Here is a 55444-nt window from a genome sequence, read left to right as displayed (position 1 = left end):
CACCAGCACTCTCTGGGCCCGACCCTCCAGCCAGCTCCTAATCCAGGAGAGGATACACTTGTCCAAGCCATGGGCTGCCAGCTTTTCCAGGAGTATATTATGGGAGACAGTGTCAAAGGCCTTGCTGAAGTCCAGATAGACCACATCCACAGCCTTCCCCTCATCCACCAGGTTTTGGGCCTATTCATGAGGAAATGATTACTTTCCTGCACAAAAAGATAAAACTGAGCAACAATGTTATGCCTCATATGGTTTGGTTAAAATCTGCTGGGAAGTCATTGCAGCAATGCAACCAACTGCAAATGCTTCCACAGTGGGACTGTCCCTCCTCTGGAACGGGGAATGAGGGTGTTTGGTGTCGCAACTGCAGTTCCTTGGAGTCACGGCAGGATCAAGAATAACAATCACGAACGCCCAGATGGTAAATGGATACCAGAAACAATATTTTCTCACTTCTAAAATCTTCAGTATCGTGTCCTATGTGGAAAAAGTTCCATGTCTTGATTGTGTTTCTTTTTTGCTAGAGGCAAAAATAATCATACCCCAGCAAGAGTGAACAGGTGTTAGTCTAAATATGCACCAGGGGAGGTTTAGGTTGGCTATGAGGAGAATTTCTGCATGGAAAGGGCTGTCAGGCATTGGCACAGGCTGCCCAGGCAGTGGTGGAGTCCCCATCCCTGGAAGTGTTCAAAAAACATGTGGACGTGGCACTTGAGGACACGGTTTAGTGGTGAACAGGGTGGTGGTGCTGGGTTGATGGTTGGACTTGATGATCTTAAAGGTCTTTTCCGACCTTAACGATTCTGTGATTCTATAGGAGCCCTTCCTTAGGGTGCCTCCAAGGGAGCAAGGGAGGCAGAAAGGAAAGGGGATTATTTTGGGGGCTGGTGGGAATCAGCCTGCAGGTAAGAATCCAGCTTGTGGGGTAAGAGGAGGAAAATGACAGCAACCCACGTCACAACTATCCAGAACAGAGGAGTAGATGTTTTCATTTGATATTTGGTGGTGAAAAAAGGAATGACTAAGTAAACTCTCCATTTGGAGAAGCGTGGGTGTCAATAGTTTAGATGCAAATGATTAATCATAGAATCACAGAATCCCAGACTGGTTTGGGTTGGAAGGACTTTAAAGCTCATCCAGTTCCACCCCCTGCCATGGGCAGGGACACCTTCCACTAGCCCAGGTTGGCCTTGGACACTTCCAGGGATGGGGCAGCCCCGGCTTCTCTGGGCAACCTGTGCCAGGGCCTGTTAATGGGAAAGTGAATATGACAAACAATTTATGATATCCGACAAATACGGAAATGAGTCTGCAAGTTGATTTTTAATTTAACTAGAAGTTAATATAAATAAAATGAAATAATGTTTGTAGCTTATTAACCAAACACTCAAACTCTAATTAAGCCCTGAGCTTTAAGTAGTAAGGAAGAAGGAAGAAAAGGTAGATATGCTGAACGAATAATGAGGCAGCATTCAAAGGGGTAGAACAAAAGAAATGGTAATTAAAAGATAATGTCAAAGGGATAGAATGTTTTCATGGGATAACAGTCTCCTGCTGCTAAATAAATACCAAGGTGAAGTCCAGGCATCCATCAAAACTGAATGTCAAGCCAAAGCTGGTGTATTTTAAGAAGAAAGACATTTATCTGGAATTCTCATAAAAAGACATGTATCTAGATTCCTCATAGCAAGACATTACTCCTAGTGCCTAAATGCTTTTGGGTGTTTGTCCCGGTTTGGTAGATATTGCTGCTATCGATGGGCCATCTTTCATGATGGTCTTACTGATTCAGTTGTACACCTGCGCAAGAAACGCTTCCTGTATATATTCAAGCAGGATTAGTTAAGTATGCTTAGTCTAGCTTACTTGTGTGCCTGAATTTAGGGATGGTGTTCCTGGAGTGAATCGTGACCTGCCAAAATCAGCAGGAATTCTGCTACTGTTAGGTGAGATCAGTATTTCGCCGTTGTTTCCCTCATTTTGCTGCTGGCCTGCTACATCTCTCCAGCTACTGGTATCTTAACTCAGTTACAACGAGGATGATATTTTCCTATCCAAAGTAGGAAGGATGCGTGGAATCACTTTCAGGCCCTTGACATAAAATCACAGGCAGGGGTTGTCTCTCCAACTCCCACATTACACCAAGAGCTCGTCCTGCGAGGCCTCAGCCGCCTGTACCGAGAGCCGCGGACACCCTGCCCCGACCGTTCTCCGGTTCCTTGCGCGGTGCCGCAGAGCCCGGGCAGCGGGATCGGGGACGCGGTTCCCGCCCGCCCCGCACGGGGCCCCGCACGGTCCGCACGGCCCCGCGACGGGCCCAAGCACCTGAGGGGCTCCGCACGGCCCCGCACCGCCCCGCACCGCCCCGAGCCCGGGCGGCAGCCGCGGCCGCGCCGCCCCTTCCGCGCGCCGGCAGAGGCCGGCGCGATTGTTGAGTTACGTGGCACGGGTCTTGGGGCACGGGGGACAGGGACGGGACAGGGACAGGGACGGGACAGGGGGGGGCGCGGGGGGGCCCGGTGTCTTCCGGCTTTCTCGGCCGCGGGGGCGCTGCGGCCACCGCAGGGGGGAAGCTCCGGTCTGAAGAATTTTTCTGTCGCTTTCTCGGCCACAATTGCCTTCGTTCTGCATGAAGCTCGTTGGTTTTTGGTTGGGGGGCGGGGGAGGTCGGGCCGGGGCTGCGGCAGGCGCCTAAGCCCCCGCGGGCCGCGGCCCGCGCCCGAGGGCCCGCCCGCCGGCCGGGGGAGCGGCCCTGCCGGGGGAGGATGTCCCGCTCGGAGCAGGAGGAGCCCCTGGAAGCGGGCGTGGTTCCTCCGGGAGCAGGGCCACCCCGGCAGGAACCAGGGACCAGTTGCCGCAGCCCCTGCGGGCGCCGAGTGCCTCTCTGCCCGCCCGGCGGGGGCTCCCGCACCCTGCCCACAGGTGTGTGTGGGCCCAGGGCACCATGTTGGAGGGCGACAAGCACCTAGACCCTCACCAGATGGTGTGTTTTGTGGGGGGTCTACGGCACATCAGGGGACGGTACAGCAACCTTGTCCGCAGGTTGTGTCCGTACTGGGCTGGGGGCTGAGGGGTACGGCACCTGCTCCCCGCCAAGGTGTGTCTGTACCCGAGCTGGGGGCTCCGCACCTGCCCCCAGGTGTGTGGTGGGCCCAGGGCACAGGGGGCACAGTACCTGCCCCCCAGGTGTGTCTGTACCCGGGCTGGGGGCACAGCAGGCACAGCACCTGCCCCCAGGTGTGTCTGTACCTGGCTGGGTGAGGGCACGGCCTGGAGCCCGGCTCTGTGTGTGGGCACTGTGTGGGCACTGTGCTGCGGGCTCTGCTGAAAAACCGCCTTTGTCCTCAGGCTTGGTTTGGTTTGTTTATAACTGGGTTTTAAAAGGGCAGTTTTGAGCATATTTTGCTGGAAATAAGGGGGGTTCTGTGTCTATTGTTCACCTGACAAAAGGCTCTTGTGTCTTGCTCAGTGCGTTGTGGAGCCTTTTGAAAACTTCAGCTAAATTTCGGGGAGCAAGAGAGCTCTTGGTGTGACTCGGTGACGGGGGTTTGGGGCACAGGAGGAGCCCACAGGTGGTGGAATAGGCTGAGTCTGAGCACAAAATCCCCCTCGCCTGGTGACCCACTTGTGCACACCAGTGTCTACCAAGTAATTGGTGATTGTGTTTGTAACTACACAGCATTGCCTGTTCACTGATGGGATGGGAAGGAGGGCTGTGCTGCCTCTCCAGCTGGGAAAGGAGAAGATTGTTGGGAAAATACAATAATTTGGAGGAGGAATGAAGGAGGATATTGGTTAAGTGATATAGGCAGGAGATCTGGACTTAAAAGTGTGTCCTGTGGTTCTGTGCTGTGCAGATACAAACCCAAGCCTCTTATTGTGCTCATCTGGTCACAAGATAATCTGTTGCTTCTGGGAAAGGATCCTAGAAATCTTTCCAAGCTTGTGTCATGTGTAGGAGCAACATGGTTTGGTTTCTTCAGTTGTGTTTTGATAGACACTTTAAAATGTGAGACCTATGTTGAAGATTATGTTGTTGGCTGTGGACTGGATGCACCTTTGAAGGTAGAGGTGCTGGTTGGTGCACTTGAAAAGCCAAGGGGAGAGAACTAAATCTGTCCATTATTTAAGTTCTGCAGTGAACTTCATATGCATAATTCATTAGTGTACATTTTTCAGCCATCAGTTGTTCTATTTTCCCCACTACTGGTTAGTTCAAGAGTTTAACTCCCTGACCCTAAAGAGCTGTTGCAACCAAGCGTCGCCTTCAATAACTGTTGGAAAAAGCATTTTCAGGAATAATTCCCAATGTAAAGTTGGTATTGACAAGGACTCTCATTTATAATTTGGGGTAAAAGTAGGGTAGCTAATTTCTAATGGTGATGAGTTTGTTTTTGTGCTTGTGAAGGCCCCACAGGACGGAGCTGTACGAGGACCCCCCGTCAGGATGTTGGCCTATCGTGTATTCTCCAGACTACAACATCACCTTCATGGGACTTGAGAAACTGCACCCCTTCGATGCAGGGAAATGGGGAAAAGTAATCAATTTCTTGAAAGGTAAAATTAGAAGGTGCCTCTCAGACCAACGTTTGCATAAAAGCTGAAGAAAATTCTGTGATTAGTGCAGACTCATGTTGATAACTGCCAACATAATAGAGACTGTATTTCTTCATTGCTCTTTGTGTAGATTTAAGCTACCTTCTTTAATCATATTTGGAGTGCTTTAGTATTTTTATATAGTTGCAGACTTAAGTCTTAATAAGTTAAATTGATTGTAGGATTTTTGAGGTGGGTTGGATGTCATTGTTGAAGATTTTGTCTATGAAGTATTTAAGAGACTAATTTGTAATGTGAGAGCAAACATCCTACACTAGGGCTTTTTAATACAAAGGTTTGAATCACAGTCCTTAGGAAATGTATTTTCTAGCCTGCTCCATTGAATAAACCCACAGTTTTGGGTTCAGCTCAGTCATGGTGTCTGTGCAGAGAGAAACTCGTGAAATGTGCCTGGAGATTGAAGCTCATCAAATGATTTGCCCTCCCCAGAGGCTGGAATAATACTAGTCAGAGTAACTAGTTTGGTTCATTTGAGCCAGGCCCAGGGCTTTACAAGGCTGTGAGTAAAAAGGAGGAAGAAGAAATGTGAGCATAGCCATGTCTTAGACCATCCTAAAATAGTTCCGGTCTTTATAGTTGGAATGAAGGCATGAAGTGAGCAGGATTTCATTGCTTGGCCTTTACAAGGAAAGTTCCTGTGGGATGTTTGAGAATTGTTTCCACCTCTGAAGTGAGCACCAGGATCTTGGCTTTCAGCCCAGCCGAGTGAGGTAGATATAGCTTAGCATACAGTGTTTTGATACTTGGCTGATTTTTACTGAATCACTCTTTCTTTCAATTCTAGGTGAGTGTCTGAGAGCAGTATTTCTTTTAAGTTTCCTCTGGAGGACAGCTCTGTTTGCAGCTCCAGTTTGTCCTGGAAGCCCAAGCCTGGCTCTCAGTCAGAACACAGACTTGAGTTCAGAATCAGGGAAAGGAAAATCCTTCCTGCGTGAGCTGCAATCTTACAAACAGCTGGGCTTACCACACCTGAGATGCAGTTTGGGAGTGCAGTGAGTGGCTTCCTATGGCCTCTTGCTACTTTACACCTGGTGTAGCAAGATCTGGGACATTCCTTTGGCTTGTGAAACTACAGGTGTTAATGATGGTTTGCTGCAGGTGTAACTCAGTCATTCAGCTTGGACTGCTGGCAAATGGCACTGCTCAGGCTGAGAGAGAACTGCACTTTGTGTAAATCCACTCTTTAGCAACCTCATCCTATTGCTCTGATAGTGTTCAGTGTTTGGAAAGAGCCTTGAGGTGCCTCTGGTGATGGGCAGAGCGTTTTATGAAGCTTCTCATTATTGTTCTTTAAACCAACTGGAAGATACAGGCAGAAATTCATTAAGGAAATACAAATCTAAGAAGCAGGGATAGGGGCAGGGCCTATAGAATCTTGGCATCTCTTCATTTAAAGTGCAAGCTTGCTCACCAAGTGTAAAAAATAAAAAAAAAAGGCTTTTTCCCTTGTCAAGACAAAGATTGTCTCAAAGCCAGGCCTTTATGTGGTCCTAATAACTCCTTCAACTGATAATCCTGTGCAGTTCAGGGTTGTCCTTCCCTCTTTAGGCTGCCTTGTATTCATTTAACTGAGGTTAAGTGAATTCTAACACACGCTTAGTAGCTGAGTTTTGGCTTTTTCCTCTAACAACCTGAAATAATTAAGTCTTGGGCTCCATGGCAGTTTTCTTAATTAATCAGAACCTTTGCCTTTCTGTTCCTTCTCCGTGGAAAGTCTTTTCCTCCAACTCTTATCCACGTGACGTGTCCATTCTGAAGTGTCTCAGTCTTTCACAGAAAATGAGTTTTCCCACTTGTTTTACTGTCCTTGCTTTGAAAGGAGAAAGAAGCCCCAGGGTAGCCCAGGGTGCTGGGTTTGCTCTGGCAAGAGCTGACCTCCCTGTTCCTATCAGCAAATCAGCAGTGAACAAGTGTTCCCTCCTGGGGAGGGAAGCTGGCAGCAGCTGGGCTCTGTCTGACACCAGGGCATGAATGAAATGTTCCTCAGGCCTCAGTCAGGAGAAACAGAGCCTTGCCAAAACAAATGTAGTTGCAGGTGCTGTGCTTGTATAACCCTTCAGAACACAATCTCTCACATTTCCGAGTTGTTTTCTTTCTCCTCCAAGTATAAAATCAAAGATACAGAAGGTTGCAGCCATGCAGCAGTTAAATATCAAAATTTGCCTGGGAAGATGAGCATGATCCCTTATAATTGTTGTTAGCAGTGATCATATGCAAAGTGCCACTGTTCTGCACTGCCTGGCCTTTGAGGTTGGCCCACATCTGAACTTTCAGATGGATGCACTCAAATGTGCTATCTTTGATCACATTCTGAAATCTTGGAGGGATACCTTGTAACTTGCTCTTATAAAACTTTTTAATTTATCTTTTGGTGTTTAAGACAAAGAGCTTGTAGCTGGTCATTGGTATTTCTTGAAATTAGATTGGGGTAGGAGTGTGCCAGAAGTATCCTAATGAAGCTTGTTTGCTTCCATGAACGTCCAAGCAATGATTTTGGTTTAGATTTTGATTTATTATTTTATTCTGCTTTGATTTGGGGGATTAAATACTAGTATAAACTGTGGGATTTCTTAAAGCCTGTTAAAAATTGATGAATATTTGATGTTAATAGCACCAAGATTTGCCCAGTGTGCCAAGCCCTAAACTGAGGAGTCTTGTGATGCCGTTGTGTGTGTCCATCCTCTGCCACTACCAGTCTGTTCTTGCAGTTGAAACAAGGAGTTACCATGGTCACACTTGCTCTAAACAGTATTTCTCATACACACACTCCCTGAATAACTTACCTGGGTGCATTTGGAGAACTTGCAAATGCTGAGTAACCAGAGTTGTTTCAGCAACAACCAACAGCTGAAGTTGTTCCACCAAAGTCAGAACAGCACCTTTGGCAGGGTGGGGCATGGGGAGTTAAGCCATGGTGTACAATGCCAATTGTTATTTCTCTCCTGTTGCAGAAGAAAAACTAATTGCAGATGACTTGGTTGTACAGGCACGGGAGGCGACTGATGAAGATCTGCTGGTGGTTCACACGAGGCGCTACCTTAACAGATTAAAGGTGCTGTGCTTGTTCCTGTGCTTTCCCAGCAAACTGTCCAGAACTGGTGTCAAAGGCAGTGCATATCCTATAGATTTGTTATAGAATCAACTTTGCAGATGATAAATGGTGTATCTGAACAAGGTTGTTACTGAGGGTACTGGGAGAAAACCATAGAAAGAGTGGCTGCTCACAGTGTACAGGGGTGGAGGGCAAAGGGGGTCTGCTGTGTTATGGAGGTGGCCTGAAATATTTCAGCAAGGTAAAATGAACATAAGGCAAATCTGAATGTTTGAGATGTAATAGTCTCCTTAGAGCCAGGGTTTTGATCCTGAACAGTGTATGTAAGTTTTGATTTATTCTGGTAAAATACAGTTCTGAAATTGAAAATACATTAGAGAGCAATTGGGAGGATTTCATTGGGTGTTTCCTAATGCAGGGATGGCTTTTTGGAAATTGGGGTTATGTCACATTGACAGAGCATCCATGTAGGGTTTCTGTGGTCAGTTGTTGTGGGGGGAAGTACTGGCTTTGTCCTTGGACACTGCTGGTATTGGTGGAATGTGGAGAGAGCTGCAAGATCAGTGTAGGAGAACAGCCTTGCATGTTATCCGTGTGTGAAGGTTTCCAGTACCAGCTCATATGGGATTGCATATCCACAGGAGATAAAGAATATTCCTTGGATATTTCTATATGAAACATCCATTTGTTAGACTTCAGTGAACTCTAAAACATAAGCATGTGAAATCTCTGCTTCTGCAAACTTCCAGTCATCTGTAGGTGGAATTGGACAGTACATGAGTGCAAGGTGACATTGCCTTCATTTTGAAATTCTACTTGGAGGGTGCAGAAGGGATTTGTATGAGAAAAGAAATCTTCCATTTCATTATTCAGAAGAAATTATTTTGAGTCACCTATGCTCTTCCACAGTGGAAGAGTCCTTGGATTGCTATTTCTGGAATGTTTTATTTTTCTCAGTGATCTGTTACTTGTGTGAACTTTTTTCCACTCTTACTCTTTCTGAGTTCTCTTCTGCCTCTTCATTCTGTGCTATGAAGTTCCATGCAATTTCATACATCATTAGGTTTGATCTTATTGCAGCTATTCTTGATACTGAACTTTTAATTCCATAGAACCACCCACCTCTTGTTACTGAATCACTCCTTTGAAGAGGGGTGTGATGTGCACAGCTCAGTTTGCAATGCCATAATAATATCTTTAGTGCCTACAGGATGGCTTCACACAAATTGTCTGCATAACTCGTGCCTTGGTGGTCAAAACCAGCACTGTTGTGTGCTTCCAGATGGGATTAACTGGATATCAGTCATTGCCCTTTTCCTGAGGGAATATTTCCTGCAGCTGTAGAAATTGGAAGACATTGTTGGAAGACATTGGTCATGCCAGCAAATTCCTGCCAAGCAGTGAAGATAAAAAGTGCTTAGTTGCAAAAGAAAAATGACATGGTTAGACATGAAAAATCCCTGGGTATCCTTTGTATTGCCTTTTCCAAAGTCTGCTGTGCTACTTATTTTTAAATCCAGACAAATGCCTATAAATGGTATCGTTTCATATTCGATCACCCCTGAAGACTGTGGAAGTGCTTGAAGACTGTGGAAGTGCTTGTCTTTCTTGGAATGCCCAGGTCTCCTAACATAATGGATCACTGGAGCATTCATTTCAATTTGAGCATGAGTTTGGCAGGAATTACCCTACACTTGCAAGAAGAGGTGGTGGTTGAAGCAGATGAGTCTTTGGTGAAGAGAAGCAAAATGATGGGCACAAGTAGATCTGCCACTGGGAATTAGTTCTGTGCTGGCAGGAAGGCTCTCCCTGTTTCCCTGCTTAGTCCTTACAACTAAGGACTGAGGGGGAATCACCTCAGTTCAGAAGGCCTTAGTTTGGCCTGTTGAACTGAGGTGATTCCCCTTCAGTTATGCCTCTGAAGAAGGTAGATCTCTAAGGTAATGACTGGACTGTGCATATTTGCTTGCAGTACTTTTCCGCTTACTGCCTTTTTCCACTGTTGGGTGAAATAATGGATTTCCTGCATGTCAGCATTCTGGAATTTTGGAAGATGGTAGGCAATGAGCTTGAAGCCAGTTTCAGACTGTAAAAGTCTCACTTGGGCCATTTTTCTATAGGAGAAGTTCTGTGATAACTTGTGAGTGAACACTGAAATGTGAATGCTGAGGGTGAAGCGTGTGAGTGCAGTGCAAGGTGGGCTTTTCTGAAAGCTGAATCAGCTGATTAATCAGTTATAAATTTATAACTTAATCTGGTTTATAGATTTGCAAATTGTGTAGGTTTAAAAATCAGAAGTTAATCATGTTATTAGAAATGCCCCTGTATAAGGCTGGTGAAGAGGGACTGATGGTGCTCAGGTGCTCTTGTGCCTTGGCTCCTGCCCTGCCAGGTGAGTTCCTCTGCCAGGAGCCCAGAGGTACCTGTGTGGGGGGTTTGGCAGGTGCCTGGAGGTGGGAGGGCTCTCAGGCAGGAGCAGGCTCATGAATTAATCAGTGGTACTTGTGGCTGGTTGAGTTGTTCAGATAAACCAGCACAGAATGTGTCTTGGTGACCCATTAATGAAGTGCTGTTTTGCTGTAAAATGTTAATTTAAAAGGTCATGAAAGGAGATTTGATTCCTTTTACCTAAGTTTTCATGTAAAAATGTGTCAGGTAAGGGTCTGTAGGAATATAAAACCATGTTATTTTAAAGATAATAATATTTGAATATGTTTGGAGAGAATACCAAACAAGAGTTCCAGTCCCAGGGAACAAGGTGTGACAGGTTTAGTGTCACACCTCTGTGCAAGTGCTGAGGGACATCCTGTGCAGCTAAAGCAGCTGCCAAGGCTCTGAAGGACAAGGCAGCATTTGGTTTCTTCCTTTTAATGATTCCAGCTCATCGTTTGGGACCAGAGTGGCTGGTTGTTCTCCTTGGGTGCCTCCCCTGTGTCATCACTTGTTCCAGTGCAGAACCTTGTTCCAGGTGATAACCTTGACTGGAAACCTCTGGGAGAACTGCAACCTTCCTACTGCCCCTTATGATTTTATCTTGTGTTAATTCAAGCTAAAAACATAACTTTCTCTCGCTACTGAAGATGGATCCAGATAACTTTGTCCCAGGGAAGCTTCTGGACATAAATCACGTTTGCTGCTTGGTGTTGGATTTGTAACTCCGTGAATTTTCCCTTGGAGCTGGGACTAGTTCCAGGAACTTATCAAAGATTTAAACACAGTTTAAATTTAGATATTAAAGAACAAAATTGCATAGTTTTTTTCTTAATTTGACATGTTGTTGGCTATTTTAAAATGCTGGAATGCAATGAATGCATAACATAAAAGGCAGTACATCAGAGGGTGGGTTTGATCATTGATGATCTGTTTGTATTAATCCAGGAGATCTCACCATAAAAGCAACTGCTTTAGCTTTACATCTTCTTCATATTAGTTTTTCAGTTTAACTTTGAGTCCTTGAAGACTAATCATTTGAAGACATTTAACCTTACTGTGAAGAGTTTTATAGTTAAGGAATTAAAGTTAATAGTAGTAATATTTTATAAGTGAAGTCTTACAAGAATATCCTCATTGAATGTATGTGTTATTATAGAGTTTGGGCTTAAGCAAGGGAAATTAAGAACTGTTAAGTTGTGGTTGTTCTGGGATTTTTTGGTTTCATTTTGGTTTTGGGGTTGGGTTTTTTTTTTGGAGGTAACATCTTGGTGTAGGGTTACACTTAGCCACAGTTATTGCTACTGCCCAGTAGTTAATATGGTAGGAGGCATTTATTAATGGAAAATACACCTGGCTAAGGGTTAACCTGACTTCTTTGCTCCTTTTAAGAAAACAGGGAGTTAATTTTTTAAAAATGGAAACTAAATTCATCCATCAAATTATTTATTCAAAATATAGAAAGGTAAGTAATTTTAAAAACTCTTACATTATTAGCAATAAAAATATAGGAAGAGTTAAACTGAGCTGATAACTACAAAGAATAAGTGAAGACATGGTATTGAATAGTTTTTATATATGATTATTATTCTTCCCTGAATCCAGACCAAGTTTGAATTTCTAAGTCACATAATTACATGTCTACAACACTTTACTGGAAAATCAGTAATTTTATAGAATCCCAGCATAGTTTGGGCTGGAAGGGACCTCAAAGCCCATCCAGTCCCACCCCCTGCCGTGGGCAGGGACACCTTCCATAGCCCAGGTTGTTCCAAGCCCCATCCAACCTGGCCTTGGGCACTTCCAGGGAAGTAACTTGATGGCTGAGTGAGAGCAAATGTCTCCCAGAAAAAATAGTAACTGATAGTATTCTGATATGTGCAGTCATGATACATGAATATGAAGAATACTGATTAAAAAAAAAAAGGGAACTGATGTATGAAGGCTGGTGTTATGGAAGCCACTGACAGCCTGGAAAATGTAATTAATGTATTCCTCAGCTCTCCTAATTTTTTATTTTTACAGCATGAAAAAGTGTACAATTACATGAACCCAATTCCTGCTGATTCCTTTTTTGAGTCTGTACATGGCCATTCTGGGAATTTATTGTGAGAAATGTTGGAAAACAACATTAGCACACTGAAGAAAAAGGCACAAAACATTGCACAGTTTGAGGCAATACATTTCTCAGTTTTTAAGGGGAACTTTTGGAGAAGCATTTTCATTCTTGAACCCCAACACTTTCCTCAGAGTCAGTGACTCTCCCCCATGTGTTGGGAATTACTAAACAACCACAGGCCTAAGTCTGGAGCAGTGAGTGTCTTTGGGAACGTTCCCAGCAAGGTTTGTCTGCTCCTTCCTCTGCCACTTATGGATTTTTTACCATCACTTAAAAAGCTGCAGCAGCAGAATTGTTGATTTAAGTCATTATTGCTCCCACTTCCCCCTGTTGACATTAATTTTTTTAAACCTTGGTAAAACTTCCTCTGCGATCATCGTTCTCTTTTGAGGTCAAATTTACTTTTTATCCAGATGTGACCTTTTCAGTCCCATTTTAGAACAACAGAATTGAATATGTGCTTGTTCGAAAGCTAAAGTATCTTGCAAAGGGACTTCATCAAGATTGACTGTATTAAAAAGTAATTAAAGCACTTTATGATGGCTGGGTTACAGAGTAATGAGCTGGTAGTATGTCAACAGAATAATGTCTTGAAAATGTAAAAGTAATAAAAGCTTAAAATGAACTGTTGGCAAAATGTAATTAGTACTTGGTAGACCTTTATTAATGATGCCACCCAATAGTATTTTGTAGTTGAAATATTGATAACTGGGAAGTTATTTTGAGTATCAGAGGACCCTGAGATTGGCTTTGGTTCCAATCAGTCATCCTGCTGTGACCAGCTCACAGTAATGGGGCAACAAACACACTAAATCCAGTTATGATTCCTAAAATGGATCTATCCAGAGTCTGTACAGGGTGGGAAGTTCCAGTCCTTGTCCCTAAATGTTTCAGTACTGGATGAACAGGTGTATCCTTGCTTGTGACTTCTGCTTGGAAATATATTTAGCAGTGTTATCAGTGGTAGCAGTGTGAGTGGAAGTTCTTTGAAGTAATCTGTGTGTTTGCAAAAAAGGCATTTACATATTGCAAATATTTTGTGTTCTAACCTTGAAGACTTTGGAACAAAACTGTTTCTTGAAACATTTTCCAGAAGTGTTTAATATGCTAAATAAATTTTAATCAGTTCTCCACGCTTAAGTTTGCCCTGTGTGTTCACTTAAGTGTTTGAACTTCTTAGCTCAGTTGTCTGTTTGTTTGTGTTTCCTTTTTCCTTGGTATATCCTTTTGATTTCACACAGGAATAGAAATTTTAGGTTTGAACAATATATCAAGTGTAGCTGAAGGACATTCTACAATTCTTCCTCCCAATCCCAGGGATATTACATTTTCTGAAATACTAGCTTGCTGAAAAATTGCTGATTTATGACTGTTTGGTACTAAAAGCTGGAGAGTGGTGATTCTCATAGTTAACAACTTGAGGTTGAGCCTATTTGGAGGTCACTGACAAGGGTGGTGGGGTCACCTCCATCTAAAAATCTTGTTAAGGACCTGTGAGCTCCTTTGCAGGAAATAGCAACTAATGGGAGATCTAAATGTCATCATTAAAACAGACTGCATTAATGGGTACTCTCTTTTCCCCTCTTGTAGTGGTCCTTTGTTGTGGCTACCATCACAGAAATCCCACCTGTTGCCTTTCTTCCCAACTTTGTTGTTCAGAGAAAAGTTCTGAGGCCTCTACGAACCCAGACGGGAGGAACAATAATGGTAAGGTGCTCTTGGTTCCCTTCTGTCACTTTTAAACTTGTTGATCAGACATTGTAAACCTGGGAGTTGTACTGGTTTATAGAACTCAAATAATGGTTGTAATATTAATATCAAATAATAGTTGTACTGTTTTATATAACTCAAAGACTTGGGGCCTGGAGAGGGAGGTGGGTTAGTGCAGAGTCCTAAATGTGAGCAAACTCCCTGGGGGAAGGACATCCCTGGTTTTATGGTCAGTGATTTGCAGAAGAGACAGTGAGGGTCAGCCTGGGCAAGCAGTGAGAGAAGTGGCAAATACAGTAACAGATAACATTCAAGTACAGGCAAATTCTAGGAATGGGAGGTTTCAAAATTGGTAATACAGAAGCTTTTTTAAAGCACATATTTACCAAAGGACCTTGAAACTGGATGGGAAGTGATGGATGGTTTAGTTGTTCTTGAGTCTAGGGAAGTGCCTAAATTGAAAAATCATATCCCCTTGTTCATTTTAATGAGGAAAGACAGTTTATCTACTTCTTCTGTGGTAGATACTGCAGAAGCAGCTCAGCTGAGCTCAAGTGAGACTTTCACCTGAGCAGAGCTGTGTTCTCCTGAGTTAAGGAGTGCTCTGCTCAGAAGAGCTGTGCAGGGTCACCAGACATTTAATTTTGCCTGGGAATTGCCATTAGAGATGTTGAGGAAATAGCAGGAAAGAAAATCGTTAATAGCTGGAGCCAAGAGTGAGTTATTTAGACCATCTGTTGAGGAAAACATGCCCTCACAATTGTGAACTGGGAACTAGTGAGATCTTTTCTGCCCTGTGTTTATCAATCCTTGTCTTACTAGAGTTGACCAACTCTCCAGCTTGCTGCTGGGAGGAGATGGGACCAGTCCCGAGCTCTCTTGGCAGGTCCAGAGCTGAACCAGTTCTAAGGGAAGACAAATAATCTTGTCTGAAATGATTAATATTATGGTACACATAGATCTTTGCTGCAGTTTAGCAACTCTTCCTGCAGGGAGCTGTGGCAGTGGTCCATGTGAAAAGGGTTGCAGCCCATATTGGCTTTTCCCTGTTTGTTTGAAGCCAGTCATTGACCCACTGTCCGGTGGGTTGGCAGAGCTTTCACAGTGTTCTGTGCCAGATTTGGGAATAGGATTTATTGCAGCTACTGATAGCAAAGGTGAGTGAGGCTGGGAAGCCAGAAGGGACTGATAAAACATGGCATTACTTTCAGGAATAGGCTAATAGGTGGCTTCCCTCTTGTGTCAGAACTGCAGGTACTTAGCAATCTGCACTGGAATCAGGGGTTCATTGGAATAATTTTTAAATGCTTCTCGTGAACGTATCAAGCTTTAAGACATAAATAATTTAAGACATAATATAAAATTATGTGGCAAAAAATGCAGTGCAGGACAGTGTTCAGAAACAAGGACACTAGAAGTGTGATGAGAGTGAGCCCAAAGGCCTGGGGAAGCAGTTCCAAGGTTTTCCTGACATGGGCTTGGCTGTTGCAGCTTGAGGTGCTGGAGCAGGTGCAGAGGAGGGCAACAAGGCTGGGGAAGGGACTGGAGCACAAGTGCTGTGAGGAGAGGCTGAGGGAGCTGGGGCTGTTCAGCCTGGAGAAGAGGAGGCAGCAGGGGAACCTCCTATCTCATGCAGACTCCAGAAGGAAGGGGGGAGCAGGGGGGGCTTGGGTTTCCCCCCCCTTCCCATTTCCAGCCGCCCAACGACGATGAGGGCGCATCAAGACAAGAGGTGGCTTGTGCGTCGCAGCTTAGATGCCTTGGAAGGTCCCCCGGAGCGCGTAAGTTGGTTCCTTAAGCGCCCATTGGGCAGACTGATTAAAAGAAGAATATCGTCCTTTGCAGGACAAGGGTGCTTCCAGCAGTCCTTAACCATTGGAATCACCGGGTGCCTAAGGAGGAGGAGGGTGGTTTGGGGGGGATTCTCCATCCTGGAGGTGTTTCAAGGAACAGACTGGAATGTGGCAATCAAGTGCCATGGGCTGGGAACCACGGCGGGGTGGGATCAAGGGTTGGACTTGATGATCTCAGAGGTCCCTTCCAACCCAGCTGATTCTGTGATTCTGTTCTATGATTCTACTGTCACTTATGTCTGGGCACTATGAAGTTTCAGCCCTCTTGGGTTTTACTGTGTGCAATGAAAGTATAGAGTCAGTTGTTTTTAAGGCAAGATGAAATATCCTGATTTTTTTGTTGTTGTTGTAGGTATGTTTTTAATGACAGAAGTGCCTGATTCTTTATTTGAAAAAAAATGGCAATTTCTTTCAGTATTTTAGTGCTCTGTTGTTAAATCTGTGTCCCATCCAGCTGCTGGATTTGCAAGTGTGTGACTCTGCCAGTTGTTGGTTCAGAAATGAACTGCATGACTTGTGACTAAGCCTAAATATCTACTGACAAGATTCAGAAGCATCTTCTGACAGTGCTGTTTAATGGCTTTAAGCATGTCAACTCCCTTTGTAATGTCCAAAACACTGGTCTTAGATATGTGAAAATCTGGAGCTCCTAATTCTGCTTTAATTCTCTTGTGTTGCTCTGTCCTCTTGGATGTTATTTAAAGTCCCATAGTGGGGTAAGGAAATCTGTGAAGGTGTTTGTACAGTGTAGGATGCCTGGTGCTTTTGGTGAAGCCTGAAAGCCTGACTGAGCATGAGAGAACCAGATGAAGTACTGAAAATGTTAAACCAATTTTTTTTAAGGAAAATTTAAGAATATGAAGTTTGAAAGAACATGCTGGGTTCTGGATAAATCCTCAGATTGATTGGATTATAGTGATAGGCCAGATAACAAAAGTGCTGCCTCTTTAGTAGGTGTGAACTGTCAAAAGCAGAGATGGGGAGGAGTAGAGAAAAAGAATTTTGGTTCCATGTCATTATATAGTTCAAAGTGCTTAAAAATATTTGGTTGTCACTCACAGAGCAAGTCCTGCTGAGCAGGGACGTGCAGAGACTTCTCTCATTACAGCTGTCTGCTCTGTCTGTGCCTCCTGAAACACAGATGCCATCCCTGGGCACTTTGGGATTCATCTCCATGCCATATGCTGTTGTTTTTACCTTTTTTGCCTCCGTTATGGGGAAATAAGTATGTACTTGAGAAGCAATTTTGATTAATCAGACAATAAAATTTGTACAGTGCAAGTCAGAAGTGCATCTTCTGCTATTCCTGATGGGCCTCTTTATCACAAACATTCCTGTTGAGTTTCTCTACTTTTTAATGATATTTTAGCACTATGGGAAGATTGGTTTTTGGTGAGGAATCCCTAGGAAGTGTGATAAATTGCTGATAATGTGCTTTCCCTGGGACTTAATGGGTTTTATAGTTCAGAAGCTGCAGTCTTTCCCCAAGATCTAATTTGTGTAAGTTGGCATGATCAGATCAGGATGAGGTTTACTTTCCCAATAATTTCCTTAGTACTAAATTAGAACTGTTCAAATGTAAGTATTGGTGATGAAGACTTCTCAACTCACTGTCCAAAATTCATTTTGTATGTGATGTCTGATACATTCTTTCCATGACTATGGATGAGAATTCATGTATTTTTACATGTTTTCTCTCTCTTTTTTATTTATTTTTTTATTTTATTTTTTAATTGTAGCTAGTAATATCTTCATTTTTGATCATGTCAGATAAGGAATACTGCACTTAAACACTTGTTTGATTCTTCCTGGCTGAAATAAGTCAAGTTTTTCAGTTAAAATTTCATCATTTGAGCCTTGTGTATCTCTTTTTTTGTCAGTACTTTCCCTTTCCTGAATGTCATTTGATTTCAACGGAGAGATACAGGCACAGTTTTCCCATATTGGAGGGGAAAAGGTTGATAACATTCTATACCACACATGACTTAAAGAATAAAAAGTCACAGGACCCTTCACACTGTAGCACTTTCCTGGCCCCCTCCCAGCTGGAATTCTGTTAGTCTGTGTTTTCAGGAGTCTGAGTTTACATTCCTCCTGTTTTCCCATGAGCAGGAAGGATACTGTGATATCCTTGCTCACTTTTCACTCTTCCCAGCACTGCCCTTTCCCTTTTGCAGTTGCCAGAGAAGGAGATACAGATGACACAGCAAATATTCTTTCAACTCCTGGAGCTGAGGGGAGTTTTGTGTTCACAGATCTGGTTCAGAATGACCTCCAGTGGTAAAACATCTGCAAATTCCATGCCAAGAGTTACTGGGGGTGGAAGTTGCCTCATTCATTCATGGAATTCTGACTGTAATTGTTTTTTAAGGCAGGAAAACTGGCTGTGGACAGAGGCTGGGCCATCAACGTGGGTGAGTGCAAACAGGGCACCCAGTGGGGCTTGGAACTGTGTGTTTGGAAGCTGGATTTTCATTTCCATGATGTGTGTTCTGTTCATAAAAACAGAAAGGGATTATGGTGTTTAACTAAAACCAACTCTAAAGGAAAAAAATGGAGAAAGTACTTAATTTGTTCTCTCACCCACTGTTGCAGTTTTATTATAAAATCTTTTTGGAAAGGAAAAAGATAACTGGATAAAGATATGAATCATTTATAAGGGCAGGTGTTTGGATTGAAGTAGTGTGAAAAAAAATTGAGGAAAAATGTTTGGACTAAATGTAAATATTTCAATAAAATCTTTAGATTATAAAATAATTTTCATGGTTCTTATCATCTTATCTATGTTCTAACATCTCAGGGGTTGGTATGTGGGAGAGCAGAGCTGGACCAGTCAGTGTCTATTTTTGGCTGTGCAGTTCTTCCTGAAAAAGCCTTGAATGAACAAGTTCTGAAGGATATAGTGAATATAAATGTGCTCTCCTGCTCACAGCAAACAACAGTGCAAACCCAGTGAACCATTGAAGCAAGATTTTGTGTCATAGGAGCCTTAGCTTGTTGTTCTCATAAAACTCACCGAGTGTAGGTTTTTCCATTATTTCTTGCATGCATCTTCTCCAAAGTGAATAGCCATGATTAAAAATTAAATAGATATTAGAAGCAAACAACCAAGGCCTGTCATATTTACTGATATATCAAATGAACTTGTTAAGTTTCTTGCTTAGCTATTTCTAGTGGGTTTTTCAGTTAAAAAGTTCTGATTTATTAAATAAAAAACATGTTCAGGGAGGGAGAGGTCTCAGTACTTTTTTCATGTACAGAGTGTGTCCCTTTCTGTTTTCAAGAGCAGTTCCTAAAGCTTTTTGATCTGAGTGTTTTCAGAAGAGAATGGCATGTGCAAATAATGATAACACCATAGTTCTTACTTTGGGGGGGGGGGGAGGTTAGTATATTTTTCTGGATGTTCATCATAGAAAAGAACTTTCCAGGTCCTTTCCACCTGCTGCTTGTGCCTGCCATGTAAGTGATCTCTGGCTTTGTGAAGGCCATCTCTGGTTTTAGTGTCTGGCTTTTCTTTAGTGTGTAGCTTGTCTTTAGTACCTGGCTTTTCAGCCCTTCCCCATTTTCCCGTGCAGGGGGGGGTTTCCATCACTGTTCCAGTGACAAAGGTGGAGGGTTTTGTGCATATGCTGACATCACACTGGCCATCAAGGTAAGAACTGCTCTTAAACCTGTATTTTCTGCTGTTTGTGTAAATGGAGAGAAATCCCCACATAAATTCCTAAGAATGAATTTACACCTTAACAGGAGCAAGGGAAGCCCTCTCCAGGTGGGTGGGAATGGGAACGTGCAGTGTTGTGAAGTGGGAGGGAAGATTTGCAGGGGTCAGAGTTATCAGTGTAAACATGAACCACTGAAATTGCATTAATAATGTTGGCTTGCAGAACCCACTCCAGATCAAACCAGATGGACTTTTAATATCCTCAGTGATAATCCTCCAAGCCTTGCAGCTGAACCTGAACCTCCCACAGTCGTTGCAGTGGTTCCAATCAAGCCTGCAGGGACAGAAATCCTCTCTCTGAGTCAAGCTGCACTATGCAGAACTCAGGAATAAAAATGTGAATGATTCCAAAATAGTCTCTGAATGTGAATGAATACATTTGCTATTTAGCTGTTGAAAGGCTGAAGTAAGAGCCTTCTGCAATTAGGGCTTATTTCTACCAAATGAACTGGGGTTTATTTGTATAATAGAATATTTATAAAGTATCAATAATAATCAAACATTAAAGAGCTCTAATGATTGCAGCACACCATGTGACATAACACCCTAATTTCTGTACATGGTAATTTGCAGAAAAGTAGTCCACAGTGGGTTGTTTTTTTCTCCCTACCATTAAAGTACAGATTGAGAAATTATAGTGGGCGAGAATTTGTACAAAATCTTTGGAGTTTACCATGTCTGTATTAAAGATGGGATGGAGCAAGATGATTTTTAAGGTCCCTTTCAGCCTAAACCATCCTGCGAGTCTACAACTCAAATGCATGTTGCATGTGTTTAATCTGGTGGAAATGCAGAGGGTTTGTTATTGTATAACCACAAACATTATCTTCCTGTGTCAAATAATGAGAGGAGCTTTTGTAATTACATGTATTAGAATAATTTAGCAGTTTACTTGGTGACTAAAGCAAATAGACTGTGGAAGCTTCAAGCCTCCAGTTTAATCTGAGGCTAAATTTCTCCTAAATTTCTCCATGTCTTTCTTTGCTCGTCTATCTAGTTCTTATTTGAGAGAGTACCAGGGGTGTCTAAAGCCACAATTATTGATCTGGATGCTCATCAGGTGAGTGCTTACCTGTGTTCAGTGCTGCAGATGTTGTGCTTGAAATACAAGTGGGTGATAACCCCCCTTTTTTAACGCTACTGTAAACTGTCGACTGGCAGAACCCAAAGTTCATCAGAAATGTTGGAATCTGTGAACAGTTCAGTTGTTTATTTTGTGGTCCTAAAGGCTCTTAAGCCAGTTCAGTAAAATTAACCTGAGTTGCAGCTCCATCATGTGGCTGGCTGGAAAAATCCTGCAGCGTTTCACACCCGTCTCCCGGGATGAGGAGCGAGGACCTCCTGGGACAGAATTGCAGTTGGTTCAGCACCGCGGTGGCTGCAGCAGCCTCTGCAGGGGAGGAACTCGCCCTGCAGTGTTTAATGAAGGCCTGGCTACAGGCTCATGAGGGAGAGGATTCAACCCTCTCCCCCTGGTGTGTGAGGTACTGTGGGCACTGAGATCAAACCTCAGCTCTGGTAGGATTTGCAAAATGAAGCCTGAGAGGTCAGAAGTGGTATTTTTAGGAAAGCAGTTAATGCACCAAAGTGGTGTCCAATCTGAAGCGTTGCAGGTTATTTATTATGTGTAAAGAAACCATTTTTAAATAGCTCTGTGGCAGTGAGGAAACCTAATGGCTGCAATGATCTTCTCTCATTTGCCTTACCTGCATCCTAAAATTCCCATGATACCAGGATGAGGATTATTTTGTGTTCCTCTCTCTTGGGGTGTGGATCTATTTTGTGCTTTTTGGGGGTGCTTTGGTTTGTTTCGGTTTTGAAAAATTCTTGGCATGCATTTTGGTTTTCAGCTGTGCTGGGAGTGCACGTGGAATCACCCCCTGTTTCCTTCCTTTGGCAATGGGAGGTGTGTGAAGGAGCTCAGCAGATCCTGTTTAAAAATGCAGATTTTCTTGTCTTGTGACTGTTCCAATTCCGAGTGCAGTGGCGAGTTCCACCTTTCATAAGAAAATGGTTCATCAGAGGCTTTCACATTCCCAGACTTGTGTGCTTGAACTGGTTATTTGTGGACCAAGGATGCTGAAGAAATAAGTTGGAGTTGCCATTTTTTAGCATAAAAGCTGAATTACAGAAGATGTATCTGTGGAAATGTCTGTTTCTGTAGTTCAAATGAAATTCTTCTGGGGTTAGGGGCTGTGCTGCTGTATGATACATGGATTTAAGCTGAATTATTTTAGTCATTGCTGGGGAAAAATGATTTTTATATTAGTGAAAAAAGTCTAAATGAGAGCCAGAAGAAGAATATTTAAATTCAGAAATGGGGAAGGGAGAAATACTCAAAATCTGAGTTTTCTCTTGAGCATCCATTTTACACCCAGCACAGTTTTTGTAGGGAATTTCTGTTGTTAAACAAGAAATTGTTAAACTGTTGGGTCCTTAGTGTTTGTCATTTTTCCAGGGATTACTTATCTCCCCAAGGCTTGAATTGCCAGGAGAGCTGTGGTCTGCTTTATTTATTTATTAATTCTTACACAGGAACACTCAGTTCCCTGGAGCAGTTGAAAGGGACTTTTTCTTGCACAGTTGGAGAATGACAGATCTCTTTGGTGGTCACAGTTGCTTTTGTGGTGCTGCTGAGGACATTTAGCTTCTATTTTTCACTTCTTTTTTCTTACATGTGTAATGAGCTCTCTGCTAATTCCCTTCCCAGAGATACAGGGATTTTGTTTGTGGTAATACCTGCAGTTTTCAGGTATTATCAACCCCTCTCCTCAGAATAACCTTCAAGACTATAAATAAGAGAGTGACCCAGGGAGTTGTGAATATTAGACCTTTGTAGTGTTGATTGCTGTAGGGTTTGCAGTGTGTTCAGTGCTGTGTTGGGAATAGCTAACTGTGAATTTCCTGCAGGGAAATGGCCATGAGAGGGACTTTATGGATGATCCTCGGGTGTATATTATGGATGCCTACAACAGATACATTTATCCAGGGGATGGCTTTGCTAAACGTAAGTACAGCTGAAATTCACATTCCAAAATCTAAAAGACCTCCTGTGCTGCTACATAACTTCATTTACTAATAGGTTTCCTTGCAACAGTGTTAACTAGATTTTATTTTTTTTTTAATATCACATGGTTTTCAGTGATCACTGTGATATATCACAGTAGTGTTTCCCCTCACTTCTGGGATGGATGTGGGTGGGTATTCAATGCTCCTGCCACACTTGGAGCAGTGAGTTAAATAATCCTTGGATTTTAAGAGAATTGTTAGACCTTCATCTTTCCCTTACACTACTTTTGTGATGGAATTCCCTGAGGATTAGCTGATGCTGTGTAAAAAGGTTTCATGTTTTTTTCAAAAGTTATAAATTATAACATATTTAGGTGTGTCGTTTTGCCAGTAGAACTTGGTTTGTAAGCATCTAGAAAACAAGCTGCATCTGAGTGTGAAACAACTTGGGAAGCAAAACGAGTCATGGAATAGAACCATTAAGGTTGAAAAGCCCTTTATAAGATCGAGTACAAGCCCAGCCCTGCCAAGGCCACATCCACATGAAATCCCTGCAGGGATGGGGACTGCCCCTGCCCTGGGCAGCCTGTCAGACCAGCACAGGAGCTGGTGCTTGATTGGTTTTGGTTGTGGTTTGTTTATCCCTGCTGTGACATGCCTGTTGTGTCTTGTGAGCTGCCACGATTAATTAGTGGGGCTTTGATAATGCTTAAATTGGAATGCAGAAGCCCAAAGTTGATTTGATCTTTGGTTCTGTTACACTCATTTATTACAGGCTTTATTTGTTCCTTGAGTCAGAGGTTGTTGGGGGGGATGTTCTGCTCTTGGATTTCTTCAGTGATCCTGTCGCTCTGAAAAGCCTTCATTTGGATTCTTGGCAAGAATGAGGGGCAGTGCATTGCACTGCTGGATCTTGACTTGTAAAGATTTTGAGAACTGTAGAATTTCAAGGTATTAAACTAAAAAATGACCATTTAAAGCACACTGTGTCTGTAGGCAGACAAATTGCAAGCAAATGCGGGGTTTTCCCCTCCAGGAAAAGCATCCCTTTATTCCTATATCACATGGCAACATTTGAACAGATGGATTAAGACCAAAACAGAGTGAGTCCTTGTTAGCAAATCTGAACCACTGAGCTCACCCCTCCCCTGTGAGCCTGAGAATACCAGATTCCCTTTCTAAGGCTGAGGTGCCAAAGGCATGTGAACATGTAGGTCCTTGCAGTGTGCATAAGAATGTCTGAATAGGATTTTGCTGGCTAAATCCTTTAAATCCTTCCTGTTAAATGACCAGGCAAAGATGGGATCACAGAGGGGATCTCTGAAGAAAGGTAGAGGCTTGAACCTGAGAGTTGGAATCCTTGGGGTAAATTCCAACTGATTAGTGGCTCCTTGGACTTTCTGCCCATTTTTTCCATGTTTTATTGCAGGAGCCTCTTCTGCACGTTTTTCATTAGGGAAGGGAAGAAAGAGCCCAGCTCCCACTGCCTGCTGCTAAGCCATAAGCACATTGAATCCCTGAGGGGAAGCAGTTTGGAGTTATACAAGCTTAGGAGGAGAAAGGAGGACATGGATGGGGAATGGGACTAATTCACTGAAGGGTGAGCACAGAATTTGACAGCTGAAACTCGAAGTTCAGGCCTTAAAAATCTCATGGTCTGAGAGTCATTTTACAAAGCTGGACAAATGCCTTCACTAATGAGCAGGAGATGGACAATGAACACATGGAAGAGCTGTGTCCATCCTGATCCAGACCCATCCCTGATCTCTGCACTTCTGTGTTTGTGTGGAGATGTAGGCAAGAGGCCTGTGAAGGCAGGGGGTCCTGTTCAACATCTCTCAACTTCTTCATGGTTCCATCAGAACAATACTTGTTTGTCCCCACTGCAGAGTGTCCCCTCCTCCACAGCTCAGCCAGCAGATCCTTTACCCTGAAGAGGCTCCTAAGTGCTGTTCAGAAGAGCTGTGCAGACTTCCAGGGACATTTATATAACAATAAGAGAAGCATCTGGGAAAATACTGTAAAGAAACAAAAATCCTTGCAACTCTTGTTGGAATGAGAAACAGTCCTTCCCTGATGTTGAACAAGGATGGAAAGCAGAGAAAAACCCCTACCCAGCAATCCCACGAGTAATTAAGTGTCATTCTGTGTTGAATGCACACTTGGTGGGTGCTGAATCCCTCTTTATCCAAGTCAGTTAATTTGAGGCAGAGGGTGTGGTGAGGCAGAAGTCATTCCTTGGAACACCTCTGGCATGGATATGATATTAATTCACATGCAGAGTTACACAAACCTCCATAACAGCACCCAAAACTAGGCCATCTAACCTTAGGTTTCTCCCCTTCACCTTCTCAGCCCTCCTCTTCTACTTCTGTTGCTTTATTAAAGGCATTAGAAATAATTTGATTTAAATGAAGAATAGATATTTGCTCTTTTGGTAGGATTACAGGGTAAGAACATTAAATTGAAAATGCTTGGGGCAAAGCTGAATCCTGTTATACATTCATAAAGCAGTTCCCATAAATTCATGATCCTTTGCTGTGAAGTTTTGAGTGTTATGATAAAAATAAAACATCTTCATAATTTCTCAGTGATATTTATCTTGTTTTTTTCCCCCCAGCTGCTTCCTCTGCAATAGCAGTTCAGTGTTTTCTTTGCCTTATGCTTTATTTAGGTTACTTTTAAGTTAATAATTTCCTTTATGATTTCTCTGCTGATTGGTAACTGGACATGTAGATCAGCTGCTTTTCAATAACATTTTCCACTTACATCTCAGAGATATTTTTTTTTCTTCCTGCATTTAATTTTTTCTCTTCAATGTTTTTTTTTTCAAGGTCATTGTGCTTAACATTTGCTGAGAAAACAAGTAGTTGAGTCATTTTCTTTAATTCAAAGTTCTGTGAAAATGCAATGTATTGAGAAGACTTCCTGAAATGTGATTTTTTTTTTTTTCTTGCTTCCCTACATCTTGCATTTTCTTTCAAAGCAACCCTTTTCTTACTGAGCAGTGGTTGGTTTGTTTGCTTTCAGGTGCCATAAAACGCAAAGTGGAGCTGGAGTGGGGCACAGAGGACACAGAGTACCTTCAGAAGGTGCACACCCACGTGGAGGGAGCACTGAACGAGTTCAAACCTGACATCCTGGTTTATAACGCTGGCACTGACATCCTGGATGGGGATCCCTTGGGAGGCCTGGCCATTTCCCCCCAGGTTTGTGTGGCACTGCCATCCTGGGTGGGGATCCCTTGGCAGCCTGGCCATCTCCCAGGTTTGTGTGGCACTGCCATCCTGGATGGGGATCCCTTGGCAGGCCTGGCCATTTCCCCCCAGGTTTGTGTGGCACTGCCATCCTGAATGGGGATCCCTTGGCAGGCCTGGCTGTTTCCCAGGTTTGTGTGGCACTGCCATCCTGGGTGGGATCCCTTGGCAGCCTGGCCATTTCCCAGGTTTGTATGGCACTGCCATCCTGGGTGGGATCCCTTGGCAGCCTGGCCATTTTCCAGGTTTGTGTGGCACTGCCATCCTGGGTGGAATCCCTTGGCAGCCTGGCCATTTTCCAGGTTTGTGTGGCACTGCCATCCTGGATGGGATCCCTTGGCAGCCTGGCCATTTCCCAGGTTTGTATGGCACTGCCATCCTGAATGGGGATCCCTTGGCAGCCTGGCCATCTCCCAGGTTTGTGTGGCACTGCCATCCTGGGTGGAATCCCTTGGCAGCCTGGCCATTTTCCAGGTTTGTATGGCACTGCTATCCCCCAGCCCTACTCCCCACACACACTGCAGGCAGTTTGGGAGCTGAAGGGAAGTGCACCCTTTGCGCTCAGCCAGAGCATTTCCCTCTTACAGGCACCAGAGATCCAACTCTTGCTCTTTCACCCTTTTATTTTCTTGGATTTTCTTCCTGCCTCTAAATATTTTTGTCCTTCCAGTGGCTGTTGCAGTGTAATCCATCTCCTCTCTAAAATGCACTGGTTTGAACACCCAGACAGTAACCAGAGAGACAGGCATTTTCACACTTCACTTGACTTCTCTTTTCCCAGTTTGGTTGGTTTGTTTTTTCCCTCACATGACCCATTTTGCAATGTATTTCTTTTGTCACCTGCCCCCAGTATGTATCTTACACTTAATTTCCTCTGTAGCACTCCCAGCTGTTTTAAACTGCCCTTGTGGTGTCTTCCAGCTGTAACAATTTTGTGCAGCCTGCCTGTGTATTCCTAGCAAATGAACACCTATTTTCCTTCTCTTGATTCTTTTCCTTACAGATACCATGTACTTTCTCTGCCCACTTTTAGTAGATTTAAATTTTTATTTATTCTGTACACATCATAGAAGTCTTCACCTCCCAGTTTGTGTCCCTTCACGTTCCACCTTCACTGCTTTTCCCAAACAGTCTGCTTTCCAGTCTGCTCTTCTCAAAACAAACAAAAATGTCCAGATCTTGTATTTCCTCTGTGGTTTTTAATGATTCCTTCTCTGACAGCTCCTGTGTGCTGCCCCTCTCCTGTTTCACATTTAATGGCCACCGGTTCAATACAGAGAAGTGCTTGGTTTGTGAGCTCTCAGGTTCCCCCCGATGGAGCCACCACTCCATCTGTTCAGTCTGAACTGCTGTTCAGTTCTCTGGCACAAGGGAAGAGCTGAGGGGTTGGACTTGATGTGACCTTGGAGAGGACACAGCCTGAAGTGGGAGGTGTGGTTGGTGCAGCAGTGGCCACCAAGGGACATGGCAGCTTGGGGTAGGTGGGGACTGCTTGGAGATTTGCCTCAAGAAAACAACAGTTCTGCCCTTGGAGAAGGAGCAGTGTTAATGGCCAAGGAAAAGGAGCTGCTGTAGGTTGCTGGGTGCTGTGTAGAGAGACAATATAAAGATGGGCAAGGGAAGGTGGAGCAGCTTTCCTGGTTCCAAGGGGAGCTGAAAGGCAGAGGGTGCTGTTTCTCTGCACAGCCTGGTGGAGCAGAGGTTCCTGTAGCTCAGACCTTTGCAGTCTGCACTGAGGGCAGGGTTTCCTGTGTCTCTGGTCTGCTTGTTGTACGTGTGAAGGCGGCACATTTCACCACGTTTGGAATCCCAGGCTGCTGGAAAGGCCAAACTGAAGGCCTTGTGCCTGGATGGTTCATCTCTTTGAGGTTCCTTAGTCCAGTCTTTGGTCCCACACCCGAAGGTGTCCTTCAGCTCTTGGGGCAGTGCCAGTTCTGCTCAGGATTGGACTCCTCAGTGCTCTGGGTGTGGTTTCGTGGTACTTGAGGCTGGAGGGAAACCTGAGGTGTAGCAGCCAAGTCCCTGTTGCCTTTGGGTGGGAGTGGGAACTGTGCTGGGCTGTTGTTTCCAGCTGATATGTTTTCTTTCTTAATAACTCAGAAACATGGGAATAAGCCTGTTTTCCCCTCAGCTCCTCCAGGCTCTGCTGGAGCAGAGGCTCCTGTGAACAGTGGCTGCTCCCAGTTCTTGGGTGGGATAACAGTGCTGCAGCCAGAGGTGGGACCCACAGCTCCTCCTGTAATTCTGTTCCTTCCTTTAGGGAGCTGTTTCTAATAGAATTCCTCGGTTTCCTTTGTCTCACTGTTCAGTTGTTACTCCTTGTCCTTTCATAGGGCTGTGTCAAACTGCACAATAAGCAGGACTGTTGTGTGTTTTTACAAAATATTTTTTCCTGCTACATTTGTATTTTCATTTTTCCTTTTATTATCTCTTTGTGGTCTAATTATTGGCAGGGTATTATTTCTTGATGTATTCACAGTCTTCCTTTAACCAGTCTGAGCAATGCATATTCATTTTGCAACACTTTTGCTGCTGCTTCCTTGATTTTTTTTTTGTATTTGATTGCATCGTGATCCCCTTATCCACCTTTGCAGTTATTTAAGTACCTGAACTCTGTGCTTTTACAAAAAGTGGATTTTAGTTCTGTTCTCACTCATTTCTGAAGTATTTTTTCCCCACATGTACGTTTTGAAACCCAGAAGGCTCAAACTCTCCTGTTGTCTGGGTTCAGTGACAGTACAATTCCTCTTGGTCAGCAGTCTTTGTTATTTTTTAGTTCCATACCCTTCTCATAGTAAGAAATTATTTAGAATTTATCTCCTTCTTTCTGTTGTTTTATTTTTTTATGGGTTTACCTTTACTCACATTCTACAACTCCCCCTTCAGCCATAGCTTCTTTTAGCATTAACTACAGGCTTTTATTAAAGAAACTGGGACTTAAAATTCATCCAGTGATTGTAAATGTGTAAAATCTGATTTGAATTTGGGGTTCTTCTGTAGGATTGTGAAATCTTGATTGAGTTGCTAAACTTTAGTCAGAGGGTGCTGTGCAAGTTGAGCACAAACTAAAGCACTTTGAATTCAGACAATCTTCCTTAGTCTCAATTCCTCACCTGGAAAATAGGGTGAACATTTCTAAAATTTGTAATCAGTTTAGAACTTTATGGCCTTTGAGCAGGAATTCTTCTAGGAATTTGTACTAAGGACTTTTATCTGTTGTGTCCTCTAAAACAAGTCAAGGATATTTGATTTGCTGGGGTATTTTGTTGTTGTTTTTTTTTTTTAATGATTATTCATGTAAACCAGCTAACAGGACTTTTAAATGAACTTTTAATTGCTACTGTAAAATATAAGGCTTAAACACTTTCCAGATATCCAATACTATAAATCCATAACTCACAGGTTAGAACTAAAATATCACAGAACCACAGAATACTCTGACCTGGAAGGGACCCACAAGAATCATCAAGTCCAACTCCTGGCCCTGCACAGGACACCCCAAAAATCACTCCAGGGATTGAAGAGTGTTGTCAGTTGGGGTTTCAGTGGGAGCTGGGGGAATGGCCATCCTTGGACATTCCCAAGCCTCATCCATGTGGAGGCACCACTGCCCTCAGCCACTGCTGGGGATTGTCCTGCTTCAAGCAGGAGACTGGGCTGGAGATCTTCCAGCCTGCATTTCCTGGATTGGAGGCACCTCAAAGCTCATGTACTTCCAAGCCCCCTCCATGGGCAGGGACATCTCCCACTGGACCAGATGGCTCAGAGCCCCATCCAACCTGGCCTTGGACACTGTCAGGGATGGGGCAGCCACCACTTCACTGGCAACCTGTTCCAATGCCTCAGCCCCCCAGCAAAGAATTTCTTCCTAATATCTAATCTAAGCCTGCTCTCTTGCAGTTTGAAGCCATTCCTCTTGCCCTGTCACTGTGCTCTTGTAAATCAAGACAAGCAGGAAATCTTTCTAAGCTGGTACAAAGTTCAGTGTCATCTCCAACTACAATATCCTATTAAACTTAGGTGCCAAGAAGTCAGATATTCCCTTTTTATTTGTTTTTTTTTATCTGAAAATCAGGAGAAACCCACAGGTGGGCTTGAGTGCAGTTACCACAAAATGGCTGTAAACAATCCTGCAGCTCAAAGGTTGGGGTGGGGTTTTTCCCCCAGCCCAGAGCAGATCAGCAGGAAGGACATTTATGCCAGTCAATCATGCTGATAGCAGTTTCTTGGCCCCTGGTGGCCGTGGTGCTCTGCAGGGCATTGTGAAGAGGGACGAGGTGGTGTTCAGGGCCGCGCGGCGCCGCAGGATCCCCGTGCTCATGGTGACGTCTGGCGGGTACCAGAAGAGGACGGCGCGGATCATCGCCGACTCCATCCTCAACCTGCACAGCCTGGGGCTCATCCACGGCCAGCTGGCAGCCAGGGGGGCACAGCCCAGCCTGGAGCAGATGGTCAGGGACTCTGCAAAAGACTTGGGCAACTTGTCCCTGCAGTGATGAGTTCCCAGTTTCAGTGCAATAACCTGGCAGAACCACCTCGGTCTAACTCCTGCATCCGTCCCGGGAAAGGCAACACGTCCTTCTAAGCTAACAGACCTGCACTCAGAGGTACTGTCTTTGTGTCTGACATTGCTGTAGAAAGCTTTCCTTGCCTCTCTGATTGCTGTTATGTTGAAAGAACTATGCAGTTGGCATCCAAAGACTGTCCCAGACCTGTTTCAGATGGTGCGGCTTTGTCTGGGGGGGGGGGAAATATGGACTAAACCCACTGTTTCTTGGGTTTTTTTAGATACTGCATTTTATTTATTGCTTTTTTAATGGGAATGTTGTTGTAAAACGTGTTCTGTGCAGACTTCAGTGTCAGTTTAACACTAAAGTTAAGTGCAATACTGTAAAAACCAGTGCAGTTGGAGGGCTTTGAAGCCATAGCCTGTAAGAAGGAAAGGCCATTAATTTATAGTTTATTCCTGTTGTTGATAGTGACTTAAATCTTACTTATAAGCACCTTGAAAAACAGAATAGGAAACACCTTTGGCTCTATATGCAAATGAGCCATAAGGGCTCAACATGAACAGTCTGGTGTTTGCCTCTCTTAAAATGAGCCCTGCATGTGAAAGGGAATAGTTCCTGTGCATTGTGACTCACAGAGTAAGGAAACTACAGGCAAATCAAAGCTAATGGTAGAGTTCTGAGCAGCCTTGCAGCAAAAACTATGTAGAAATTCAGGTTATCTCTACTATTTCCAGCTTGGCATGTATAAAACAGTGATGGGTACATTGAAATTATTTTTTCCCCGACTAGTGCTGTGTTTTTCACCTGCTCAGAGAGTAATGGTACTTGTAGTTGCAGTCGTAGTTGGTAAGCAAATTGTTCATTATTATTGTTCATCTAAAAATACAGTGGCATTTCTACATGAAGTTAATGTGCTAAGTTTATATGGAGCTTCTAGGAGGATTTGGGAACAAAATAGTGTATTCCAAGCAAATTCAGTGCACTACTTGTAAAGTTTGGCTTTGTTTAAGTTGGTATATTTTGCATTGTAGCAGTGGGTCGTAAATGTACTAAACTGCATATTTTGCAAGAGCTTTTATAACTTCTGAGTATTCACTGATTTGTACTACAAGTTTCATGTCGTGTCTATGTTTGAGCTTTCCTGGGAAGGAACACCAAGGTTTTGCTCGTAGTAGAGTTGCTGTCTAAGCTATTTAAGGAATGTTTAATGCTAATTATAATACTTACCTCACTTAGTGTTCATGTTTAGATGGGGTTTGTCAGTTGTAAGAATTGCACAATTGCTATAAATATCTGCTTTAAGCCAGATTTGACATATTGCACTAAGCTTAAGTTGCTACACTGGGATTAAAAAGCACTTTTAAATTTCTTACTAGAAGGACCATCAGAGTACGACTAATGTTGAGATTTATTTTTTCTATACTGTCTGATGTTACTGAAAGATGTTGTTATTCTTTCATATGATTTTTATAAAATTATAAATTACATTTCTATAACCTAAACCTGTCATAGCACCATATGGTCTTTCCCCTGAGCATCTTCTGTTTGTGTTAACATGTTTCTATAATTTTCCCTTGGTGGAGATTAAAATGATGTTGAACAATGCTGAGTGACTTCTCTTTTCACTTCACATGGATCTTGGCTGTCAAAAACTTTGACTGGCAGTTTCTTGAAGAGACAAGAAGATGTATTTGTCATACTTAAAATGTAACTGAAACTGCATTGAATCTCAAGGTTTGTCAACAGGTTCTTTGAAGTGATTTAAGTGAACTTGCAAGTATCCAAATAATTTTTAAGGTGTCAGCATAAAGGGTTAAAGTCACTTTCTAATTCCAAGTTACATGTCATTACCTATCTTGTAACTCCTAAGTATGTTACTGCTACAGGTGTTAAACTCTGAACTAAGCTTCTGATAAGGCTGCAGTAGTTTTAGAGGTCTTCTATAAATCTTTGCAGAGGGAAGTCAGTGTTGGCAGCAGGGCCTGAGAGCTCTCAGCTCATCTGTGGAACTGGTGGTTGTTGAGCAGCAGACACACTGACTGCACTTCAGTGTTCGTTGTGAGGTTACAATTGCAAAACACAGCACACCTTCATCTTTTTCACAAAGTTTAATTAGTTTAATTAATTTGACTTTGTTGCCAAAAGGTCAGTTTTTACACGTTAAGAGGCTAGTCCAAGGTAAATGTGTATGGGAAAAACACAGAGCTTTTGGTTCTTGCTTTTTAATTGCAGCTGTAACAGTAAAATCCGACTACAGGAAGGAGGGTTTCAGAACTTATCACCAAAACTGACTTGAAGAAAGACCTGGTAGGTCTTGTCTTTCATAATAAGACATTAGTTTTGACTCAAATGACTTGAGAAAGAAGCAGTGAGGGTTCTCAATGACTTCTAGTTAACGGAGGGACACACATTTCTTGCTGGGCATCCATGTGTGAAATGTAGTTATACATGAACTGAGGAGTTGGTGTTTTCATGTGTTTGATTTGACAGTTGCAGTGTTGAGCTGACAGTCTGACAGTGAACTCCCAGCATAGACCTTGGCACTAAAACCACTGGGTGTTGTGGTCAGAGCTTTGGACTGGCAACGTTCAGCTCCAGGTGGTGATGCCCGTCCCGCTCACACGGAAGGTCTGACCTGTTTGGGGGTGGTTTTTAACACCATTACCTTGTTTGTGGTCTGTGCAGTGGCACTTGGGAATTTCCTGTAATGTACAGTTGTGTCCTACAAGCACCACAGGCCCTCTGTGGACAACATTCCCTGCCAAAGCCAGGAGCTGTGGAGTCAGTGATCCTGGAGCTGCCCTTCCCTCACACTGTGCTGCTGGGACCTCACTGAGCTTTCAGAGCTGTGGCCTCTGGGAACTGGGATAGTTTGGGAATAAGTGGACACAGTCTTCTTCCAAGAAAACTGCAGTCCCTTGGAAGAAGAAATTTCACTTGCTGTCTTTGCCCAGTGGATGATGCTCCCCCTCATCCCCCTGGCTGGCTCTGGAATGCAGAGCAGATCACCAGCAATAACAATCATGGAATCCTGAAATGGACTGCTTGGAAGAGACCTTAAAGCCCATCCAGTGCCACCCCCTGCCCTGGGCAGGGACACCTTCCACTGGCCCAGGTTGCTCCAAGCCCCATCCAACCTGGCCTTGGACACTCCCAGGAATCCAGGGGCAACCACAGCTTCTCTGGGCAACCAACCTGAGCTCAAGCACTGCTGTGTCCTGAGCTTGCCTTGCATTTAGCACAGGTTGTGTGTCCTACACCCATCCCAGAGGGAAGCCTGCAGTACATGTCAGACTTTACCTTAGGCTTTAAACAGGGGTGATTTTCAGGTTTTCAATCTTTCTCCTGACACCTTTGGCAATCTCTTAGCTGAGCACTGCATGGCAAATCTAACTTCTTCATCTTACCCCTGTGCAGGCCATTTTGGTACAGCCAGTCAGTTGTTAGTGAGTAGGAAAAGAATAAATTCCTTCTGCAAAGAGCTGATGTTTTGGTAAGCTCTGGGAGGACTGACTCCTGTTCTAGGCTGAGCTCTCCTGGTCTCGCCATGGCAGTGAGAACAGGAGGCTGGTTTTGCTCAGTGCCTGTACTTGATCCTTAGGACAGAGCAAATAACTGCTGCCCTGGTTTCCTGCAGCATTTTGAATGTGCAGTAATGCTCTGGGCTGCACAAGGCACTGACTACCTCAAACTAAATTCAGAATTTTGTGGTAAGACAAAAAGCTCTTTTGGTTGAATAGCACAGAAATGGTTGTGGTGCTGCTCTGAGCTCCCTCCCAACAGCTCACCTGGGCTGAAACTGCTGCTTGGAGATGAAATAAGTACAAAAACTATGGAAAGGCTGCCATCACCAGACTGTATCACCAGTCCTGCAGTATTACATTCTGCCAGTGGTCTGTGGAGACATGGCACGCTTCCATAAATCACCTCTTCCTTCAAAAGTAACATTATGGGTAATAAACCCTTTGCTGTCAGATGGAAGGCTCTAGTCACATATTTCACTAATAAGTTACAAACTCTTGCTTTGTTTTGCTGTTAAGAGTAGATATCCTTTAAGCTTAACCAGAACTGATTATCTTTATTCTGGAAATGCATGTTTGATTTGTTTAGAAAGATGAGAAAAGCAAAAAAAACCACTCAAGGCTGACCTAAAATATTCCCTTTTGTCTTTATAGTGTCTTAAATGTAGTCCTTAGTAGACTTATAACAGATTGCAGTGCATTGTGAGAGCAAAGAAATGTCTCCTTCTTTTCCCTTTTGACACCTAAGAAAGATTTTAATTAATCCTGTTGGCCAAAAGGTTGACATTTGGTCTGTGGTTATTTTTTTTTGCCCTTGTATTTAGATTTATAGCAGAGGTGAGACAAGGAAACTGCAAATTGCCTAAACAAAAAGCTGCAGCCTGCTCTGCTTCCCTTGCATTGGAGCTGCAGCCAGGAAGAGCTTCCTTGCTTTTGGAATAAATCAGGCAGACTCTTCCCTGGTGTCACATCCATGTGCTTCTCCATGATTTTAATTTGATTCCTTTGCAAATAAAATGACAAATACCAGAATGGTGTTGGGAGATGGGAGGGTTTTCTTTGTGGGAGTTGTCCAAAAACTTGTGGGTCTGGTGGGTCCCAACTTCCAGATGTTACGATGTCTTGGAGTGCTGTTGTAAATGAAATGAGTCAGTCTTTGCCAAGGCTCCATTCCATGATGATCCTCCACGTGCAGATAACTGGAGAACAGAGGGGCAGAGGCAGAGCTGCAGGTGCTGGGATCATTCCCAGCTCCAGGATGGCACTGTTTGGCTCCGCAGGGACAGTCCCACCACGATGGGAATCAGCCCTGCTTGGTGCTCTGGGGACAGGGGGAACAGGGGGAAGTCCTGCAGCAGGTAAGTGGTTCTGAAAATTCTCCTTCCTATTCAGTTACTTCTTCCAGAAGAGTTGAAATGTGCTTTATTTGAACATTGTGATGCTCTTTAAAAGTCAAGAGGAGTTTTAAAGGTGGAATCATAAGCCCAGGCCACAGCTCAGGGACAGCCCAACAGAGCTTGAGCTGAGGCTGCAGCTCAGGGGAGCAGTGGGAACCTGGGAAAGCTGGATGGTAACACCTCTGAACACCAGGAATCCAGTTCTGAGCTCAGTAATCCCTTGTCTCTGCTGTCAGGAAGCCCTGTGAGATCTCACAGCACACTGCTCATTGCCATCCTTATCTCTATTGAGTTCACAACAATTTCCTAAAATACAGCTGGAGGAAGTGCTTACCCTGCTGGAAGCTGCAAACAGAAATACTGATGAAATGAACCTTTTCTGGAGGGATTCTTTTACCTCTGTGTCTCTGAAATGAATCCTGAGCTTAATTTTCTTTATCTTGACCACTGTTTCTCGAAGTAGCCTTTTTAAATTAAAACAAGTAACCCCCCAAACTTGTATTAGCAGTGCTAAATGTCTTACAGGAACTATGAGGACATGCTTGAAGGATTTTTACTTGTGCATGCAATGAAATAATACACTTGAAGCTATTGAGAGCAGAGAACCAAGTTCTCCAAACAGAAATTTGGTGCACTCACAGCTCAAAGAGAGATCCTGTGATGAGAATGTAAAGCCAGAGTAGAGCTTGGATATCTAGAATTGGTGTGTAAGTACCAAAGAATTATTTTAGATGGTAGAAATAGGCAAGAGTGTGCAAAAAGAAGTCTGAGAAGCAGAGAAGACGAACTTGGGCTTTCATTCTTTCTTGTTTGCAGTATCATCAACCTGCAAATGATGTTCATCTTCTGTCTTTTGTTTTCTGTCCCTGTTTCTGGATGTGAACACGGTGTCTCAGACATGCCCTTTGGGAGTGGGAGCCATAGGAAGATACCTGGATGTCCATCTGGGAGGGAAAATCACCCCATGTGATTCCTCCCAGTTCCTTCTTGTGTGTATGGACTTACATCATGTTGTAAGGCAGTAAAGTGACTCTTTAACTCCAGTAACTGATGGACAAGCCAACCTGCCTTGTGATTTCTTCTCTTTACTGCTGACAGTGTTAGGAAGCTTGGAGAGGTCCCAGAGAAGAATCATGTTTTTAATGCTCTTCTAAAATAGGGAACACCTGCAATGTTTCAGACTTGACTCTTTCCCCGGTCTGTACAATAGATGCATGTTATACCCAGTCCTTAACTAAGCACAAATTTTACAAACAGCCCAGTAAGAACTCTATTAGGGCAGAAAAACCCCTAACCCTACGGCAGAAAAATAAGCACAATGTGCAGTGGCTACATTAAAGGCAAGAGGTGGTTTTGTATTTTCTCTGGCCTGTGTTCATCTGCTGAGTGGGGAGTGGGATATTGAATCAAACCCGTGGAGGTTCCATGGTCCATCAAGATTTCCCACTGTTTGTTGTGATTGGATACAAGGCCAGATGCTGATAAATTAATTTGAAAATGTCTCTGACTGTGGCTGTGAACCCAACTCCACATAACTCCTGAGGCTTCAGCTGCTGCTGGGGACAATTTTCCCTGTGTTGTCATAAAACTCCCAGAGGATACTAAATGCTCTGTAGTGATTTCACTCGGTTAATAGAAAGAGGAGCTGTATTTTTGCACTGGTTAACTAGAAAAACTAGTTCAAAGAAAGATACACTGTGGGGGAAGGAAAAAGCTGCCCAAAGAAAGCCTCCCCACCCCTCGTGCAGAGTTGTGTTTAAACAGTAAACAGCTGTTCACAGAAAGCAGCTTCTCCTGCATCTGTTTGTGCATCAGTTGTGCCCAATGGGATCTGAGTCCTGTGAGACCAGAAAGAAGAGTCAGAATGGAACAGCAGCTCTAAAGCTGAGTTTTCATCAGTGCTGATTTTGGGAATTGCTCTGGGTTTGTGCAGGATTCCAGGTGTTGTCTCCCAGGCCCGGACACTGGGCAGTGTGTGGGCACCTCCTCTCCTCTGGTGCTCTCCCATGTCTGGGTAAACTGAAGGTTTACAATACAATACAAACAATGATGGTTATTAGACTGTTCAAGCAGCAGCAGGACTCTAAGAAATAGTGAACTGCCTGAACAAGCAATTAAGCTATTTGATTGAATTTGCCCCAAAGAAAGTAGGTAGGCTCATTATCAAATTAACGTATATAAAATTAAGATAAATAGATAAAAATTTCTATAAAGAAACTCTTGGTTTTAGAGGAAGAGGCAGCACACATGATCCTTGGTGGCCTTTTCATTTCTCCTGCTCGTTTAACATGTGCAAATTGCTATTTATTCTGCCTGCTCGTGGTTTGCCCACCCCTAGAGCACATGCAAAGCTGGGCTGGGAGAGGTGGGAGCTGGGGTGTGGAACCTTCCCTGCCACGTTTTGGATTCCAGGGAATCCTGGGGTGGCAGCAGCAGGGCTGGGGAGCTCCACACAAGGGCTATCAGGGCTGCCTGAGAACAACTTCAAGAATTCAAAAGGTTTTACCTTATTTTGACCTCGGGAAAGTCAATACGGATGTCTGAAGGTTAACAAGCTGGAAGAGGGATCTGTTCTTCACGCTGCACTTGCAGTAATTCCATCTCATTTTTAAATACCTGAGGCTCTTGATGTAATGGGTCTCTACAGCTTGAGAAATAAAGCTGAGTCACCACATGAAAATGCAATAAACTGCACTCACAGCCACTGCCATCTGGTTTGAGAAATTCCTCCTCAGGAAAACTGCAAGGCTGACTTTCCCAAATGCTGCAATGAAATTCAGGCATTCCTGTGTTGTAGCCTGGCTGTCCTCATGGTGTTCACAACCAGGGAATTACACAGGCTGCCTCCCTTTCATCCTCTGGAGCAAGGAACTTGAGGAAATTTAAAATAAACATTTGGAGGGTACAGGAAAAGCCAAGGACTAACCTTTTGAATTGTCCATAGGGGTGACCAAGCCTTGCTTAGGCCCCACCTAAGGTAGTCTAAACCAAATAACTACAGGTGGTGCACTGTTATCTGAATGATTTGTTATTAAGGTCAATTTTATTTAAAAAAAAAAAGTGGAGGAGGCAGGAGATTATATTTGTTGTTAATAAATGCAGCTTGTAAGCTTTAGTTCTCATACAAGTCCTTTCCCAGCTGAGGACAAGGAATATTTGAGCTGGGATGTACTCACTGTAAACCCATACAGGATTGTCAAGGTCAGCACTAACAAAGCTGGGTCTGTTTATTGTGCATTTCTACTACGAGCACAATGTTTAGAGGGTTGGGTTTGATTTACTTTTCACCACTGAGGGGGGGAAAAAATACACAGTGGGATTGTTGGAGTGTCTGTGCAGGTCCTTGGGGGTCCCTTCCAGCTCAGGACATTCTGTGGTTCTGGACTTGAAGTTGATTGTTCAAATGCTTAGAAATGTTTTATTTTCTGTTTGGTTTTAATATTTCTCCTCCACTGCTGGCAGCAGCTGGGCTTGGCCAAACTGGACTCCTGGTGTATCTGATATTTAGGGCTCTGGTTGTGCTCATCTGTTTTCTTGCTTGGCTGTAGCTGTTTTGCAGTTCATCTGAAAAGGAGGTGGAAAAGATTTTTGCAAATCATAGGGCTGGCTCAGTTCTTCCTTTGGCTGTTTGGAAGAATTCCACTGAGAATAAAATTGTAGGTCTGAAAAAAAAGTGCTGCTTTCATAACGATCCTCCCCCTGCTTCCCTGGAAATGGTTTGCTTTTCCTTTGCACTCTGTAGGGGTGGTTTTCAAGCTGTTCCTCAGTGGAAGAGGGAAAGATGCAATTTCTGTGTCGGAACCAGAATTCAGGTCATTTTTGGTGACTTAATCCATAAATAAAGAATACTGTGAGTGGAATTTCCTCATTGAAAGTTCCTGTGTTACAGATAGGGGGTATTCTGGCCTTTATTGTGTTCCTCTGCTGCAATAATCTGTATGTTAGATGGATAAATCAGTGCACAATACTTTCAAGAGATGCAATTATTAATCTTGAGCTGTTTATAAACGCAGTGTAAATCTGACCCCTCATATAGAGTATCCTAAAAATTATACAGAAGAGAGACATGGGACTGAGGAGTTGGAGCCTGACAGCTGGTGAGGGTTTGTCCTACCAATAAATAACTCATCGAGGGAGAGGGAGGCCACAAATCCTAGAAAATAATATTTATTGTTTTTCCAGAGGTTTCTAGAGGAAAATTGGTCTGACCTGTCCAAATAATGAATGTATTTCAACAAACCATGTTAGTGTTAAAAGCTGTTTCATCTATTTACATTTCCTTGGAGTGTTTTCTCAGGCAGTGCAGAGCTGTGCAGCAGATGACCGAGGTGCACAAGTCTCTCTCAGTGTTTCTTTATGACCATAAGCAGGGGTAGAGAGACTCTGGTCAAGTTTTGACTACCTGGAAGGGAAAGAGGAAGCTGCCATTGCTGCTGGTCTCTGTATGTGTACATGTGTTTATTCTGCTGCATGCTGACTGTTTAACAAGTTTCTCCTGCCACCAGGGACTGTAAAACTGCTCCTCACAAAGAGAGGCTGATGAGGAAACTCCTGAGCTTTCTGTCACCAAAGAACCTGGACACAGCAATCCCAGACCACCTTGCAGCTGGAAATAGAGAAGAATATAGGCTTGTTCCTTCTCCAGATCTTATGAGCTTGCCTTGGTTTTTGCCAGCTCAAGGCAAACAATGGCCTTTATTGTCCTGGAGATAAAATCTTGGAGAGAATGTGTGTGATAGGAATAGGGCTCCTAATGAAGCATGTGATGGTTGAGTTGTGGGCTAATTATCTTTTCCATCTGTTACCTAATAGGATTCTGTAGCACTGGGATTTAAGGTTTGTCAATTTTTGCTATCTTTCATTCTAAACCTGGACATTTCTGCCAAGGCCAACAGTGAAATGAGCACATTGAGAGAATAAATCTCCAGTGAACAGCCCAAGTTATTTATATTGGATGAACAAGGCTCCATGGAGAACTGGGGTGTCTTCTGGGTTGCTGGAGGTGGGATTGCTTTAGGGGTTGAATGCTTTTATGTTCAGCTTTAGTTGTGGGAACATTTGAGCCTGAGACGTGAGAGAATGCAGACCTTTCAAAATATGGTATGTGAGAAAAATGTATGATTTAATGTTTCCATTTCCATAGAGGAAATAGCAATGCTTGGCTCAAACCAAATGATAGATTTCCTTTAAACTTGGTCATATGATGATCAGGGAAATAATTTTCTTCTCAGCTTCTGTCAAAGCAGTTGAGTGCAAAGTTAGGTGTCTTAAAAGCACCTGCTGTTCACAAGGACATTATTTACTGAGTGGAGAATTGCACATTTTCCTCTTTTTAAAGGAAAAGAATAGGAAGAAAAGAGGCCTAGAATAAGACATAAAAGCATTTATCAAATTTAGCATAAAATTATCAGAATCTGAATTGAGTTTGTGGTCACTGCACTTTCAGACCAGTTGTAAACAGGACTCAGACAAACTCACACTTGTTCCTTCAGGTAATAAAGAGAATTAAGGGAGTGTGTCATCAGTGTTTCTGCATTTGAGCTGTTGGACAGTGCATGGTTTTTGAAATCATAGAATCCCAGACTGGTTTGGGTTGGAAGAGACCTTCCTCTATCCCAGGTTGCTCCAAGCCCTGTCCAACCTGGCCTTGAAATGTGTGAAGTTCATCTTCCCAACCCCACCTCACACAGAAACGTGGCAGGAAAAGGCCCACACTTCATCTTGGTACTTCTGGGACCATACAATGCACCTGGAGCTCTCTGTGTAGCAGTAAAGATGGATATAATGGGCAAGGGGTTTGGTGTGTCAGAGACAACAGTGCAGACTCGCACCCAGGTGCCATCAGGATTTGGAATATAATGGAATATAAACATCAATAACGATCATTGCTGCTTTTATATCTCCTAAGCCCGAGGCAAAGAAGATCCTTGGGTGCTGGTTGGGGTGCTGAGGGGGGATGCTGAGTGCCCCTGTAGCCAGCAGGGCGTGAGTGTTGGAGCTGCAGGGCAGTCGGGGTGCCCAGCTCAGGAGCAGCCTCTGCAGCACTGGGAACAGCAGGTTCTGGGGCCCACAGGGAAGGTTTGTGCTGACAGTGACTCTGCCAGGAGTTGATAGGACTGGTTTCACACAGGTTTCCTCCTGCCATTGTGCAAGGGATGGTTCAGCCCAGTTTGATTTTAGATTTGGGAGACTTAGTTACATCTCACTGAAGCAGATGTGCTGTTTCCAGTGGCCCACTTAAAACCTGCTCCCACCAGTGTTCCTTGTTCCTCAGCTCAGTGGGGTGATCTGTGTGTTGAGAGTCAAAAATGTGTTATGGCAGGAGCAGGCAGGAGTCTGTAGGATGATCCTATAGGATTTGGGCAGTCATGGATCAGCATCACCTCATAACACAGACACTGCAGATCTATTGAACAGGTACAATAACCTAAGAGGGGTAGGATTAAAATGAAGTTATTTAAAATTTTATTGCATTTACAAGAGATTAAGTGCTCTGCAATGGAAACCCCACAAGTGCTCAGTGTAACAAGCGTTGAGCTGCTGTGTCAGTCTTTTCATGAGCCCTTTCTGGGTCCATCTCATCACAGAACAGAATTGCATGACCAGGCTCGTTTCCAGTACATCTCCTCCCTGGCCCCGTGGCAATCTCAGCACCAGGTTCATTCAGCCTCTCCCCACAGGGAAGAGTCTGAAAAAACATGGCAGTGGGAAAGATGACCAGTGTTTACAACCAGCTAATGGGAATCCCAGCTGTCCTGGGAGGCTGCATAATCTTGGAGTGGGAAATCCATGCCCCGAAGAGCAGGCACTGCCAAGGAGCCTCTTTATGGGCACCCTGTCAGATGATATGTTTTCATGGTCATATTTAAACCCTCCACTCTGTCTTTTCTGAGTTCCTTGCTCATGCAGAAGGGCCCAGTGGTTTTATATTTTGAATGCTGTTGAATTTGGAAGTCTGATTTGGCTCAATTAAAATGTGATTAGGCTTTCTGTCTCCACTGTAGAGGCTGCAAGTGCTCTGGAGAAACGTTTAATGATGAAGGCTGGCCTGCTGCTTTTGGCTGAAATGCAGCAGAAATATGCAATGCTCTGAGAAATTCCAGGACTCCCACGAGGTCAGAAAATTTTCTCTCAGCTCTAGCATTTCATCAAGTTTCCTATAACATGTCCCCATGTATCACAATCCTTATTGCTTGGAAATCCACCAACTTTGCAACGAGCTGAGAGTATTTATTATATGTGCTAGATCACATTCTCTTAGAAGAGAGCTCTGATTAAAATAATTTCCATCCCTTCTGGTTTCAGACAGTATTTGTGTTACATGCTCTTGTTTTACTGTCGGTTACATGCTTTGGATGAGTTTAGTTACGCTGAGTATTCATCTAGTCTAGTTCTATTAATTACAATATTTTTAATCAACCTCTCCTGGGTTAATATGTCCAGAATCCAGTCACTTGAATCTGGGCTAAAGCAGAAATGAGCTGTGCTTTCAGAAATGCACTTGGCATAAGTCAAAACATTGTCTACAGGAGATCTTTAAGTCCCTGAGCTGGCCATGCTGTTGTGGCCACTGTAATCAGGAACTTGATGATAATGGCTCACTTCAGTATCGCTAATCTTTGTAAGAACTTATTTTTAAGAACTGTATTGAGCTGGTCTTATGGACTGTCCCTTTTCTGGGGAAAAGACAGAAAGCTTCACTCACTCACAGTGAAGATTTGCAGTGCACCTGTACTCTGGTCTGAACTGACAGCAGAGCTCAAGTCTCACAGACCTTTCTTGGCTTTGGCACTCTTGATTAAGGTGTTCAGAGCTAGTCCAATAAATTGTTTAATGAATAGTTTTCAGCTGAAAGAACAGTGTGATTTGCATGTGGAACCAAAAAACTCTTCCTTTGTTTACCACTCCAGCCCAAAGACATTAATAATACAATAATTTTATATAAAACAGAGCACTGATGTTCCATGGACTCTCAGAGTACTCCACATTTATGATCCTAGGATGTGCTGGATCCCCTGGACCCCCTTTGTTTTAGGATGGGCATGATTTGAGCTGATTTCAGGAGTCTTCAGAGGGAGTAGCTTGATGTCCTTTAATTTAAAGAGAAATTTGGGAAGCAGAGCTAGAATATTCCACGTTATGAGCCTCTCCCAGCAGCTTCTCCGTGAGGTGAAGGGTTGTCCATGGCCTTTTCCATATCCTGCCTCTTCTGTCCTTATAGCAGTGCTCTGATAACACTGGGAGCTGTCTCTGAGTCTTTGTGACTTCTTAAGGAAATAAAAGGTCCTAACCTTGCAAGTGAGGCATCAGTGTGTGCTGGCTGGGGCCCAGGTTTCTGAAAATATTTGAGCACCCTGGGCTTAATTAGTGCATGACAAGCCCCTCAGTAGCTTTATGAACTGCCCTGAGGGGAGAAGCCAAAGGCCACCAGTTCCCTGCAGAGGGGCCTGCTGGGCCTTTAACCACTAGAGGCCACTGCCTCATTATTATTGGGGGAATTAATCACTGCACGAGCAAAATGCAAAGGGCAGGGGTTGTGTTTCTGTTGCCTCATCTCGGGTAAGATGGGTTTGTTTATTTTGCCCTGTAACCATCCCCAGTGCTGGCATGTGCTGAGGTTCTGTGGGAGCTGTGCTGCCCTTGTCCAGGTGACAGTGAGACCCGAGCTCATTGCTCAGGGCCTGGAGGAAAGCAGAGCAACACTGGAAGACCCCAAAATATTCAGAGCTGAGCACTGGCTGGGTGAAGGGTCTTGATGGGAAACCACACGAGGAGTGACTGAGGGCACTTGGTCTGTTCAGCTGGACAGGAGGAGCCTGAGGGGAGACCTCTGGAGCCTCCTCAGGATGGTCAGCTCCAATCTCTGCTCTGTGACCAGGGACAGCACCCAGGGAATGGCTGGAGCTGTGCCAGGGCAGGCTCAGGTTGGATCTCAGCAAAAGGTTCTTCCCCCAGAGGCTGGTTGGGCACTGCCCAGGCTCCCCAGGGCAGTGGGCACAGCCCCAAGGCTGCCAGAGCTCAGAGACAACACTCTCAGGGACAGGGTGTCTGTGCAGGGCCAGGAGTTGGACTGGATGATCCCTGTGTGTCCCTTCCAACTCAGCATATTATGGGATTCTGTGACCTCTCAGGCTCGGGCTCACATTTATTTTTCCAGTCTCCTTTGGGCTTGTTAAGCTTTGGCCTTTCCTCTGGAGCACTCAGACAGGACCTGTCCAAGGTGTCCTGATCCCAACACGTCCTGTGAGCAGCTCCAGGGGAGGCAGAGGGCAGCTGGTGGGATGGGAAGTACACCTGCCTTTCTCCATTTGGGATTGTCAGCAGTGCAGACTGGTGCTGGCAGAGCTGGGCTGATGATCTCATGCTGCTCCTGTGCTCTGGCCGTGGCAGGACGAGGAGGCCACCAAGGGACTCGTGTGCGGGGCTGGTGTGGGAGGCAGAGCTTCTCTTCCCCTGGGAAGACAGGCAGGAGGGCACAATTCTTCTTCTGTCTTCATCTCAGAAGCACTTCAAAAGCAGGCAGTCCATAAAACCATTGTTTTCTGTAGTCAGATCCAAACAGGAGAATATGGAGATGCTCCAGGATAACTGGGTGGAATTTGCTGCTGCTGTCACCGATCCGAGTGTTGGCTGTGGCCCAGTCCCAGGGTGGAGCAGGAATTCAAGCTCTGTGTGCAGTACAAATGTGTAGACTTGTAAGTACTGTGATTACATTCACAGAGCTGCTGCAACCTTGAGGAATACCTGAATAGAGTAGTAATTATTCTTGTGTTAAATCCCACAGCTCATTCCCATTGCATCATGAACTTACTGCATTGGGAAGTCGTCCCTCCTGAATCAGAGAAATGTGTTTCATCCAAGAGCTGTTGATTTCTTGTACCTGGTGCATCTCACCCTGCAGATTGGAGAGGACTTTGCTGGGTTAAGTTACAGAACTGACTCTGTGAAGTCCCTGTCAATCACTGAGGTGTGTCAGAGTGAATCAGCTTTGGTAAAGTGGTGCTAAAGCCATGAAGAGATGGAACAGATGGAAGTATCCATCACTCAGCTCCTATGCAGTGTCAATCCCCACGTGCTTTTATCTGCAGCACCTCTCGCTGCTTTTCAGCAGCTCCCTCCCTGATGAGTGCTGGTGTCTGCTGCCCATGAACAGCCCGGCCCAAATCCCCTTGGATGTGGAAAATTTGGTATTGTTTTATTAATACTGCAGTTGGAATGAACCTCGTGGAACTTGAAAAAGAGTGAAAACAGAACTGTCAGTGCAAATGTCTGAACCCCCATCAACGCCACTGGCAGGGTCTGTACCTGGAAGATAAAAACTGGCACAGTTTTCACTCCTGGGAAGCACTTCTGTGCTTTAGTCAGAAGATGTCCATGCAGCTGTCCATGCTGAATGCTGCCAACAAACACTGTTTCACTGACAAAGGCACAATAGCTTTATTAATTTCTGTTGTTATAATTGTGGTGATTTCCTCTCTTGTGCATTGAGCAAGTTTTCTGGTGTTTTGAGACTTGTGTTGGTGCAAAGGTCTCCTGGGGCTTGAGTTTGACCAAAAGAGCCAGATGGGAAACATAGTTTTGACTGATGGATACCTGAGATTTGTGGCCCTAAAGCTTCTGGTAAAAACAGGAAGAGCTCGGGGTGGAAAACCGGAATGTCAGGAATGGGGAGTTGATGGCTGTCTGTGCATGGCAATCTAGAGAGCTTTATCACTTTGATACAGCTGGAGCCCAAATTAATTACAGAAGCAATGATAAATGTAAATTGGTTTCTGTTCATGTTATTAGGGGAGCATTTGGGTTTGTCTTTAAACTTACTATAGGACTGCAGCAAACCCTCCTCTGTGTCAAAGCAGGTCATTTTTGCTGAGGGCTGCACTCACCTTGGGCTGTACCTCCTGGGTCTGTCTGCACATACAAATAGTTATTGGTGTTTGGAACTTGGGCTGGCTCCTCTCTCTGGGGATGCTGCTGACAGCCCGAGCCAGCACAGCTCCCCAGCTGCTACTGCAATCTCTGTGCAGCCTGAATAATGTTCAGGGCTGTCTCTGCTCTCATTAAGTGCAGCTAATGCAAGGGGAGTCAACTTAAGCACAGCAAACCGCAGTTAAATCTGGGATGAAAACAGCCTTAAGCGTGTGTTCAACAGGTTCTGCATATGGTCACGAAATTAGAAGAAAAACAATTAAATTGGGCCCCTCAGTTCAGGAAGGACATGGAGGGGCTGGAGCAGGTGCAGAGAAGAGCAGCGAGGCTGGGGAAGGGTCTGGAGCACAAGTGCTGTGAGGAGAGGCTGAGGGAGCTGGGGGTGTTGAGGCTGGAGAAGAGGAGGCTCAGGGGAGACCTCATCATCTCTACAACTCCCTGACAGGAGGTTGTAGCCAGCTGGGGGTCAGGTTCTGCTCCCAGGAACCAGGACAAGAGGGCTGGGTCTAAAGCTGTGCCAGGGGAGGTTTAGGTTGGATATTGGGAAGAAATTTTTTCCCAAGAGAGTAATCAGGCCTTGGAATGGGCTGCCCAGGGAGGGGGTGGAGTCCCCGTCCCTGGAGGTGTTTAAGGTGGGACTGGATGTGGCATCAGTGCCATGGGCTGGGAACCACGGCGGGGTTGGATCCAGGGTTGGACTTGATGATCTCGGAGGTCTTTTCCAACCCGGCTGATTCTGTGATTCTGTGAAATCACCCCACAGAAGCAAACAGGCAAGTGGCCCGGGTCAGCTCAGTTTAGTGGATGAGCTGGAAAATGCTGATGTGCCACCCTGGAGCAGAGCAAAGGGGACAAGGGACACCCTCAGCCATCCCGGGGTGCAGCTCAGTCAGGGACTGAAATGGTTAATGCTTAAACATTGGAAGATCACCAAAAGACTTCTGCAAACTGCAAAGAAATAGCTGCTCACCCATCAGAGCCCCCCTCCTTCCCTGAATATGCCCACTGGGAAAGGACCTTCAGCTCAGATGAGTGGGTGCCATTGTCCAACCATCCCGTGCAGACGCACACCTGAAGCTCTGAACTGCATTGCCAGATAAGGGAAGAGGCAAATCCTTCTTATCATGCCAGTGTCCTCCCTTACATGGTGCCTCTGCTGTAAAACCCCTCCGGGGAGCACGGAAAGAAAACTTGTGACGTGTCCCATGGCATGATCTGTGGTAAAACTCCCCGTGATCTGTGGTAAAACTCCCCACCCCAGGGGAGGTACAAGGCATTCCCACCTGAGCTGGAAGTGTACAATTACTCCTTATGAAATCTTTGAGTTTTGTGGGGGCTTCCCCCAGCCCCAGCGGACCAGGACCACCCCTTCAACCAACAGACATGGAGGCTGCAACTACCAAGTTTCCTTGCTGGATCCAGTGGGTCCATATCTATATGTATATATAGATATATATATATCTTTCCACTCTTATCCTTTCTTTCCCTTTCTCTCCCTTATACATTTTCTTAAGTGTTATTTTTATGCTCCAATATTGCTATAGGTGCTCTAATATTGTTGTATTCCGATAGATGATAACACCCAAACCAGCAACATACCTGTTTATCTTTGAGACCTTATTACCTTATTCTGAAATAAACCCTACATATATATGTTTACAAACACCGATTATTCAGTGTCCTTTCACTTTAACCCACCCCAAGGGATTTATTAACAAAAACCTGGGTTACCCTCCCCTTCTGGGGTGGGTCATAACACTCCCAGGGAGCCCGGAGTGTGGAGGGTCCAGGGAGGGCTGGTTTGGGGTCTCAGAGGCTCTTTCCCTTTATGTTCTCTGTCAAAGCAGTTTCCATTCTTCGTGGTGAGCTCCCTTCTGTGTAACCCAACGTGTTCCTGATTCCTCTCTGAGTCAAGGAAATATGTAATTCTCTTCTGGTTTTTATCTCCTGCGTGTTACCAAGGGCTGCCAGGGAATGAAAGCCACCTGTGCCACATGTGACAGGAACTTAGAAAGTAAATTTAATAACCCTGTTGGTCGCAAGCAGTGTTCATCAGAAATGTCTTCACTGCTGAAGCTGGGAAATGTTTTTTTTAAGCATAGTGCTGCTATAAAGTGTTTTAGTGATTTGATGTGTGAGCATTGTGGGTCACCTGAGTCTCATCCCATGTCTGTGTTCTTTAAACAGACACTGTCACTGAGTCACTGGCTCAGCACTGGGATGTTTCACTGAATCACAGACTGGTTTGGGTTGGAAGGAACCTTAAAGCTCCTCTCATTTCACCCCCTGCCATGGGCAGGGACACCTTCCACTACACCAGGTTGCTCCAACCTGGCCTTGGACACTTCCAGGGATGGGGAGTGCACAACCTCTCTGTGAAGCCTGTGCCAATTTGCTGTCTTTTCATCAAGATCTCTGTTCCTCAGGGTTAACAAAAATGGGTTTAGGTACGTCAAAGTTCAACTGAGGATTTTTTTTAGCACAGCTGAGTTGGGCTGTTCTGCTTGGGATGCCACCGGGAGTTGCCCTGGTCACTCCTCAGTACCTGAGGGATCCAGAGCCCAATCAAGGAGAGTCTTCAGGGCTCTCCTGAAGATGGGATGTTTTTCCTGCATGGCAGTGGTAAGGGGCTGAGGTGTCTGTCAGGAACCCCGGGGCAGCAGCACCGTTCCTTGGAACGCAGCAGATGCAGCAGGTGGGATCTGTCACCCCCTGCACACTCAGGTTCTCTCTGGGGTTCAGAAGAGGCCAAATCCATCTCTCACTAGTGGCTGTGATCAGGGTCCATCTCCAGCACTGCTCCCCTGGCTCTGCCACGGTCTCCAGGCTCCGAAATGCTCCGTCTGCTCTGGAGTTTGCAGACACTGGCAGAGCTCAGCTCTGCCCTGCTCTCGGGTCCCCTGGGAGATCAGCAGTGGTACAGCTGCACCTTGGGGATGGTTGGACTTGAACTGCACCCCACAGGGAGCAGCCACAGGGATCCCAGCACCTGAAGGGATTTAGGGGCAGGGTGGACAGACCAGGCAGGGCACTTAAACTGGGTCTTTTGGCAATAGCTGTCAGAGAAAGTTTGTTCTGGACAACTTCATACCTGGAGCCAAATTTGAGCAGTGGTGTAACCTCTGATGCCAAGAATTTTTGTTCTGTCTGGTTGGGAGTGTTGGAGAAATTCAAAAGAGGTGGGGATAGAGAGAGGAAAGAGCCCAGATGAGTTTTAAGATGTTTTTCAGTGAAATCCTGCAGCGTTTGCTGTTGTTTGCACTGTCCCCTTTGAATTTCACCCTCTTTCAGGGTCAGATTATGTAGAGGAATTAAACTCCAATGATTAAATTCCATGTTAAAATGAGTAAACACATTGGGATCTTTTAGCACTAAATCACAGTGAGGTTATATTGAACACTGAAAAGATAATCCCAAAATCACTCATTTAGTAATATTTTAGAAATTATTTTAGATGCCTGCCTTCTAATATCTTCTGACAGGTACTTTTAAAGTGATTTATCCATGCATTTATAATTTTCTATTTTGCTTTGAATAAAGCAGAACTAGGTCTTTCATATTTAGAATGCTCATAATTGTTCCTGGAATTTTTCTTTGGATGAAGATTTTGGCGTGGATGATACTTTATGAAACAGTCCTGGGTCTGGATCTCATTCATCACAGATCTTGAAAAGAAATGTCCCTTGGCTTGCAGAGAGGGCCTTGGAATTTTTCAGAGCTTGAACTGGAATTATAAAGTGTATGTGGATTTAAATATGGGTTCCTTTAAATATGCAGAGCTTCTGTAAGGATCAGGTTTGTGTACATTCCATTAACGGTAAGTGTAATTTTTAAATCTATTATAAGCAACAGAATATAGAGTCACAGATTGGGTTGGGTTGGAAGGGACCTTAAAGCCCATCCAGTGCCACCCCCTGCCCTGGGCAGGGACCCCTTCCACTATCCCAGGTTGCTCCAAGCCCCGTCCAACCTGGCCTGGGACACTTCCAGGGATGGGGCAGCCACAGCTTCTCTGGGCAACCTGTGCCTGGGCATCACCTTTATGTTAAACTGGGTTTAAATATGACAGAATTTGTCAAATAAACTGATTTCCTTGAATTAATTCTGTTCAGATGAGGCATGACGAATGGAGACCAAAGTTCCTGCTGTGTATTTATTTTTTGTCAGCTGGCACGTGCTGTTTGTCCTTGCAGAGTCTGCAGTGGGGTGCTCAGCATCAAGCCCCCCATCTGGAGCTGAGGACTGGACTGGGCTGAGCTTTGGGCAAAGACAAGAACAGTCTGTGCCAGCTCACAAGGTACCAAAAGGCAACCAAAAAAAAAGGAGTGTGGGGAGAGCAGAGCAGGGTCCCGGACTACCCGGTGTAATAGGTTTTCTCTGTCTCTCATCTCAGTGCCTCCAGTCCTGGACGGTGTTTATGAGCCGTGCTTGGTCCTGCTGCACTTCTAGTGTGTAAAGTGAAGCTTGTACATCCATCATGTCAGGTTCAGGGCTTATCACTCTGACTGGAGAGTGGTTACTGCAGCCAAAGTTGCCTTTAGATGGGTCCCTGGGATTATAAAGTAGGGTACTGGGTTGTATTAAAGCAACTGAGCTCACATTAGCAAAGCCTGGCTGTGGAGCCTTTAGATTTACATCGTCTTTTGTCTTGGGCCTGACCTAAATCACAAGCATTTAGGGACAAGAAATGAATTAAGTCCTGTCTCTGTACAGACTAAATCCCTGGCCTCCGCCGAGTGCCGCATTAGTGGAGCCAGCAATGGTCATGTCTTTCCTTGAGACTGTCATAAATTGCATTTATTAATGGCAGATTATAGAAATTTCAGCCAAGTCTTTATCAGCACTTAGGCCAGACACCAGATAAACAGTTGGCTGCAGTTCTGCCCTCTAATAAAATTGTTCATGAAACTTGAACTCAGCTTTGCGGTTTAAACTTTCAGAAACAAGCTGGTTGCTCAGCAGTGTGAACTGGACACTCCCTGGAGCCAAATCCAGCCTGCTGGGATATATCCGCTGAGGATCTAGCCCTGGGCTCTTCCTGGGAGAGTCCTGGCTCCTGCCCTGGCCCCTGGAGGGGGAGGATGAGGAGGAGCAGAGCTGGGGCAGCCAGACAGCCACTGTCCCCATCCCTGCCCTGCATCCCCCGGGCTCTGCTGGGCCTCACTCTCCACGCTTTGGGCTGAGCTTCCCTGCACATCTGGCCTGCCAGTCCCCCTCAGAGGGACTGGCCCTTTGCTGCCAGTGCACTAAGGAAATTCCCTGCTGCTGGGAAGAGATTCCCTGCTGCTGGGAAGAGATTCCCTGCTCAGGACATGCCTGAGCTGGACTGGCTGCACAGGACAGACCTCCCATGGGACTGTGCTCCCAAATTAAAGTGAAGTGACAACACATGTAGTGTCATGTTTGCAAGGGAGGCTGGAGCAGCTCTGGCAAAGTTAGCAAGAGCAGCCCCGGTGACATTTTGCTAAGGTTTTTTTTCAGGTCTTTGAAATCCTTTTTGACATCTGCTCTTTATTACACAACAATATAACTGTCCTTTTAGGAAAAGAGACATTTTTCATTATTCATTTCAAACTTAACAGACACATTTTCAAGTGCCTACAATAACTGCAAGGGATTTGCTTTCAGGTGATTTGGCTACAAGGCTGAGTCCAACTATAACACTGTTTTCTGTTCCACGTCTGCATTTACCTTGGTCACAACTGAAACCAGGTTTTTATCAGAGTGCCTGGGTTTGTTTTTTATTAAAGAAATACTTTGACTCTGACGGGATGAGCAACATGAAACTCTGGCAGGAAATCTGAACCTTGCAGTCCTTCCCAAGTTCATCAACAACAGCATTTTGTTTGTTCTTTGTGGGGGCAACGTGGTTGGTTTTTTTCCCTGTCCCATCTGAGGTGTTGCATCTAGTTTTGTTCTTTTACCTCCAAGTGGGAAAAAACTTGGAAGGGTTTTTAAGCAAAAGTAATATGTGAGGAATTTAAGGCAGAGGTATGCAGCACTGAAAAGCTGACCTCTGTTTCCCCTTTCATGCCACATTGCATTCCCTATATTTCTGTTTCTGGAACACCAGTGCTGCTTTCCGAGAGCAGGAGGCTCGGGAGGAGTGGCCAAGGTGCAGCAGCTGTAAGGATGAGCATGAAATGTCCCCTGACTTGTGTCCTCAGTAACTGCTGCTACACCATCCACATTTGCACAGAATATGTTGCAGGCACCTTTTTGTTTGTTTTCATGACTCACACAGGACCTCCGAGTCCGCTGAGTGTTGGAGATGCAAAGTGGGGGGAGATCCAGGCTGGGGGATGCTCTGAAGGACAAAGAGGGATCTTGGAGCTCAGCAGGTCCTGCTGCTGGGAGAGAAGGTCAGGAGGCTGTTTTCTTGTTTGGTTTTGTGTGGTTTAGGGAATGGTTCAGCTTTTAGGAAACAAGGGGAAACATTTTCTACAGAAAATTCTTGTTATCTTGGCATTTTGCTTGTTTCCTCATAATCAGAATCACAGAATTGTTGGGGTTGGAAAATCCCTTTCAGCTCACTCAGTCCAACTGTCAACACAGCACCATCACCATGTTCACCACTAAACCAGGTCTCCAGGTGCCACATCTACGTCTTTTGAATACTTCAGGGATGGTGATTCCTCCACTGCCCTGGACAGCCTGTGCCAGGGCTGGACAGCCCTTTCTGTGAAAAAAATCTTCCTCATGCCCAATCTAAACCTCTCTTGGCACAACCTGAGGCCACTTCTGGTTTTGTACGTCAGGGGAGATTTTCTGATCTCTGTCACAGTCAGAAAGGGTTTTAACTTTAAAATATTAATTTCCCTTTTAGAATTGCTAAAAATTAATTAAGGAAAAAAAAAAGAAAAAACCTTATTATCATGTAGTTTCCTAAAGCCCACAACCTCTTTTGGTCAGGTAGGCAAAGCTGGAACTGTGCATGGGCATTGGTGAGGGCATAGCTGAGAAGTTAACACAGATATTTCTGTACCCCGCAGCTCAGTTACTGAAGATGCCTCTGGTCTTTTTCAGTGTAAGGTAAATGCCAGAAGAACAAAGAGAAAGCTCCTGTCCTCGAAGGGCAGGGGAGCTTTAGCTATAAACACTGTGGTTTCCTCATCCCCATCCGAAGCATTTTGATAAAACAAGAGACAGCATGTCCCTGGGCTTCTCTTCCTGCCCTCAGGGCTGCAAGTGTGTAGTCCCAAAATATCTGAAGGTTATCTTGCAACAGGTCTCTGTTTGCTTCGTGAGTGCTGTCTGCTGACACTGATTCTCTTCTGAGAGCTTTGCTCTCGTGACCCCAACGCACCCGACAGAAAGTAAGGGCAGTTTACTCTAAATTTAGAGCACAGTGGGTGCAGCTGGGGTGAAGCAGGACGGTGGCAGAGCAGCAGGCTACAGGCTGGCTGGGTTTGACTTGTTCCTGAGAGCTGAACAGCATTTACTTTATTTTATTGTGTTCACTGGTGCAGTTTCAGAAGAAATCTTGAGCTATCGACTCACTCTAGCCCTGAGTACAGTGAGCTCCAAAGAGCTCTGGGGTGGGCAGCCCTTCTGGGTGCCCTCTGTCCTGACCTTGTCCAGCCTGCCCGGGGACTCCAGAGACCTTTCTATCTTGTTTCCCTTTTGCCAGATATTATTTCTGGTCTCCATCCAAAGCCAATCCTAATGCAGGATAGCAGTGTTAGTCCTGAGAGTGATGGGTGTCCTGCAGTCAGAGCCCCTCTCCAGTCTGCAGGGGGGAGATGGCTTGGGGCAGTTTACTCCAGACAGACACTGGGGGCAGTTTAGGCCTGACCCCTAAAGTTCTTTTACTGCTGTGCTTAACTCCAGAGCTACGATTGTGTCCAACTGATTTTAAAGATTGTAGCACTTCCACTCTTTCAAGGCACGATAAAGCCAGTGTTGCAGTCTGAGGAAGTAACTCCACAATCTGAGTTGTTAATATAATTTATTAAGCAGCTCATTCTGATGATGATGAGAACATAGAACATTTAATTCTATTTTATTTTTTTTTTACCCAGAGTAAAATGGGGCAGTTCGATTTCTGGGGAAAAGAACTGTCAAACATGCTGTTGGGCATTCATGGGGGGAGAGGTGGGAGGGAGAAGGATGTGCCACTGACTAATTAAAGGCATGCTCTAATGGGCTCCAACATTTAAACAAGCTCCTTTTCATACATATATTGGGCCATTTTAGTATTAAATGGCTCCATTAAATGGTTTTCCAGGCCTTAAGCTGACCAGACATCTATTAAGTCAGTGGGAGTTTAGCCTACATGAGAAACAGAGCATCAGTTCTTCTGCCAGGTGAAATTTGTCATTCAAAAGCTAAACTTGTGTTTAGAGAAGCCAACAAGTTAATGTAAACAAGGGGATAAAGCTTAAATCCTGCTGAGCTGGTTTTGCAGAGGTGATGTGTTCTCCAGCAGTTCCACAGGAATGAGAGCCAGGGACCACGAGAGCTGGAGGAGTGGGGACCACTCGGGACAGGCTGGGAGGGAAGGGGGTGGCAGGGAGCTGAGAGCAATCCCCTGCTCTAGAGGAGAGGGCGTTCTTCCAGCACCGAACAAAGATTGTGACTTCAAGAGCTTCCCAGAGCCCACTGTGCTCAAAGCTTGCCTTTGGAGGCTGAGAGGTGAGCTTGTCAGAAATCCTGAAAAATATCTGGGGAAAGATTTTAGGTTGTTTGGTTGTGATGAGGTACAAAACTCCTACAGAAAAAGAGGCTCACCACCAACCTGGTCCTCACTAGTGCTTTCTAGAGTAAAGATTAACAATTAAATGCAATTTCATGTATTATTGCTGAAATGTCAGAATCTTCTTGGTTTTCCAGAATTGTAAAAAGAGTTTGAGAAACAAAGAACTGTTGGGGAAAAGAGGGACAGTAATTCGTTTGGGTTTTTTTTTCTATGAAAAGTACTTTTTAATGTTGCCACATCTATGAAGAACAAAGATTGTAGCTGGTTGCTGCTGGTCACATGAGCCCCAACCTGGCTCCTGCCTGCCCACACCGTGGGCATCCACGACTGCGCCCGGGCACGGAGCTCAGCCAGGCCTGGGGCCTTGGGCCTTTGCTGGTGGGACCACCCGGACACTCAGTGAGGGCTCAAACTCTCTTTATTTGTACATAAGAGGTGGGCCAACCCCTACCTAGTGGGGGGCCCACCTTCAGATCTGGTTGGAGTGCAGGGCCAGGGGGCTCAGGGGCAGAGGGGCTCGTTTGGGTGGCTCCTGGACCTGGAGGTTCTGCAGCTGCGGCAGCATAGCCGGGTATAGGCTGGGAGAGCTGAGATGAGAGATCTGCTTCCTCCTAACCGAGGTG

At 44.6% G+C, this 55444-nt stretch overlaps 1 protein-coding gene across 1 annotated transcript; it reads left to right on the top strand.

Moving 5' to 3' along the window:
- The first annotated feature begins 3388 nt into the window (after nucleotides 1–3388).
- On the top strand, nucleotides 3389–31883 carry HDAC11 (histone deacetylase 11). Its single transcript, XM_029965208.1, has 9 exons — nucleotides 3389–4557; nucleotides 7569–7669; nucleotides 13809–13925; nucleotides 18153–18195; nucleotides 19357–19433; nucleotides 20500–20562; nucleotides 22413–22509; nucleotides 25542–25720; nucleotides 30025–31883. Exons 1-9 carry the CDS (start codon nucleotides 4491–4493, stop codon nucleotides 30262–30264), a joined length of 984 nt encoding a protein of 327 aa, XP_029821068.1. The 5' UTR covers nucleotides 3389–4490; the 3' UTR covers nucleotides 30265–31883.
- Nucleotides 31884–55444: the final 23561 nt, after the last annotated feature.

This window comes from Manacus vitellinus, unplaced genomic scaffold (genome assembly GCF_001715985.3).
Source record: "Manacus vitellinus isolate BGI_N305 unplaced genomic scaffold, ASM171598v3 scaffold_91_pilon, whole genome shotgun sequence".
NCBI classification, from domain to species: Eukaryota; Metazoa; Chordata; class Aves; order Passeriformes; family Pipridae; genus Manacus; species Manacus vitellinus.
This window is presented reverse-complemented; position numbering and strand designations above follow the sequence as displayed.

Excerpts from the sequence above, each read along its gene's own strand:
- HDAC11 (XM_029965208.1), top strand. The coding sequence starts at position 4,491 with ATGGGACTTGAGAAACTGCACCCCTTCGATGCAGGGAAATGGGGAAAA. Across the intron at positions 19,434-20,499 it reads ACATCACACTGGCCATCAAG|TTCTTATTTGAGAGAGTACC; the intron begins GTAAGAACTGCT and ends TCGTCTATCTAG. Across the intron at positions 22,510-25,541 it reads AGGGGATGGCTTTGCTAAAC|GTGCCATAAAACGCAAAGTG; the intron begins GTAAGTACAGCT and ends GTTTGCTTTCAG.